The 72,089-nt window shown below is 38.5% G+C and overlaps 3 protein-coding genes and 1 non-coding gene across 4 annotated transcripts; 1 reads left to right on the top strand and 3 right to left on the bottom strand.

Moving 5' to 3' along the window:
• Positions 1 to 17,019: 17,019 nt before the first annotated feature.
• TRNAQ-UUG (transfer RNA glutamine (anticodon UUG)) lies at positions 17,020 to 17,091 on the bottom strand. The gene has a single exon. It is a non-coding gene; the product is annotated as a tRNA-Gln (tRNA).
• A 9,421-nt stretch (positions 17,092 to 26,512) lies between these two features.
• Positions 26,513 to 27,424, bottom strand: LOC138908231 (uncharacterized). The gene has a single exon (XM_070198882.1). It carries the CDS (start codon positions 27,422 to 27,424, stop codon positions 26,513 to 26,515), a length of 912 nt encoding a protein of 303 aa, XP_070054983.1.
• A 1,555-nt stretch (positions 27,425 to 28,979) lies between these two features.
• Positions 28,980 to 29,786, bottom strand: LOC138908230 (uncharacterized). Its single transcript, XM_070198881.1, has one exon. It carries the CDS (start codon positions 29,784 to 29,786, stop codon positions 28,980 to 28,982), a length of 807 nt encoding a protein of 268 aa, XP_070054982.1.
• Positions 29,787 to 41,161: 11,375 nt separating this feature from the next.
• Positions 41,162 to 43,500, top strand: LOC104096423 (bidirectional sugar transporter SWEET13-like). Its single transcript, XM_009602784.3, has 6 exons — positions 41,162 to 41,305; positions 41,702 to 41,738; positions 41,835 to 42,045; positions 42,160 to 42,321; positions 42,444 to 42,563; positions 42,951 to 43,500. Exons 1-6 carry the CDS (start codon positions 41,266 to 41,268, stop codon positions 43,197 to 43,199), a joined length of 819 nt encoding a protein of 272 aa, XP_009601079.1. The 5' UTR covers positions 41,162 to 41,265; the 3' UTR covers positions 43,200 to 43,500.
• Positions 43,501 to 72,089: the final 28,589 nt, after the last annotated feature.

Raw genomic sequence — 72,089 nt, 5'->3', positions numbered from 1 at the left:
ATATATATAGATGTCATGTAGCCTCCTGATTATAAATGTGGCGCGCTACACATCCATAATCAAAACTCTACTAGACACGGCTCATAGACAACCCCTAGGACAGACTTGCTCTGATACCAAGTTTGTCACGACCCAACTGGAGGGTCATGACTAGCACCCGGGCCATACTTGCCGAGCACCAACATACATTTTATCTAACCTTCCTTATTATCTTTAAGGGCCGACAAGATCAATATAAATAGTAGACATGGATCATGAACATCCAACAATGAAAGATAATGTCATGAACATACATAACATGGGACGACAAGACTGTCAAGAAACTATATATAAGGTACGAGCTATCATGATGCCATGAAAGACTATACAACAAAAATCAGCCGAAAAGGTATTCTAAACCATACATAAGTCGACACCTGTCTATGAGCCTCTAAAGGAACATAAGTGCTACAACATTGCCGGAACAGGGCCCCGACATACCCATAATGTCTATAACAAAAATGTATACCAAGACCACGGCAAGTCCGGAGAAGGGATCTCGCCAATAACCGCTGAACTGGACAGCCTACTGTGGTGGGGGAGCTAAGTAAGAACAGTAATGTAAACAGGGATAGAGAATATACAACCTGTGACATCTGGGTACCTCTGAGGGCTACTGACATGAAATACATGATACATACATATATATACATAAACTTTTAAAACATACGCCTTTGTGGGCATCACCATCATCATATCGTACCCGGCCATAATAGGCTCGGTAAAACGTACCCGGCCATCATAGGGCTCGGTAGAATCGTACCCGGCCACGTGGAGCTCGGTAAAACCCAACTGATCAGTGGTTGCACAATAGGTGCCGTACCCGGCCGACTATAGCGCGGCTCGGTAGAGTAAAATAGATACATATATATGATGCATGCTGGACTCATTGGAATCACATTTTGAACCTTTCGGAGTGACATAAGGTTGGTATCCTTCGTACACGTTATTAGGATTAACTCTTCATCAAGAATCTTATAAGAATCAGAAACTACCAACAACATCGATAATATAAGAATAAGAGAAGTAACATCAATATCAATCGTTTCATAAGAAGGGCAGCAATGTAAGTACTGCTAGCTTCTAAGAGTAGAGTATCTTTGGGAGCTCGTCATTACATTATGTACAATCGGAGTCATGCAAAAGAATGAAGGGGATAGCCTCACATACCTTGTATATACTGCCCAACCTCAAGCTATGCAAATGTCACGACTCCTTAGTCTACAATAAGACAAATGACACTATCATTATCGTTTAAGCGTCGTAACTATTATGTATCGACCACAACCTATTTTACGATAAAACGGACAGCACCTCCCCTATTTATATGACTTCCCACAAGTCAATACAATCACCAAACAGCCCAAACAACATCATTAATAATCATATTGAGCTTCCAAAACAGTCCACCAACCAACAACATTACTACCAAGCCTTTCGATATATATTTCACAAGTTCTAGCTTCAAAGACTTAGCTGCAACTTGGATAATCTTAAATATATATAGAGTAAGAGGTTCCTTACCTTTAAACAGAAAGAACAACTCCAATTTGACCTTAAGTTTCCACGAAATATCCCTTCAATTCTGCCACAAGAACAAGGAAGCGAAACTAGCAATTAATTCGGGTCTTTCGGCACTAGAATTACTTTAGAAGACTTGAAATCACCTAGGGTTGATATTAAAAACTTGAAGGTGTATTTACAGGACATAAAACACTTAAAACAACCTCCCACATGAGCTGGAACAACACAAAAATCAGCAACAACAACAAGAACAAGAAACTTACTAGCGCCACGGGATTCCCGACATTTGATTTGTGTTGTTTGCCCTTTGTTTGGGTCTTGGATCATGAGAGAACCTTGAGAGACTGTTTTTAGGGTTATAAGGTCTGAATATACCGAAAAATAATGACTTAAAACGGGGTTGAGGTATCTTATATATGTCCATATGTCTTAAACCGCCTTTGTGGGCCCCATAGAGAGCAGCTTGGCGCACTCTCGCGAAAATGCGAATATCTCTCTATTCCGAGATCGTATCGATGAACGGTTTAATGCGTTGGAAACTAGACTCATAGATCTTCAATTTGATAGGTAGATCACCCCATAATTCCAAGCACATTGGGAGAAAAATGCAGTAACATTTGACCTAAAGTTTAAGTAAAATTATAAACCTATGTTGCGACAACTTTTATCGACTTTTGTTTCATAACTCGCTTGACTTCAAGACTTATGATGCGGATATTATATGATTCAAATACATTAAAACAAGACCTCTTGGGACAATTAATCACCTCTAGTATTACCCGAAAATACGGGTTACAACATCCTTGATTCGTTTAACTTCAAATACTTGTTAACCACTCTTATACACCCTTGTATTGTTTAAGACCAATAGGATTAACTTCTTATCATCTCAAAGATAATCTCTTCTTGGATTTACGTCGACTAACTTACGGCGTAATCTATGGTATGCGAATTTGGGTTGTAACACCCTCTCCCCCTTAGGAACATTCGTCCTCGAATGTAAGGGTTTATGGGGTGTCTAACTCATTGTGGATTCCGACGGAGATTTCCGGCTGAGTTTTCCCTATAAAATGGACACTAGCCAAACTTGCAAGCAGTTAAACCTAACCTATGGCCTTACAAGACTATACAAAGCATTATGGATATGTACATTATCTGCATATTACCATTTTGTATTAAAAAAAGAGTATTCACAAGCTATTGCTTACCTCATAGAGCCGTTTCACCTTATAATGCGTCCTTCTTTCCCCCAGCATCCTCGTTATCTTCACTCTGGAATAGGTAAGGATATTTAGACTTCATCTCCTCTTCTGCTTCCCATGTCATTTCTTCTATATTCTTGTTCCTCCATAATACTTTCACGGAAGCTACATCCTTTGTTCTCAGCTTGCGGACTTGTCGATCTAATATAGCCACTAGCACTTCATCATATGATAGATCCTTTGTAACTTGTACATCTTTGATAGGGATGACCCGAGAAGGGTCTCCAATACATTTCCTCAACATAGATACATGGAATACCGGGTGGACAAATTCCAATTCAGATGGCAATTCTAACTCGTAAGCAACCTGTCCAATTCGTCGAAGAATTTTGTACGGCCCAATATACCGCGGACTCAACTTACCCTTCTTCCCAAAACGCATAACACCCTTCATCGGCGAGATCTTCAGGAAAACCCAATCACCAACCTCAAATTCCAGATCACGACGTCGGACGTCGGAATAAGACTTTTGCCTGCTTTGTGCCGTCCTCAGTCGCTCTTGTATCACTTTCACCTTCTCAATGGCTTGGTGAATCAAATCTGGCCCATATAATTCTGTCTCACCGACTTCGAACCATCCAACTGGTGATCTACATCTCCTCCCGTACAGTGCCTCATACGGGGCCATTTTAATACTGGAATGGTAGCTATTATTGTAGGCAAATTCTATAAGTGCCAGATGGTCATCCCAATTCCCCTTGAAATCTAGAACACATGCTCGTAGCATATCTTCAAGCGTCTGGATGGTACGTTCAGCCTGTCCGTCAGTCTGCGGATGGAATGCAGTGCTGAGATTTACTTGTGTGCCTAAACCCTTCTGAAAAGACCTCCAAAAGTTAGCCGTAAATTGAGCTCCTCGGTCTGATATAATAGATACCGGCACACCATGAAGCCTAACAATCTCCTTGATATACAACTTCGCATAATCTTCAGCCGTGTAAGTTGTCTTAACTGGCAGAAAATGGGCAGATTTTGTAAGTCGATCAACTATCACCCAGATGGAGTCAAACTTATGATAAGAGCGAGGTAATCCAATAATGAAGTCCATATTAATCACCTCCCATTTCCAGGTCGGAATCTCTATATTCTGAATCAATCCACTAGGTTTCTGATGCTCGATCTTTACTTGTTGACAATTAGGACACTGGGCTACAAATTCTGCAATAGACTTCTTCATGTTATCCCACCAATATTGCTCCTTAACGTCATGATACATCTTTGTCGAGCCAGGATGGATAGAATATCGGGACTGGTGAATCTCAATCATAATCTTCTCTCGTAACCCTGCCACACTAGGTACACATAATCGGCCCTGGTATCTCAGTGTCCCATCTCCTCCGATCTTGAAAGCTGTAATCTTACACTGCTGAATTCCCTCTCTCAATCTTACTAAGGTAGGATCTTCATATTGCCGTGCTTTTACCTTGGCTACCAAAGATGATTCTGCTGTATTCTGTACAGTAACACCTCCATCATCAGAGTCCAACAATCTGATTCTCATATTGGCCAACTGGTGAAGCTCTTTGGTCAACCCTTGTCTACCTGCCTCAATATGTATTAAGCTTCCCATTGACTTACGGCTGAGAGCGTCTCCCACAACATTAGCTTTACCGGGATGGTACAATATCTCGACATCATAGTCTTTCAGTAATTCAAGCCACCTATGCTGCCTCAAATTCAACTCCTTCTGCTTGAAGATGTATTGTAAACTCTTGTGATCTGTGTAGATGTCAACATGGACGCCGTATAAGTAGTGCTGCCATATCTTCAAAGCATATATTACTGCAGCCAATTCCAAATCATGAGTCGGGTAATTCTTTTCATGCTTCTTCAATTGTCTTGATGCATAAGCAATCACCTTCCCACGTTGCATCAATACGCACCCCAAACCTATACCTGAGGCATCACAATATACCACATAACCTTCTGTTCCTTCTGGGAGAGTGAGCACTGGCGCGGATGTCAATCGATTCTTTAGCTCCTGAAAACTATGTTCACAAGCATCAGACCACTGGAACTTGGTAGCTTTCTGTGTTAACTTAGTCAATGGTGCTGATATAGAGGAAAACCCTTCTACAAACCGCCTATAATATCCTGCTAGCCCCAGGAAGCTGCGGACTTCTGACGGTGTTGTAGGTCTCGGCCAATTCTTCACTGCATCGATCTTCTGAGTGTCGACACTAATACCCTCATCAGATATCACATGGCCAAGGAATGCTACTGAGTTCAGCCAGAATTCACATTTAGAGAGCTTAGCATATAACTTATGATCCTGAAGGGTCTGTAATACTATCCGCAAGTGGCCCGCATATTCCGCCTCCGAACGAGAATACACCAGAATGTCATCAATGAATACGATCACGAACACATCAAGATAGGGCCTGAATACACTATTCATGAGATCCATAAAAGCTGCTGGGGCATTTGTTAGCCCGAACGACATCACCAAGAACTCAAAATGCCCATATCTTGTCCGGAAGGCCGTCTTTGGAATATCCTTCTCCTTAACCCTCACCTGATGATACCCTGAATGCAAGTCAATCTTGGAGAAATACTTGGCACCCTGGAGTTGGTCAAACAGGTCATCAATTCTTGGAAGTGGATACTTGTTCTTTATTGTAAACTTATTCAACTGTCGATAATCGATACACATCCTTAATGACCCATCTTTCTTCCGCACGAACAAGACTGGCGCACCCTAAGGTGAAGTGCTAGGCCTAATGAAACCCTTATCCAGCAAGTCCTTCAACTGTGCCTTCAACTCTCGCAACTCTGCCGGGGCCATCCTGTATGGAGGGATAGAGATCGGTTGAGTGTCAGGCAATGCATCAATGCTAAACTCAATCTCCCTTTCAGGAGGAAGGCCTGGGAGTTCATCTGGGAAAACATCTGGAAATTCATTGACCACGGGGATTAATTGTAGAGTAGGCGGCTTCGCCTCCGCATCCCTAACGCGAACAAGATGATAAATGTAACCTTTTGAGATCATCTTCCTTGCCTTAAGATAGGAAATAAACCTACCTTTCGGCGTAGCAATGTTCCCCTTCCATTCAATGGCGGGTTCACAAGGAAACTGAAACCTAACCATCTTCGTACGACAGTCAACATTTGCATAGCATGAGGCCAACCAGTCCATTCCCATTATCACATCGAAATCAACCATTTCTAACTCAAATAAATTTGCCGAGGTTTGACGACTACAAATCATCACAGTGCAACCTTTATATACCCTTCTAGCAATCACAGAATCTCCTATCGGAGTGGATACCGCAAGTGGTTTACTTATCAATTCAGGTTCAATGCCAAACTTATTAGCCACAAAGGGTGTAACATATGATAAGGTAGATCCTGGATCAATTAGCGCATATACATCATAAGAAAACACAGACAATATACCTGTAACAACATCCGGAGATGACTCGAGATCTTGTCGACCTATTAGAGCATAGGTTCGATTTTGAGCACCACTCGAACTCGGCACTGAACCTCTACCTCTACCACGACCTGTCGACTGTTGAAAACCTTGTGCTGGAGGTCGAACTGATGAGGAAGAACCAGACACAGATCCAGTCAGTTGAGCCATACCACCACCTCCTCTGTTAGGACAATCCCGCATCATATGGCCACGCTGTCCGCAAGAATAGCACGCATCGGAACCTCGACGGCACAGTCCAAAGTGGGCCTTGCCGCACTGATCACAACGAGGTGTTGGGGGTCTCGTCTGACTAGTATCTCTATGAAATTGTGAGCCTGATGCCCTCAAACTCTGACCTGAACCAGAATAGGTAAATCGATCATACCGAGGCCTCTGAAACTTTGGAGGAGCACTAGCTACAGGTGGCGCCGAACTCCTCGAAGATTGGGGCCTGATACTGCCTCTGAACTCATCAGAATACCCTGCAAATCTCGCCCTCTTATGCTGGCCCCTATCCTGCTCCCTATCTGCCCTTTGCTGGTGCTTACGATCCTCTAGGGTCTGGGCATAAGCCTGAATACGGGAAATATCCATGCCCTCTACCAAGGAGGCTGTTGTGCACTCATTTATCAGATGTGGTCCCAACCCGTTCACGAACAGATGCACCCTATCACTCATCTCGGCCACCATATGGGGAGCATACCTTGCTAAAGAATCAAACTGTATACTATACTCTCGTACACTCATATTACCCTGTCGAAGGTTCAAGAACTTATCAGCTCTAGCTCGTCGTATCTCAACTGGCAAGTAGTGACGAAGAAAGGCCTCAGAAAATTCCTTCCACACGGCTGGAGGAGCGTTCGGACCCCTAGATCTCTCCCAACTATCATACCAGAAAACCGCTAAATCCCGTAACCGATAAGAAGCCAACTCTACTGCCTCCGTATCACTAGCATGCATAACCCGCAATGTACGATGAATCTGATCAATAAATGTTTGTGGGTCCTCCTGGGGTCTGATCCGGTAAACACTGGAGGGTCTAGATTAATAAAATCACGAACTCTCGCACTAATCGGTTTATCAGCAGCACCGGTATTCTGCCTCTGAGCCTGAGCAGCTACCAAGCTAGTCAACAATTGCACCGCACTGTGCATATCATGGTCTGTAGTGCTAGACGGAGGAACTGGATGTACTGGGTGCCTCCTAATATCCTCTGGAGGAGACGGAGAGGTATGAGACGGCATCTCACTCTGAGCCTCACTTTGGCCTGCTCTGGCTGGAGGCACCTGAATGTTACCCTCTCCCACAGCTGTATCAAGCCGTTTACTAATTGCTTGCTTCCTAGTCGAAGGCATCGCTGAAAGAAAACAAGGTGAATATTAGATATGAACACTTACTACTCAACTCTACGCACGATCTAGATTCAGGAAGAAGGTAACAACCCTAGATGTCACGTAGCCTCCTGATTATAAATGTGGCGCGCTACACATCCATAATCAAAACTCTACTAGACACGGCTCATAGACATCCCCTAGGACAGACTTGCTCTGATACCAAGTTTGTCACGACCCAACTGGAGGGTCATGACTAGCACCCGGGCCATACTTGCCGAGCACCAACGTACATTTTATCTAACCTTCCTTATTATCTTTAAGGGCCGACAAGATCAATATAAATAGTAGACATGGATCATGAACATCCAACAATGAAAGATAATGTCATGAACATACATAACATGGGACGACAAGACTGTCAAGAAACTATATATAAGGTACGAGCTATCATGATGCCATGAAAGACTATACAACAAAAATCAGCCGAAAAGGTATTCTAAACCATACATAAGTCGACACCTATCTATGAGCCTCTAAAGGAACATAAGTGCTACAACATTGCCGGAACAGGGCCCCGACATACCCATAATGTCTATAACAAAAATGCATACCAAGACCACGGCAAGTCCGGAGAAGGGATCTCGCCAATAACCGCTGAACTGGACAGCCTACTGTGGTGGGGGAGCTACGTCTACCTGTCTATCAGGACCTGCAGCACGACATGCAGCGTCCACAAATAAAAAGGACGTCAGTACGAATAAAGTACTGAGTATGTGAGGCAAGAAAGCATAAGTAAGAACAGTAATGTAAACAGGGATAGAGAATATACAACCTGTGACATCTGGGTACCTCTGAGGGCTACTGACATGAAATACATGATACATACATATATATACATAAACTTTTAAAACATACGCCTTTGTGGGCATCACCATCATCATATCGTACCCGGCCATAATAGGCTCGGTAAAACGTACCCGGCCATCATAGGGCTCGGTAGAATCGTACCCGGCCACGTGGAGCTCGGTAAAACCCAACTGATCAGTGGTTGCACAATAGGTGCCGTACCCGGCCGACTATAGCGCGGCTCGGTAGAGTAAAATAGATACATATATATGATGCATGCTGGACTCATTGGAATCACATTTTGAACCTTTCGGAGTGACATAAGGTTGGTATCCTTCGTACACGTTATTAGGATTAACTCTTCATCAAGAATCTTATAAGAATCAGGAACTACCAACAACATTGATAATATAAGAATAAGAGAAGTAACATCAATATCAATCGTTTCATAAGAAGGGCAGCAATGTAAGTACTGCTAGCTTCTAAGAGTAGAGTATCTTTGGGAGCTCGTCATTACATTATGTACAATCGGAGTCGTGCAAAAGAATGAAGGGGATAGCCTCACATACCTTGTATATACTGCCCAACCTCAAGCTATGTAAATGTCACGACTCCTTAGTCTACAATAAGACAAATGACACTATCATTATCGTTTAAGCATCGTAACTATTATGTATCGACCACAACCTATTTTACGATGAAACGGACAGCACCACCCCTATTTATATGACTTCCCACAAGTCAATACAATCACAAAACATCCCAAACAACATCATTAATAATCATATTGAGCCTCCAAAACAGTCCACCAACCAACAACATTACTACCAAGCCTTTCGATATATATTTCACAAGTTCTAGCTTCAACGACTTAGCTGCAACTTGGATAATCTTAAATATATATAGAGTAAGAGGTTCCTTACCTTTAAACAGAAAGAACAACTCCAATTTGACCTTAATTTTCCACGAAATATCCCTTCAATTCTGCCACAAGAACAAGGAAGCGAAACTAGCAATTAATTCGGGTTTTTCGGCACTAGAATTACTTTAGAAGACTTGAAATCACCTAGGGTTGATATTAAAAACTTGAAGGTGTATTTACAGGACATAAAACACTTAAAACAACCTCCCACATGAGCTGGAACAACACAAAAATCAGCAACAACAAGAAGAACAAGAAACTTACTAGCGCCACGGGATTCCCGACATTTGATTTGTGTTGTTTGCCCTTTGTTTGGGTCTTGGATCATGAGAGAACCTTGAGAGACTGTTTTTAGGGTTATAAGGTCTGAATATACTGAAAAATAATGACTTAAAACGGGGTTGAGGTATCTTATATATGTCCATATGTCTTAAACCGCCTTTGTGGGCCCCATAGAGAGCAGCTTGGCGCACTCTCGCGAAAACGCGAATATCTCTCTATTCCGAGATCGTATCGATGAACGGTTTAATGCGTTGGAAACTAGACTCATAGATCTTCAATTTGATAGGTAGATCACCCCATAATTCCAAGCACATTGGGAGAAAAATGCAGTAACATTTGACCTAAAGTTTAAGTAAAATTATAAACCTAAGTTGCGACAACTTTTATCAACTTTTGTTTCATAACTCGCTTGACTTCAAGACTTATGATGCGGATATTATATGATTCAAATACATTAAAACAAGACCTCTTGGGATAGTTAATCACCTCTAGTGTTACCCGAAAATACGGGTTACAACATCCTTGATTCGTTTAACTTCTAATATTTGTTAACCACTCTTATACACCCTTGTATCGTTTAAGACCAATAGGATTAACTTCTTATCATCTCAAAGATAATCTCTTCTTGGATTTACATCGACTAACTTACGACGTGATCTATGGTATGCGAATTTGGGTTGTAACACTCTCTCCCCCTTAGGAACATTCGTCCTCGAATGTAAGGGTTTATGGGGTGTCTAACTCATCGTGGATTCCGACGGAGATTTCTGGCTGAGTTTCCCCCATAAAATGGACACTAGCCAAACTTGCAAGCAGTTAAACCCAACCTATGGCCTTACAAGACTATACAAAGCATTATGGATATGTACATTATCTGCATATCACCATTTTGTATTAAAAAAAAGAGTATTCACAAGCTATTGCTTACCTCATAGAGCCGTTTCACCTTATAATGCGTCCTTCTTTCCCCCGGCATCCTCGTTATCTTCACTCTGGAATAGGTAAGGGTATTTAGACTTCATCTCCTCTTCTGCTTCCCATGTCATTTCTTCTATATTCTGTTACGCGGTGTCTTTCTGAGATTTCTTGAAAAGGTGACGTAAGACTAAGCAACTGATGTCCGTGCAGTAGAAAAAAACCAATGTCAATATCAATTGAGAGAACAGAAAAGAGTATGAGAATGAAAGAAAGCTTGATTGCATTAATGAAAGCTATTAGAGAAAGCAACACAGTGTCGAGGGGGATAGACACCAGTATAGAGTATTATTTGCTTGCTGAAAGTTTGATTGCTTGATCCCCCTAATAATGCTTCAAAAAAAAAAAATCAAAGTTACAAGACTTGACATATCCAAGCTAGAGAGACAAAATGGAAATGCAGGAATTAAAACTACTCTATATTTACAACAAAAAAGGACTTAGATTTATACAAGGTTGAAGCATGTCCGTTGGCGGCAACCTTGTCTTTAGCATCGGTGTCTGTGCGCGCGTCGCTGTTGGCATCTGTCTGCGGCTGGACGCTGGCGAGGACTATCAGTGGGGCGACATAGGCACAGACGCACTTGTCACTTGGCGCAGCCAAGACCCCGTGGTCGTCCATGGCACTAGGCATTGGGAGGCTTGCCAGGACACCATGGGGCACATCCAAGGGGTCATGGGGCATGACTGGAAAGCCGCCCATGACATATTTGACCATTTATTATAAACTAATTTTTATCCCATACAATTTCTATGACGGGAAAGAAGATAGATAAAGGTGAGAAGGAAGTTTTGTAAAGAATAAAAAGGAAAAGAGAAAGACAATAAATTGTATTTCAGTTTCTTATGCGTTCAATTACAAGTGAAAAACTACTTTTTGTGCCACGTATGCATGAAGTGTTCAATTGACACATGATGGATATACTTTAAGAGTTTAATTGGAACCACTTTTTGTTGGAGTGTTGAAATGAAAAATTATACAATTTTAAGGGGCTATTTATGTATTTGCCTAAAATTAATGAATTTTCAAATATAAAAAAGTTGCCGGTCTTCTACAAAGTTTGTTGAGCAGCAAAGTTATTAGTACTCCTTATAACATAGGGGAGAGAATTAAGAAGATTTTGGCCAAAAAATAGATTCACTTCAGCTTAACCTATTCTTTATTTATAATTTTAGCTCTGGTGTACTAATACTGGTTTAATATTTGTTTCGATCGAATTATTAATAATTGGCTGCCCGGTCTATATTATTGTAGTGACATCTATCGGCAGCCGTGCAGTTGATACTCATCATCATTTATATAAAAACTAAAAGTTAATTAATCTTTTATATTTTTAAGTTCTGAAAGTTGTGATAATGTTGCTCATTTTTCTTTAGGTACATTGTTATTGTAATGTTTTATCACAGAGTGGGTAACGATTGACTTGGGTTCGGAAGACATTATAACAATCTTAGACTATAATAATTAATTTATTCTTAAGGTGATCATTATTATTGTTCTCTCCTTTGGGTAGTTGGCTAATGTGAAGTTCGACAGTGTAACTATTTATATATATTTGAGTAAGGTAAGTCCTTTAGCCTAGCTTGCCACAGGCTTATTATAGAAAACCACATATGGCAATTATATTAGACACTACAGTTTGATACAGTAGTGTAATCTGTATATAAGACTAACATTGTACCGAAAACAAATGAAAAGATAAATAAAGAAATGGCGAAAAATCTTTCTATTGTAAATTAGGATTTTCGGAAAATTAAAATTATACTCCCTTCGTTTCAATTTACGTAAACCTATTTGATTGTGCACGAAACTTAAGAGAAAGTAAAATATTTTTGAATTTGTAGTGTAAAATGAGGTACATACATTTTATGTGCTTATAAATTATTGTATAAAGTTAAATTATTTTTAAATATGAAAAACGATCAACACGGACTAACAACGAAATAGGTTTACATATATTAAAACGAAGCGAGTATTATCTTTTTAGCTCTCACTTTTTAGATAGAGTCAAAAGAGAGAACCTGAAAGCGATGGCTCTAAGTGTAACAGAAACTAAATCAAGTCCCACGCCATGTTATTCATATAGTACCATTGTACCAAGGTAGAGAAACATAATCTTTTGCCAGTTAAATAAAAGAAAATATCCTACAAAGATCGCTTGTTTTATTTTCAATTGTCTTAAAAGATCTCTTGAAAATTTGATACATAAAATTAAAAACAAGATATAACGTATTGGATAGTTGACCAACTTTCTAAAGTGTTATTCACCATATGAGTTGGTGCAAAAGGCAAAGGTGTCCTAGAAAAACTGTATACTATTCAAGAATATAATTGCAACGTTGCATTAATTAATTGGAATTATTGACACAGAGATTAATATCATCCCAAACGCCAACAGCCAACGAAACAAGCAGCTTCGTCGCGTCAAGTCAAGCCCAATGATAAAAATTGTGGGTTTTAAGCCGTTAATTTACTTGTTTTATCCCCCTACTTTCTTGTCCTTTCAAATAAGCAATCTTCAATCACCACATGACAAAAATTAAGAGAATGAAATAACAGCTTAGAAACGAGATAAGCTTGTTCCTTTCCTTATTATGCGAAGACAGGCGCTACAGACCGCAATAATTTTTTTTACACCTTACTGATAATTATATCGTTAGGTCTTAAGTCTCTTATTAATTATTCTAGCGTTTCAATCACTTTCTTTTACAGATATTTGTTGTAACATTCAATTTCGTAACTTCTAGTGATTACGACTCTACTAGCGTCAAATACTTTTAGTCCAATCAAATATTCTATATTCTTTTTAGTGAAATTTCAGAAACTACTATTGTTTAGTGACTATTAACTTCTCATAACTATCATATATATAATTACTTCATATATCTACTATTTAGTTGTTACACAACTCTCTGTATTCACGTTACTCTATTCATGAATATAGTAGTGGAATTCGCCTAAAATATAGGGGTGTCCAGCTGAGCGACTGTATTCGCTATATTTGCGCTACTGTATTCAGAAATACAGTAGCAGAATTCACCTAAAAAAATAGGGGAATCCAGCTATTTAATAACGGAAAAAAGATCAATTAGCTTGTATCACTCCTAATTTAACTCAACAAAATCAATTCTACACAAATTTCGCTGCTATTGTGTTGTATTTCATGTATTCGCGCTACTGTATTTATAAATACAATGAGGTAAAAAACAGGGATTGCATATGTTTAATTATGTATTCCATGTATTCGCGCGAATGTATTTATAAATACAGTGAGGTAATTCGCCTAAAATAAATAGTGATTACTGGTATTTAATAATGTAAAGCGCAATATTGAATTGTATTCAATTTCACTATATTGAATTCAGTTGTATTCAAAGTTCAAACAACAAAAAATCAAGAAAATAAGGTGTATACCGTTCTATTTAATTCGATTGTATACATTGTATAATATTATATATTATATTCAATTTACCGTATTCAAACAACAAAAAATCTTAAAACACAGTAATATTCGGGTGTATTCAATAAATACAGACCTTCGAAATAAATAAATACATGCGAAAAATAATGTATTTATACAAAAATACAATATATTTGAGTGAATTTGTACATAATATAATGCATTTGTATAATTGTATGTGACTAAAATAGCAAAGAAGAGAAGAAAGTTCGTCGAAGATGGCGTTTTACGACCAAGCAAAATACTGTATACATTGTATTAAAACTAAAAAAGGAGACGAATAAAAATCCGGCCCTCAAATCTTCTCTCACGTCACCATGGCCAAATATGTTCCCCTAAGAGGATGAGCCAATAGTGGATGATGACGCCGACGATTCTAACTCATAGTTATATATAAATTGATGATTTATCGTTTTAAGAACTTCTGCCCTATTATTCATCCAACGTTTATGTTGGCGTACACACTATAGATTGACTGAAGTTGTAGAACTATTTTCAATTGCAGTAACCTTAGAGGATTCGACCAGAAAATTCACGATTAGAAGCGGGTATTTTGCTCGGAGAGAGAGAGAATGAAGAGAGAGAAAGAAGAAAACTTTTGCTGAGGTTTTGAGAGAGAATCGTGTGTTAACTGAAAGAAAGAGAGAAAATATAAATAGCGTATTTCATGACTCAATAGTAGCGTATACTATAAATACCTATTTTGCTATTAAATATAAAATATAGCTATAGAAAATAATATTTTAAAATATTTTTGGTTTATAATAAATAGGCAAAATACATAAGTTAACATCTGAACTATGGACCAAATACATGTTACACACCTTTTATGAACATAAATCATCTTACACACTCAAACTTTCCAAAGTGTACCAAGACACCATTTTTTTGTTGACCACTTTTTAAAAATATATGTGATATCACACACCAATAAGGTCGTGACACGTGTCATAACTCCAAAAAAATTAATTAATTTACACCCTACTTAATTAATTCTTTCATAAAAAAAATCAAACAAATAAAAGTAACCCCCTCCCCAACCCATCTCTAGTTCAGTGGGTGGAAAAAACGTACAAGAAGAAGTAGAAGCTAAAATTGGGGAAGATTTCGAGATGGATTTTCTCCGAATAAAAGGAGTGATTTGTTTCCTCCGGATTTGTAATTGCAATTGAGGATAGGCAAGACAATTAGGCAGCAGATGAAATAGACAAGTATTCATGTTTTAATTTCTTCTCCAAATTAAAAAGACATTCCGGCAAATCACCATGGTTCAGTCATCTGGTGTTCCGGTAATTGACGGATTTCAGTGTTGTGTCCCAACCTCCACGATCTCCACCAGCACCGGAATTCTACCTTCCTCCACCAGCGCCGCCCTTGCCTCTGTCACTGATATCAATTCGCTCACTATGAACGTCGATTTATTGAACTAAAATCCGCATTAGTTCCACCAAGGCTTCATCAAGCGAGCTTGTACTGCTCTCACTTTGTTCTCCTTCACAGAACACAGAGAGTACAGAGCCGTCGATGTGTCTCTTTTACTGCGAAATTGTTTCAATTTCTTGAAGGTTCACTAGCTAAGGTATTGCACCTGATCTTCCGATTCTGATTGGAATTATTTGTAGATATAATAATTAGAAATAAAAATAAAAAGAAATGACTTTAATAAATTTAAAAAATAAAAAGGGTGGGCATGTGACGGTCCAGACCTAAAAAATTTACACGCACTCGCCATTTTTTAGGTGTAAAACACACGCACGCCAGCTATAAAAAATAGTGTTTCTAGGCACACTATAAATGTTGAGTGTGTAAATTAATTTTCCTCCTAAAAAAGTGTAACATGAATTTCGTCCATAGTGTATAAGGTAACTTATGTATTTTGCCTAATAAATAGGATGTATACCTTTGGTATATGAGTTCACTAATTATTCACACACTCACCCCCAAACCCTTTTTTCCTTTTTTTTTTTAAATAAGGATAAAGTGAAAAAAAACAACAACAAAATAAATGAAAAATAATAATCATAGAGTTGTTTATCTAAACCCTAAAGGTTTGCCATGTGCTTACTCTTCCATGTAGAAGAAACAAGTATTATGGGTACTCGATCGGATGTGCAATCTTCTGTCTCCCTAAGATTATTTGAATTTGTCTGCCGAAGCTTATATTTAGATTTCTTCATATTGGAGTACATTATGTTTGTAACAAGTTTTTTTAATTACATTCACATAAATACAAAATTCCTATTGATTGATCTAAGTATATTTATATTTCCTTAAACCCCCTTCCAGGGGAGAAAAATGAGAAGTTGTTATACATACTCCATAATTGATTAGATGAGAATTGGGAATTGGAAAATTTTCTCATGTTTACTTCCCAAATGGCTTTAAAACGAACAAGGAAGGTTGCTTTCTTTCTGGCCCAAAATGTTATTGAACCTTTTTCGTTCTTAAGCATCTTATTGGGCTTGTAATTTTGCAAAATGGGCTTTGGACTGTAGAAGATCTGGCCTTCGTGTATAACATTGGTATAACAAACAAAGTTTTCTAGCAGGGAAATTTTAGGAAGAATCCCATCGTAGAAATGACCTTAGGTAGCCACTTTTAGCACCGCTATTATAACATATTCAGTTTTTAAAAATTTCTCAAAGTTTAGCATGTTTCGAAGGTTTGAATTTGACATGCATTTAACCAGACCCGCGATTAAAACTTCAGATGATTTTGAGGCGCTTAAACTTTAGAAAATTTTATAAATTCCCACTATTATTTAAATAGGGATCCTAAAAACCTATTCATGCACTCCACCAGGTCCTTCTTTGTGGCCCAAAACTTTATGGGACCTTTTTTGTTGAAGAATTAATCTTATTGGGCTTATAGTTTTGCAAAATGGGCTTACACTGTAGAATGATATGGCCCATTGGCGTAACAACTAGAATTTGCTTAGCAACAAAAAAGATTATCCATAAGGTCCTACCGGGAGTCGAACCCAGGTCGCTGGATTCAAAGTCCAGAGTGCTAACCACTACACCATAGAACCGCAGATGTTAGCCATCTTACAATTTTTTATACTAATTATTGACCAAATCTGCATATTGAAACAGTGATATCAAAGTGAAGTCAGGATTTACTTGGAATTAAACGTTAGTTTGACAGAAACAACAAATGAGGAAGTTTGGGTTCTATTGTGCAATCAATCAATAAAATAATAATATCTTGTAATATTATCAGATTATATGATTGGCCTGTAAAGGAGCAACTCCTAATCCTAACAAGTAACTAACACTCACCATATCTTGCTTCGGAGTTCTCTCTCTTTTATCAAAGCGTAACATAATTTTGACCAGTCGTTACCATTAGCAATTAATGCATGATTCCTATATTACTAATGCGCTTCACTTTTCTATCTCTCATAAGTTCTCAGTTATTCATCAATTAGCACTCAATAGTGTTTGGTATTTGTCTTGATTTTCTTATCATATTTTTCTATCTCTTGAAGAAAAGAATAACATATTTATCATAATTAAATTTTACTTTTCTTAGAAGAAAATTATAAATCTTCCATATTTGGCTAGTCATTTTTCTTGAAGGAAAATATTTTAGAAGGATCCTTACTTCTCATTCAGTAACATCTACAATGTAACCATATGGGGTTTAAGAGTTTTGTTTAGGGGGAGAATTTCGGGGCAAATGTTAGCCTACCACTTGTATTTGCCTCTTTGTGAGGTTATTCTCTCGGTATTTTATATTTTCTACCAAACCACGTTAAATATTTGTGTCTGTTTTGATAGATTTCTGTTTTGTTATCGGATTTATTGCCGTTCAAAATTTGTTTTGTTAGTTTAAGCTTGATAACTCATTATTTCGATCCTATAACAAATAGGAGTAGTGGCATACTTATATGCACGTCGCATTGGGACGAAGAATATGAAGGGTTTTAGTGAGTTATTTATTCTCAAAATGACTGTAAATATTTGAAAAATTGAAGGGGCATTCAAACTTGGAATCTGCGTAAAGCTGAATGTCCAGAATTCGTACTAGCTCTTTATATAGTACTACTGAAGCACAGCCATGCGAGGGCAATTTTTTGACACGAACGCATTTAATTTCTTGAATTTAGCGATCGAGCTCAATCTATACGTTCTGAGTATTTCTCAAACAACTTTTATACGGCACATGCAATAGTCTTTTTTCTTTCCAGATGATTGATTCATGTGATATTTTCTAGTATCATTTAGGTAGGAATGGAGTGATATTATTATGCCGTCCAGCTTTACCAAATTTAGTACTTGACATTCCACTATTAAACTTATTTTCTCAACAAAAGCAACTTGAACTTTCCAGATGTTGAAAAAGAACTTTTTTATGCGAATCTTAGTGTTGGTCCATTTTACGAATTGTACGTTCTTTAACCTATCTGCTTAAAAGCTACTTGAACTTTCCAGATGTCGAAGTAAGAACTATGTCATGTGATTCTTAAAATAGGAAATGATTGTTACATTAAAAAGACTTTCTCATAGTACTTGTTAATGAGAAAGTTCCTCCAAACAGAAAGTAGAATTCACATTAATTATTGTACACACTCATAGAATGGAATAGTTCACTTTCAACAGTGGTTTCACCAACAACACCAGATGGTAACTCCAATCAAATTTAGAAAACACTTTGAAAGTAGTACCACCACTTTCTAAAGGCTTGGTAACTAAATTTTGTTGCACAGTGACAAATCAAATTATTGAGTAATTAACCCAGCAAATGCTCATCTTTTTGTTCCTTTTGCAGTTGATCGGACAGTAGTTGAGAATTGATCGAAAAAGCTTGATCATGACGAAAACTTCTTATCTTTAGCTGCAGATAAAATATTTCCTTAATCTGGTCATTTAAAAGTTAATTTAGGGTAACTCTATTTAATAAATTAATTAGTAACCTATAATAAACTGTAAGTGACCTGCTATAACAGTGTAAAAATTTACTAGACTGTGAGCTAAAAACGTTATATTACTAGCATGAGGGAGAAGCTTCTGTTTACCCAAAAAACGGTACAGTTGAATTTGTTCGTGGTTTCTAAACAAGTGAATTAATTTGATCCAAAAAGTAATAAAATAACTGATGAAATACGAAATACTTAGCCTTAGAATGTAGATGAAACAACAGAGCTAATGAGTCCGGGAATAAAGTTTTCGGGCACAACAATGATAAGATCAAAAGCGAGAGAATAAAGTTGTATTAAAATGTTGTATAGAATGTAGCGTAAGTTAGCCAGAAAATTCGTGTCCTTTACAATGATAATTGAGCTCTCTATTTATAGCTATGTCTAGGGAAGGAAGTCCTAGGATCATGTCCTTCTTTAATGTCAATTATGAGGGTCATTGATGAAGATATAACGTTAGACATAAAAGCCAAATTTCTTGTAATGGGCCATCATCCTTAATGCTTCAAAATATTCTGTATTAAATGTTACCAAGCGCAAAGCATTTAATACTCTTTTTATGATCGTTATTCCTTCCGGTGACAAGCGGAATAGCTATGTTCGGTGGCCACCTCTATCTTGTGTTCCACGTATCCTTCCTTTAAGCGGCCACTTGTCATATCATATTTTTCCCTATACAGATAGTTCCCCTACTTTTCTGTGACATAACTTTGTGTTACCGGAAAGTTGGTAGAAGCATTCTTTTGACGGAAATTACTATAATTCCTTTTGAAGGTCACTGACGGTTGATTAGACGCCTATCTCTCCGTATTTAATGCCCCGAACACGAGTCTTCCTATGATTTAGCACAACTTTTGCCGATTATCGAGACAATCATAGCCATGAATTTAGCCGCCAAAATTTTACTTATACGCATCATCCTTCTCTTATGTACTTCATAATCTCTCAAACTTCTAATTTGCATCTTGATTTCTCAACTTTTCTCTGATCTTCTTCGAACTAGAAATTTTCCTTCCTTCTATTTCAATGACTTCCTCTTACAAAATGTGCTAGTTCTTCAAAGGGCAAGAGCAAAACTGAGGATTCCGTTCCTCCAACAGTGGGTTTCATCATCCCAAGAAGACTTAGTACTTCGAAGGATTTTGAAGAGAAATTTCCTACTGCTAACCTCGCACATGGGCTCTTAGTAGGTACCCTTCTTCTATTCACCCTTCCAGTATTCCTACCGTGAAGGAGGACTGTCGCTTTCATGAGTTGGACATCATTGCTCCTGACCTATCGGAGCGAGTGACCCTTCCTAGGGAATGATTAACATATTTTTTCACGTATCCCTTTACTTTGGGTGCATTTTCTTTGAGCGGGGAGCTTGATTCTGTGATTGCGGAGTTTTGCCTTCGCTACCAAGTGTGTTTGGCACATCTACGTCCTTCAATGTGGAGGACGGACGCCTGCCTTCGGCGTTTGTGCCTAGGAACTGGAGAGGATCTGACCCTAGCTCATATGACGAATCTTTATTCCCCCAAAATCTTCCGCGGGGGAATGATAAACCTTTGTAAGTATGGACACTATGCTTTGCTGTCCAGCATGGACGACGACAATGACCGTGGGTGGATGGAACTGTTCATTGCAGTTGCCACGAGTGACATTATTCCTACAACGGCTTCATCCTTTCCGGTTGTTTGGAACCGTTCTCGTAAGTTCTTTTTAATACATCTTTTATTACTAAATATTCTTTCATGCTTGTATTGATCCTTCAACCTTTGTTTGTTACAGCGACTCGATAGATCCCACCAGTGAGAGAGGGCTTGGACCGGTGGGTTCAGAAGATCATGGACATCACAACGCCCGAAACCAGTTTGTAGAAATGGTTATTCATTAAATACGGGTGGAAGGCCAAAAATCATGGTAACTTTAATTTACCTTGTTTCCACTTTTTGTATATGAAAAACTTGGTTGAACCCTTCTGACTTGTTCACAAAATTAGGTCTACCTGCGGGCTCAGTTGATGTCCCCGAGGAGGATGTTTTGGCTGACCCTGCTGATGCGGCGAGGCTGCTTCAGGAGGCACTTACTCGAACAGGCATCTCCGGGCCTGCTTCGGGCGTAAACGTTTCTTCACGGAGTCCCCGACCAGCGAACAAGCAACCAAAAATAAGACGTTCCTATGCTATCGGAGAAAAGAATAAGAGGGCAAAGGTTGATGTCCCCAAGTCATCTCCGGTGGCGATAGTGACTGGTCCTCCTTCCGGGCCGGTCATAGACACTGTGATGATCGATGATGATGAAGAAGCTAATGATTAGGGAGCTTCTTTACATAGAAGGCGGCGATCCTCATCATCTCAACAGGATGCTCAATCTGTTGATACAGTCATACCAACCGAGGATGATATCTCAGCACTTTGGAGAGAATTTGATTTGGTAGATAATGCCAACTCCCGTTCTCGGGCCCCAATTGTTGTGCTCGGTACTGCAAGGCAGAGTACCGGGTCCGTGCCTTCTTTGGTTGGCGATCAAACAACCAGCACTGCATTTGATGTAGCTGCTTCACACTCTTCAACTCCATCAGCTTCATCTCCACCTTCACCATCACCAATAATTGCTACATTATTTCTATCTTCATCCACCCTTCAAACAGTGGTTGCTACATCATCTCCATCGGCCGCACCTGACTATAAAGAAGGTATCCCTCCTCCACAGTCCCCAGTTCATGGGAATTTGGGGCAAAAGTATGATGCCCCTTCTGAAGATCCCTAAAGGAGGAGGAGTGTTACCCTTTCGGTCTCCACCGGGTGCAACTTGCTTTCGAGGCGGTGGAGCTTGCTAACTATCTGAAGCCTTTGGCTTCAGAAAAAGACTAGGGGAAGATTTAGACACTCTTGAGAGAGTGTTTGTTGAAAAATGTTATGCATAACGCCGCAACAGTACGACAATTTCTTCTTCTGTTATTTCTTCTACTTTTGAACAAATGTACTCTAAGTTTTGCCTCTTCTTATTTTGTAGGCCAACTTTCTTGCTTCGAAGGGCCTCCAAAGGCTGATTCATGAGAAGGAAGAACTTACTTCTGAATGGGATCCGATTTTGGCTGAACGGGACCAGACTGTTCTCTGCCTCTCGGAACTAGAAACCAAGGCTACCGAGGCCGTTATTTTAGAGGCCCGTTTGCAGCAAAGCCAGCAAGAATTGGTAACCCTTAGCCAGGAAATTGGGCCGCTAAGGGTTAGATTTGATGAAGCCAAGACTAAATGGGTAGAAGTTCAGAACGCTGTTCTTGCTGCAAACGATCGTGAGGCTGCCTCCGCTGAAAGAGTGATTAACTTAGAGGCAGCCTTAAACTCCAAAAGAGTAGAGCTCGCTGCTGTGGTAGCGAAATATGCCTAGTTGGAAGAGAAGTATAGGAAAACTATCGAGCATAATAGGCTCTATAGTTCAACTGTCTGTGAGCTCGATGTTAGTCTCAAATCTGCTAGGTCCGCCCGGGAAAACCTTTCTGCCGAAATCACTCAACTCAAAGAAGAACTCAAGCGCCGAGTGACTTCCCTCATTGTTGAAAAAACTTATTCCATGTATAGCATTAGGAGAAAAACCTTGGAAGAGGCCAAGACTGGTATCATTGACATTGATGACGAAATTGCTAAGGCCCGAGAGCTTGGGTTGGCTGCAAAAAATGGACTCCCGGCGCAGTCTGACGCTAAGGCCCGAGAGCATGTTTTGGTATAAATTTTTAGAAAATGAACTAAAAAACTTCAGCTTATTTAGACTGAAGTTTAGGATAAAACTCATGACAAAATTATAGACAGCACGACAAAACTTCAGCATGTGGCAATGGAGACTGGTCCTCCTTCTGGGCCGGTCATAGATACTGTGATGATAGATGATGATGAAGAAGCTAATGATGAGGGAGATTCTTTACATAGAAGGCAACGATCATCATCATATCAACATGATGCTCAACCTGTTAAGACAGTCATACCAACTGAGGATGATGTCTCGACACTTTGGAGAGAATTTGATTTGGTATGCCAACTCCCGTTCTCGGGCCCCAATTTTTGTGCTCGTTACTGCAAGGCAGAGTACTGGGTCCGTGCCGTCTTTGGTTGGCAAGCATCAAACAACCAACACTGCATTTGATGCAGCTGCTTCACACTCTTCAACTCCATCAGCTTCATCTCCACCTTCACCATCACCAGCAACTGCTATATCATTTATATCTTCATCCACTCTTCAAACAGCGGTTGCTACATCATCTTCATCAGCCGCACCTAACCATGAAGAGGGTATCCCTTCTCCACAGTCCCCGGTTCATGGGAATTTGGGGCAAATTATGCTTCCTCTTCTGAAGATCCACAAAGGAGGAGGAATGTTACCCTTTTGCTTTCCATCGGGTGCAATTTGCTTTCGAGGCCGGTGGAGCTTGCTAACTATCTAAAGTCTTTAGCTTCAGAAAAAGACTGAGAGAAGATTCGAACACTCGTGGGAGAGTGTTTGTTGAACAATTCTATGCATAACGCCGCAACGGTATGGTACTTGCTTCTTCTGTTATTTCTTCTACTTTTGAACAAATGTACTCTAAGTTTTGCCTCTTCTTGTTTTGTAGGCCAACTTATTTTCTTCGGAGGGCCTCCAAAGGCTGATTCGTGAGAAGGAAGAACTTACTTCTGAACAGGATCAACTTTTGGCAGAACGGGACCAGACTGTTCTCTGCCTCTCGGAACTGGAAATCGAGGCTACCGAGGCCGTTATTTTGGAGGCCCGTTTGCAGCAAAGCGAGCAAGAATTGGTAATCCTTAGCCAAGAAATTGGGCCGCTAAGGGTTAGATTTGATGAAGCAAAGGCTAAATGGATAGAAGTTCAGAACGTCGTTCTTGCTGCAAACGATCGTGAGGCTGCCTCCGCTGAAAGAGTGATTAACTTAGAGGCAGGCTTAAACTCCAAAAGAGAAGAGCTCGCTGATGTGGTAGCGAAACATGCCTAGTTGGAAGATAAGTACAGGAAAACTATCGAGCATAATAGGCTCTATAGTTCATCTATCTGTGAGCTCGATGTCACTCTCAAATCTGCTAGGTCCGACCGGGAAAACCTTTCCGTCGAAATCACTCAACTCAAAGAAGAACTCAAGCGCCGAGCGGCTTCTCTCATTGTTGAAAAAACTTATTCTATATATAGCATTAGGAGAAAAACTTTGGAAGAGGCCAAGACTGGTAGCATTGGCATTGATGCCGAAATTGCTAAGTCCCGAGAGCTTGAGTTGGCTGCAAAAAATGGACTCCCGACGCAGTCTAATGCTCCAGGTTCTTCTGATTGCGGTTCTAAGTTTTCGGAAACTTAAGAGGGATCGGAAGATGATGATTCTGAAAACCAAGCTGGGGAAAACGTTGAGCCATCGGTGGAACCAACTCCCGGGGATACGGATACTTCTCTTCCTCATGATTCCGGAGACGTTGTAACTTAGCTTTTTCTTTATTTTTCTATTTTTTACTTTTATCACTCTGACGCGCCCTTGTAAATAAAAACATATTTTTTTCTCAAGTATTCTTGGAGTCTTATTTTCATTTTGAATATTCGTGCAAGTCTTTAACTTTCGTGCTTGCTTAAGTATTCTGTGCATGTTGTTCTGTTCGCACTTTATTATGTGTAATCTTGGATGCTTTTTCTTCGAAGCATTTTGGTTCTGAGAATTATCCCTTTTACATGAGGGTTTCTAATAGTATTTGCGCAAGTTTACTTTTTGCGTCTTTTTCGTATGCAGCTTCGGGTGTATTTTCCCCAGGTGGTATTATGGATTCCAGGCATTGATTCTTCCGGAACCAACCCTTTAAAGTGAGGGTTTTTATAAGAGAGGGCCCTCTTATGTTTACGGTGCTCTTGAAGAGGACGTCTCCTGTTCATTACGGTACAAACATTTGAAGTATTTGTTTAACTTTCAAATGGTAAAATTAACTCATCGTTCAAACAAGAAACAAGATAAAAACAAAAGGATTTCATTTAATTTAATTTATTCTATTTTTAAAAGTACATAAGTATTTTTCTATGCAGAAAAGAAATTGCCATGACTTGTGGCTTTAAAGAAATTGCTATGACTTGTGGCTATCTTGTACAACTTGTTTCTACGGGGCTGGCTGCGCAGTCCCCGGTCCCGATGATGTATTATGTTTCTAATTTTTGTTCTCCGGTTGACGTGGCATTCAGTGTTGCCGTAACCTCATATCATTCCCTCCAGTGTTCGAATGCGAAGAATGCGAATTGGAACACTGAAAGCCTTGTATCTTCGAAGATCCAACCAATGAATTGCTAGGTAATCCTTTACTCGATAACATATCTTGTTTCCCATTATGAACCCATGATATCGAGCGAAAGAATACCTAATAATCCTCTAGTGGTTTGTGCTCGTGAACGATCGGGTAACCTCTTTTCGGTAGCAAACTTAACTTCTCGATGGGAATTTGCTATCGAAGAAAAGATTATCTAATCATCCCCGAGTGGAAACTTGCTTGTTTGCCTTGTTATCAAAGGTCTTATCATTGCTGTCTTAGTAGTATGCTTTCCGTCGCTGCCTCGTTAAAAACCTTGCCAGAAAAACCCAATTGGGATAAAAACTGAACGAAGGGAAAAATAGTGCATCACATACTTTCTGTTTGACTGTTGTTCGTCAGGAGTACTATCTTTTATGCTGAGCCACGTTCCAGTTGCTGAGCAACTTGTCTCCATTTTGGTTCTCTAACTCGTTTGATCCTTTCCCAGTGATAGCTGAAACCCGGTAAGGGCCTTCCCATGTTGGGCCTAACTTGCCCGAGTTGAGTTCCCGGGTGTTTTGAGTTACATTCTTCAAGACCAAGTCTCCTACTTTGAAATATCGGAGGTTGGCTCTTCGATTATAATATCGCTCCATTCTTTTCTTTTGAGCCGCTATTCTGACATGCTCCAAGTCCCTGCGCTCCTCGCGCAGCTCCAAGTTAATTAGCATTGCTTCATTATTCGATCCTTCGTTCGCCTCAAAATAACTTAAGGTTGGTTCCCCCACTTCCACCGGTATCAAAGATTCTGCACCGTATATAAGGGAAAAAAGGGTATCTCCCGTGCTTGACTTGGCCATTGTTCGGTAGGCCCATAGAACCCCAGGTAATTCTTCGGGCCAGTTGCCTTTTGCTGCTTCCAACCTTTTCTTGAGGTTTTGAATAATCACTTTGTTTGTTGACTCCGCTTGACCATTTGCGCTCGGATAATAAGGTGAAGATGTAATCCTCTTTGTCTTCAAGTCTTTAAGGAACTTTGTAATTTTTGCGCCGATAAACTGCGACCCATTGTCGCATGCAATCTCTTTTGGTATTCAAAACCTGCAAATTATATTTTTCCACATGATGTTGACCACTTCGCGTTCTCCGATCTTCTGATAAGGTCTTGCTTCCACCTATTTAGAAAAATAGTTAGTCAAAATTAAAAGAAACCTTACCTTTCCAGGAGCCGGTGGCAATGGTCCGACGATGTCCATCTCCCATTTTATGAACGACCACGGGGACAGAACCGAATGCAAGGGTTATGCCGGTTGATGTACTAGTGGTGCGTAGCCTTGGCACTTATCACATTTTCTTATGAAGTCTTTAGCATCTTGTTCCATATGGGGCCAGTAATACCCTGCCCAAACTAATTTCAGCACCAAAGAATTTGCACTTGAATGGTTGCCGCATATTCCTCCGTGGACTTCTCTGAAAGGATTTTCTGTACAATTCGCCTTTCTTGAAGCTATAACGTGCACCACTCTTGATGGTTTGGGGTCTTCGGGCAACTTTCCATGCTCGAGATAATCAATTATTTCGTTTCTCCAGTACCAGACTAAACTAGTCGAATTCACCTCATAGTAACCATCTGTGTCCAAGGCTGAGCTTATCAGTTGTACTATCGTCCTTGATTCCGATCCTTGGATTTCTGTTGATGAACCCAAATTTGCCAATGTATCTGTTTCCGCGTTATCTTCCATCGGGATATGAGTTATTGACCACTCCCGGAATCGTGCCAATAGAGCCTGAACTTTTACCACGTATTGTTGCATACGTTCCTCTTTGGTGTCAAAAATTCCGTAGACCTGATTTACCACCAACTGCGAATCACATTTGATTTCGATGACTTCGGAGTCAAGTCCTCGGGCCAATTCGAGCCCTGCAATCAAAGCTTCATAATCTGCTTCATTTTTAGTTAAAGGAATCGTTTTGATGGCTTTCCTTAAGGTTTCTTTCGAAGGTGTGATTAAGACTATTCCGAGTTCGGACCCTTTTATGTTTGAAGCTCTGTCTGTAAATAAGGTCCAAACTCCCGATGCCGATTCCGACACCATTATTGCCTCCTTAGATGCCAGAGGTAATTGTCCCGAACTGAAGTCGGCCACGAAGTTAGCCAAGACTTGCGACTTAATTGCAGTCCTCAGTTTATACTCTATATAGAATTCGCTCATTTAGACGGCCCATTTGGCCAACTTACACGAGAGCTAGGGTTTATGGAGGATATTTCTCAGAGGGAAAGAGCCACCACAACTATTGAGTGGTATTGGAAATAGGGCCTCAGCTTCCGAGCATCAACTACGAGAGCTAAGGCCAGCTTTTCCAGATGTGGGTAGCGAATTTCTGCTCCCGTTAAAATTTTGCTAACATAATAAATGGGAGATTTCGTACCTTCGTCCTCTCGGACTAAAACTGCACTCACCGCAACTTCTGAAACCGCGAGTTAGGCTAGCAACGCTTCACATTCTTTTGGTTTTAAGAGCAACAGAGGGCTTGACAAATGTTTCTTCAACTCTTTCAAGGCTTGCTGACACTCCGGTGTCTACTCGAAATTATTTTTCTTTTTGAGTAGTGCGAAGAAGTGATGACATTTTTTCGATGAACGGGAAATGAACCTGCTCAAAGCTGCCAATCTCCCTGTGAGCCTTTGGACTTCTTTTACGTTAGACAATTGATCCGGGATGTCCTCTATGGCCTTGATTTTGTCGGGATTTACCTCAATTCCCCTTTGTGATACTAAGAATCCTTGGAACTTATCCGAACTGATCCCGAACGCACACTTCTCGGGGTTAAATTTCATATTATGCTCCCTCAGGATGTCGAATGTTTATTGCAAATTCTTCAAGTGGTCACCTGCATTCAAAGACTTAACGAGGATATCGTCTATATACACTTCCATAGTCTTTCCTATTTGTTTTTCGAACATCTTATTCACGAGATGTTGATAAGTGGCTCCAACATTTTTCTGCCCGAAGGGCATCGCATTGTAACAATATGTACCAAAATTTGTTATAAACGAAGTCTTTTCCTGATATTCTGGGTTTATCTTGATTTGATTGTACCTAGAATAAGCATCGAGGAAACTCATTAACTCGTGCCCGACCGTAGCATCAATCATCTGGTTGATATTTGGCAATGAGAATGAGTCTTTCGGGCATACCTTATTACGATCCTTATAATCTACGCACATGCGAAATTTATTATTTTTCTACTACTACTACATTGGCTAGCCAGTCCGGATATCTTACCTCTCGGATTGAACCAATCTCAAGTAAATGACTTACCTCTTCTTTGACGAATTTATTCCTTGTTTCAGCAATAGGGCGCTTCTTTTGTCTTATCGGAGGTATATTGGAATCCAAGCTTAACTTGTGTACGGCTATCTCCGTTGGGATTTCTGTCATATCTTCGTGTGACCATGCAAAACAATCGGCGTTAATTTTAAGGAATTCAATAAAAGCAGACCTGTGCTCCGGGTGCAGTCCTGTTCCCAAATGGAATTTCCTTTCTAGGAATTCTTCGAACAACACAACCTACTCCAGTTCTTCTGTCATGGACTTCGTCGCGTCCGTCTCTTCAGGTACTTGAAAATACCTTGGTACCTGATATTAATCCGACTCTTCTGTCCCCAGATTATCTTCCTCTAGTCGGGGGCAGGTGTCGGTTTCGGTTCCGATAATTGCTATGCCGCACGTTCCTTTCCTTTGCTACTGGAAACCAAAATTGCATTCATCTCCCTGCTGCCGGCTGATCACCCTTTATCTGTTTGACCCCCTCGGGTGTCGAAAATTTTAACAATCGGTGATATATTGAAGGCATGACTTTCATCTCATGTAGCCATGGTCTCCCTAAGATGATGTTGTACCCCATGTCTCCATCTACTACTTCGAAGAGTGTTTTCTTCATTATTCCCTCAGTGTTCGTGAGCAGCAAAATTTCTCCTCGGGTTGTCACGCTTGCGAGGTTGAATCCGGCGAGGAGTTTTGTAGCTGGGATAATGCTTCCGGTGAGTTTAGCTTGATCCAGTACTCTCCATTGTATGATATTAGCTGAACTTCCTGGATCCACTAAAGCACGTTTAATTTTAAAATCTAACACATTTAAAGAAATTACCAGTGCGTCATTGTGCGGCAGTAGTAATCTGTCTGCATCTTCGTCCGTGAACATGATATCGTCTTCCCGGAGCCTTTTACTATGAGTTATCGACACTTTTGTCTTCTTTGCTGCTGAAATGGTGACCCCATTAATTTCATTCCCTCCGAAGATCATGTTGATCGTTTGGCGTGGAGGTTCTTCTCCTTCTTTCGAGGTTTTCGCATCGCCCTTGTTCCGACCATAGTTGTGTTTAGCTCGATCGCTCAAGAATTCTCTGAGGTGACCATTCTTCAACAACACTGCCACTTCCTCCCGGAGGTGTTGGCAGTCCCCAGTCCGGTGGACGTTAGTGCCATGGTATTCACACCATAAATTGGGATCCCTCTGGCTGGGATCGGATTTCATAGGTCTTGGGAATCGTGCCTCTTTGATATTCCTCATGGACGACACCAACTCTACGACACTGACATTGAAGTTATTTTCTGATAACTTTGGGTAAGAAGAATCTCACGACCCTGAGATTTCTCTATCCTGCAGTGATCTGTTGTTCCGTCCATGATCGATCCTTCTATCAACGGTGAATCTGTCTACCGTCCGGAAGTTCCTGCCACAACCTTATGTACGCTCGTAGGGAAAAAACCGACCTTTCGAAGTCTGTCTATCTGTGTCAGTATCATTTTTTATTTTTTCTTTGTTCTTCTACCGTCCTTTGGTCGACGATGGAAAGCCAACTTGATCATCTTCGATCCTTATTTTTGACTCGTACCAGTTGTGGACGTCCCCCCAAATCATCGCTTGGAACTCGAGCAGACTTTCCTTCAACTTCCGAAAAGTGTTCGAACTTCTCGGATTTAAACCTTTGGTGAATGCTTCAGCTACCCATTCATCCGGGACCGCCGTTAGTAACATCCTTTCCTTCTGGAACTGGATGACGAACTCTCGTAATAACTCGGATTCTCCCTACACGATCTTGAATATGTCGGTCTTTCGGGCCTGTATCTTTCTAGCACCGGCATAAGCCTTGATGAAAGAATCCACAAGCATCTCAAAGGAATCTATGGAATGCTCGGGCAATAGTGAATACTACGTTAAAGCTCCCCTCGTGAGAGTCTCACCAAATTTCTTCAGCAACACATACTCGATTTTGTGAGGAGCCAAATTATTTCCTTTCACTGCTATTGTGTAAGTGGTAGTGTGCTCCTGTGGATGTGAAGTTCCGTCATACTTTGGCACCTCGGGCATTTTGAATTGCTTCGGGATTAATTCTGGGGCCGTACTCGGCTTGTACGGTAATTGAATATACTTCTTCGAATTCGGGCCTTTCAATACCGGTGGCGCGCCCGAGATTTGATCTATGCGGGCATTTACTTCTTTCATGAACCGTAAAAGTTCCTCCTTGAATGGGTCGTTATCGTTGTTGAGGCCGGATCTACTCCCCTCTGTGTCGTTTGGTTTGCGGGAACCTCGAGAGGAATTGGATTTCCCCTGTTCGTATTATTTGAAGCACCTGATAGCGCCTGCTTTAGTTCCGTCATAACCTGATCCTCCCCTCACTGCACCCGCTACATGCTCCTCATCAGCATCATCAGGAGTCCTCTCCCTAACCAGTCGAGGATATCGCCCGTCATGCGTCGGTGTGACGTCGTTCTCCTTATTGCGAGTGTCACTGATTGTATTCTCGAAATGAGGCTACTCCCCTTGAATTTCAGGGTTGCGTGTGCCGTTAATAGTGTTATCTGCCATTTCTTTTGTAATTTTTGCTAAGACAAAAATGATCAAACTTGTTAGTAAAAAAGGCAAGGATCAATTTAATTGCACGTCAGTCTAGGCCCCGCGGTGGGAGCCAAACTGTTTACCCGAAAAACGGTACAGTTGAAGTTGTTCGTAGTTTTTAGACAAGTGAATTAATTTGATCCAAAAAGTAATGAAATAATTGATGAAATACGAAATACTTAGCCTTAGAATGTAGATGAAATAATAGAGCTAATGAGTCCGGGAACAAGGCTTTCGAGCACAACAATGATAAGATCAAAAGCGAGAGAATAAAGTTGTATTAAAATGCTGTATAGAATGTAGCGTAAGTTAGCCATAAAATTCGTGTCCTTTACAATGATAACTGAGCTCTCTATTTATAGCTATGTCTAGGGAAGGAAGTCCTAGGATCATGCCCTTCTTTAATGTCAATTATGAGAGCCATTGATGAAGATATAACGTCAGACATAAATGCCAAATTCCTTGTAGCGGGCCATCATCCTTAATGCTGTAAAATATTCTGTATTAAATGTTACCGGGCACAAATCATTTAATACTATTTTTATGATCGTTATTCCTTCCGGTGACAAACGGAATAGCTATGTTCGGTGGCCACCTCCATCTTGTATTCCACGTGTCTTTCCTTTAAGCGGCCACGTGTCATATCATATTTTTCCCTATACAACTTCTTTTTCAATAATTACAGTAAATTATTACTGGAATTATCATCAGAAATAGAGAAAAAAGAGAAAATCTCTCTGTTCAAAGGCTAACATCTGGTCAGCCTTAAGATCAGAGTACACTACTAGAAATTTGCTAAAAACCGACCAAAAATACCGACCAACGTTGGTCGGTTATGACAAATTACCGACCAAAACGCGACCATTACGGTGTGGACGGTGTTTTGATGGTCGGAATGGCTTACCGACCAAAGTTGGTTGGAAATTACCGACCAACTTTGGTCGGTATATTAAAACGACCATCTGACAAGTTTAATTACTTACCGACCAACTTTGGTCGGAAACATATTTTATTAATTTAATTTTACCGACCAAAGTTGGTTGGTTTAACTAAATTATGTTTTTTTTATTAATTATTAAAATTAAAAAAAACCGACCAACTTTGGTCGGTAATTGAAAATATATATTTTTTAAAACTAATTAAAATTAAACATTACCGACCAACTATGGTCGGTAATCTCAACAATGCAAGCAAAATACCGACCAAAGTTGGACGGTAGTCTTGCATTCTGGGAATTCAACGTTCATTAATCGACCAACTTTGGTCGGTATTTTGGAATAATTTATTTTTTTTATTAAAAACTGACCATCGTTGGTCGGTTTTTCTGGGATTAATTTTGGCATAAAATGCCTGTTTTGGCAGCTAAACCACCTGCCAGCATACCAATATAACAACACAACAACAACAACAACAACACAACAACAACAACAACAACAACAACAACAACAACAACAAAAACACAACAACAACAACACAACAACAACAACAACAACAACAACACAACAACAACAACAACAACAACAAAAATACAACAACAACAACAACAACACAACAACAACAACAACAACAACAACAACAACAACAACAACAACAACAACAACAACAACACAACAACAACAACAAAACATTCAATAAATACTTTAAAACTAACAAATTAAAGTTCAATTGAACATAAAAATCCAAAACCAAGTTAAAACTAATTACAACTAGTTCAAAACTGGTTCTATTTGTCTAGTTCAAAGTATATAAAAGTCAAGGGGTGTTTTGTACAACATCATCATCACCGTCTGATAAACTTTCATCTACAAGACGATATAGAGAACGGTCTTGTGGAGGACGGGAAGCACGATCACGGGGAGGACGGGAGGAACAATCACGAGCAGGGCGGGAGGAACGATCACGTGGAGGTCGACCCTCTGGAGATGACTCACGAGATCGGGGCAACGGAAAAGCTCCACTAGATAGGAGAGTTCTGATCTGAGCTTGCATGCCAAGGAATTGAGCATCTCTAAGCCTTTCTTTTTCCTTGGCCGCTTCTAGCTCTGATGTGAGCTTTGTCACTGTCTCCCGCATAGCGGAGAGGCTCTCCCTATTAAGTTGCTCGCCATGCGAGGAAGTCCCCATTCCTCGCATTCCACACTTATATCGATGGAAGTTTTTAGTAGGAAGCCCGTATACCTTCCCCCATTTTGGACCGCCAACAGACTCCAACCATATTCTTTCAGCATCCTCGTCCGAAGGTTGGGTTGGCTCACCCGATTCACTAGCTGGATGACTACGGATGAATTCCTCCACGTTACTTTGGTAGCGACCCTATATTATTTTAAATTAAATCAGTATTTTAAGTTGCTTATAAAAGTAAATTATAATACTTAAATAAAATTGAAAGCTTACATATGCAGTCGAGGCCCGGTCCTCGACCCACCTATCTTGATCCCCCTCTTTCTTCTTCTTCACAACATGTGTCTCCTTGAATAGCTCATCATGACTCATTGGACGCCCATACTTCTTTTCCTGAAAATAAATTAATTTAGTTAATAAACAGAATAGATATACTTAGAAAAGTAAAATAATTTAAGCAATTACGTACCAAACTTCTTTTTATTGTCCCTAGGCTGATCGCACCTCCAGTGTGCAAGGAGCCTCCCTTCTCGGATGCGCGAGCTTTCTTTCCTTTTTCGCTCCTCTCTAAGAACTCTGCGGTAAGCCATTGCCTTTTCAAATCATTCCACAAATTCTCAAGTAACCAGCCAGGCCTCTTGTTCTTCTTTCTAGCATCCGAGAAAGCATCCGCCAATCTCTTGCGAGCTTTATGATGAAAATTTGTAGCCACTTCCGCGCTATAGCGGTCTTCCCATACACACTTGCTCTGTATTTCAAAAGTTAAATATTAGATGGAAACATCATAAATATAAATTATTAAACTGTTTAAAAGAACATTTATACCTTAAATTGATTGAAAATTTGCTCCTTCAGTGAGAATGGGCAATCAGTCCAAGTCGCATAAGGGCCATCATAAAGCTTTCTGATGGCATTGGTGATTATCCTCGTAGTTTTATTACCCGGCCTGAACCTGCAATTTAATAATAAAAACACATTAATATCTTTGTAAAAATGTTACGAATCAATAGACGCAAAAATAATGAATAACACTTACCCATCACCCTCAGGGACTATGATGATCCTGCCATATCGATCATAATGCACTACCTCGTCATCACCATCCGAAGCATGTGTATCAGATGCATGTGAAGACGGTGTAGGCGGGTCAGAGCTAATGCCTCCCAGGCGAAGGCCTGCAATAGATGGAGTCGATGATGAAGATGGTTGCGATCCCTGTGACTGCGACATAGCTGGATGCGACCCAAGTGGATGTGATACCGATGGCTGTGACCCGAGTGGCTGTGACCCGAGTGGCTGTGACATGGGTGGATGCGATCCATGTGGTTGTGATATGTAGGGATGTGATCCATGTGGATGTGATGCAGATGGCTGTGAGGCAGCTGGACTGTATGTCGGACGTATAGTCCTGTGGCCCTGTGATAGAAGACTGGGTGTCTGAATGAAGGTGTACGGCTCGTGATGCTGTGGCAGCTCAGTATAGCCGTGTGGTGGAGGATAAGACATAGGCATCTCTGAAAAAGGTGGACAAGAGGGAGTATTATTTTCTACCCTCCTCTTTCCCTTCCTACCCTTTTCTCGACCCCGAGAACTAGTAGGGTCATTGTTACCTTGACCCTTGCCTGCCATCTGCATAATATAATACATATTTAGATTGAAACATATAAGAAACTAGCTATAAAATGAGAGTGCTTTAAAAAACCAACTTTTTAATCCTCATCGACGTATTGTTCCTCGTCCGAGAATTCTTCGTCCTCACTTGTTTGAGCTTCATCAGTTGATTCCTCGTCCTCATTTTCTATAATTGTTACTTCATTTATATCAACTTCTTCCAATATGCGTTCAGGATGTTCCAAATCATTTTCTAACTGATCGTCCACTATTTGGTGAATATTGGAGATATCGTTTTGATATGCAACATCTAACACATTCTCGACTTCCACCCTAAGAACAAAAATGTGCAGTTTTCTTTGCAAGATAGGCTTCGCATATAGATCCTTCAATCTTATTCCTCTGCTTAACAAATTGTTTGCATTTGCCAATTGTCCTACATAATCTCATGTTAGCCAATAACATTCAAATAAAATAGAATAGTACATCAAACTTATAATATTACCTCTCAAAGGGATACATCCATCTGCATTGAACAGGCCCTCCAAGTCGTGCCTCGTGTACAAGGTGTATTGGAAGGTGTTCCATCACATCAAAGAAACCATATGGGAATATTTTTTCCATCTTACTAGAAATTACAGGGATGTTCTGGTCCATCCGAAGTAGGTTTTCTTCCCTTAATGTGGTAGAACACAAGTCTTTGAAAAACAAACTAATCTCTGTGATGGGTTTCCAGATTCTTTCAGGCAAACCACAAAATGCAATAGACACTAAGGTCTCCATGAAAACATGGCAGTCATGACTTTTCAAATGGCTCAACTTCCCTACCTCCATATCTACTTTTTTCCAAGATTCGACGCATAACCCTCAGGCATCTTTAATTTCGTAACCCAATCACAAATTTGTCGTCTTTCCTCCAAAGTGAATGTGTAACTTGCTTTGGGCTTGAACACCTTACCATTGTTTGCTGTCTGCAAGTATAATTCAAGCCGCCTGCAATATTCTTGTAAGTCCATTCTAGCCTTCGGGTTATCTTTTGTCTTACCTTTAACATCCATCACTATGTTGAACAAATTATCAAAATAATTCTTCTCAATATGCATGACATCAAGGTTGTGTCGGAGAAGATTATCCTTCCAATAAGGCAACTCCCAAAATATACTCTGTTTCGTCCAATTATGATTAATACCATATCCGGGGAATCTATAAGGTGGAGCCTCAGTAACTTTACTGAAGTTCTGGACCCTCTCCCAAATTTCCTCACCTGAAAGTATCGGAGGTGGAGAATCATATTCCACTTTATTCTTTTTGAATGCATTTTTCATCCTTCTAAACTCATGATCATCAGGCAAGAATTGACGGTGACAATCAAACCATGATTGCTTTCGGCCATGTTTCAAAGTGAACGCTTTACTATTTTTCATGCAGTAAGGACAAGCTAGCTTCCCAGCAGTCATCCACCCAGACAACATTCCATACGCAGGAAAATCATTAATAGTCCACATTAAATTAGCACGCATATTAAAATTCTGCTTGGTTGATATGTCATATGTTTCAACACCATCATACCACAATTGTTTTAGCTCATCAATCAAAGGTTGCAAATATACATCAATCAAACTTTTCGGATTACGTGGACCGGGGATAATACAATTTAAGAATATATATGGACTAGTCATACACAACTCAGGTGGTAGATTATAAGGTGTAAGAAAGACAGGCCAACATGAATATGGTGTCGCAGATATAGAAAAAGGCGTGAAGCCATCGGCACACAGACCTAACCGAATGTTCCTTGGTTCACTAGCAAAATCTGGATATGTCCTATCAAAGTGCTTCCAAGCTTCTCCATCTGAAGGATGACACATAACACCAGGTGGTCTTCTATTTTCAAAATGCCATCTCATATGAGGAGCAGAACTCATCGACGCATATAACCTCTTTAACCTAGGTATAAGAGGTAAATAATGCATTGCCTTGACAGCGACCATATTCCCGCTGGAAAGCCTCTTGAAACGAGGCTTTTCGCAAAATTTACAACTGTCTAAAGTTGCATCATCTTTATAATATAACATGCAACCATCTTCACAACAATCAATTCTCATTGACGAAAGTCCTAACTTAGAAACCAATCTCTTCGCCTTATAGAAATCACCAGGTAAGTTGATATTAGGGTCAACTAGTTCACTCATAAGGTCAATGAAACAGTCCATGGCTGCTTGAGAAATATTCCAATTAGATTTGATACTTAGTAATCTAACTGCAACAGACAGCTCAGAGTGCGGACTTCCTTCACGTAGTGGACGACTAGCTTCCTCTAACTGTTCATAAAAACGTTTTGCGTCATCATTAGGAGTTTGTTCAACATTTTCATTGGGCTCACCCCCAAAAGCATCCGCAACCATATCCTGAATTCTAGAATCAAGATTTGTATTCTCCACCGACCTACTACTTTCACCAACAACCATGTTATGAAATATCCCACGGCTACCATCGATCTCTCCATGATTAGTCCACACAAAGTAATTCTCTATAAACCCCTTCCTATAAAGATGAAGCTTAACTTCCTCCGATTTTTTAAACTTCATACAATCGCACCTGACACAAGGGCACCTAATTACTCCTTCACTTTGGTATGGTGGAAGTGACATTGCATGTCTAATAAAGTCATCAACCCCTTCTACAAAATCCTCCCGCAATCCCCGCCGATTAGGATAATTTCTATTGTACATCCAAGTACGATGTTCCATCTATACAAATAAAACAAGAATAAATTAATTTATTCTATAATTATAAATTAATTATATCTTTTTTAGTTAATTCAAGATAATTATTTTTTCCTAATAACACCAATTTATATCCTAAAAGTTCAATTCATATCCAAAAGGTCTAATTCATATCTTAAAAGTTCAAATCATATCCTAAAAGTTCAATTCACAAGAACAAATCCTAAAAACTAAAATTTCAATTCATATCCTACGAGTTTAAACATAAACTAACTAAACTAAAGAAATTCAACCCATACCCTAAAAGTTCGATTCACAAGAACAAATTAATTTATTCTACAATTATAAATTAATTATATCTTTTTTAGTTAATTCAAGATAATTATTTTTTCCTAATTACACCAATTTATATCCTAAAAGTTCAATTCATATCCAAAAGGTCCAATTCATATCTTAAAAGTTCAAATCATATCCTAAAAGTTTAATTCACAAGAACAAATCCTAAAAACTAAAATTTCAATTCATATCCTACGAGTTTAAACATAAACTAACTAAACTAAAGAAATTCAACCCATACCCTAAACTAAACTAATTCATAAATAATTGACTAATTAACAAAACTAATTAGTTAATAAAACTAATTAACAAAACTAATTAAAACAAGACCTAAACCCTAATCCTCAATAAAATGCAATGTTCAAATAATTAAAACACTAATCAATTGAAACTAATTCATAACTAATTAACAAAACCTGGAAATAATAAATAAATGGTTTGTAATTCAAACCTAGAATTTGTAGGAGATGGAGAAGGAGATCGAGGGGCGGCAGTGGCAGTGGCAGAGGCGACGACGACGGCGCGGCGACGGCGAGGGGAGGCCTGGACGGTGAGGGGGAGGGGCTGGGAGAAGGAGAGAAGGGAAGGAAGAAGAAGGAATTTTTTTTAGAGAAATGGGGGTTTCCCCCGTTTTTCACTTCTCTGATTTTAGAATTACCGACCAAAGTTGGTCAGTAATTTTGGTCGGTACATTAAGTGCTGACCGTTTGACCAAAAACCGACCAACTTTGGTCGGTTTTTTTTATAAAAAAAATTTAAAATCTTTAACCGACCAACGTTGGTCGGTAATTTTAAATATAAATTCTTAAATATTATAAAATATTTAAGAATAATAAAATAATTATTAAAATTTAAAAAATTGGATCCAAATTACCGACCAACGTTGGTCGGTAATCCAAAATTTTCTTGTCTGACCAGCTATTGACCAATTTACCGACCAGCGTTGGTCGGTATTTTGTTTAAAAAAAATACAAATGTTTTTTTCCCAGTTTGCGTCCAACCTGGACGGTTTTTGGTCGCATTTTTTGACCGACCAACGTTGGTCGGAAATAGTTGGTCGATTTTTAGCAGATTTTTAGTAGTGGTAGCTTACATTGCGCATAATTAAGAACGGAAAAAATTAAGGTGCCCTTTACTTCCTTTTATTCTCCGGTTTGTTTCTTACTTATGGATTGATGGTAGAGGTACTGTACCATTAGAGCGAGCCGCACGCTAGAGATTTATTTTAATACGGCAAACAAATCTTGATATGTTATTCTATCGATGGAAAGATTATCAAGTAATTGAATGTTATCTTCCTCATGTAATAGACAACCAACTATCGCACATACTATTTCAAAAATCAATCCTAACTTGTTCAAAGGTTCGGTAAAGTACCTTTAATGGCAACAAATTAAATATTCCCATCTTTATTTATAATTCTTCGTAGAAATGCAGACTAACCCGATTTTGGGTAAAAGAAGAAGAACGAATAGGGTTTCTGCATTACTTATGTTTTTTTATTTTAAAAAACCAATTGCGTATTTTATTCATCTTCCAATAGGTAGTACAGATGATTTGAGGAAGTTACCTATGTTAGAGGCGTAAATTTGTGGAGTTTTCATGAGAGCATGTGGTGCCACATGTATCGACAAAGACAGTGACTCTTTTGTGAGTTATGAATCGGGTGATGACAGGTGGCAGTCAAAAAAGCAATAGAGATAGAGCGCAATACCATTTTGCTGATGACAATTTACAGGTTCGTCTGGAAATTAATGTGTTCAATGATAGGCTAAGTAGTCGAATAATCAGAGTTGTATCGCAGTTTTCTCCGCAGCTACGTTATGTATAGTACTTTTCTAATGGCAGCTACGGACTTAGGGGGTTTATTTAAGTGCTGTTAAATATTCAAAAGGAAAGTTATACTGCTATGTGTTCGAGCACCTGAAGGGCCATTCAGAAAAAGAAAAAATGGGAAAGGGGAGTTCACGTCATACAATTATCTGAAATCGGCTGAAAGTGCAAAATTATTGGTGTAAAAAAATAAAAAAACAGGCGTAATGACTGTCCATTTCACACGGTCAATAAATAAGTATACTAGTATATATTTTTTTCCCTTTCTAGACTAGAGTTAATAGTTTTGCAAGTTCACCAGATATTAGATCTTCTAATCCAAGACTAAAATCGAGTTCTTGCAGAAAATTTTCTATAAACCTAATTGATAGAAATATAATTTCTTGACCTAGCAAAAAATACATGTTAGTATGGAAAGCTAGCTAGTCAAAGAAATGAGCTAAATGTCTTGACACAGAAGAGCAAGTCAAACAAATGGCCAATCGTTTGGCAAATGATCAAAGTGATGTGATTTAATGTCTAAAGTGTTAGAAAATAAGTCACTTGGTCGCGTAAATATCTTGGAAATTACCCATTATTAATTAGCTTGTAAGATGTTATATCATTTCTTTGTATCGTGCTTTAATTTAAATAATTTAGTTATACTGCAGATATGCTTTCTTAATTTTTTAACGCTTTGGAATTTACCGTTTCTATTAGATTTCAGGATGAAAGCACTAACATGCGGAATTTCGTTCATCTAGGGATTAAAAAGTTTTTTAAGAAATAGAAAAAGAAAAAGAAATACTTGGGAACAAAAGGCTTAGACACTGGGTTCAAAATACCAAAAATTTGAAATTTCCTAGGTCAAAATGGTTCGGCGACGCAATTGAAATTCTTTTAAAAAACAAAACATCCTCTGCTGAAACTACATGGACTAAAAGTTCAACTCTCCAAAATTCGAATGCCACGAAATGCTATGCCCCATTTTAAAAAAAAATTGTTTTTCTGGAGTTGCCGAGGAGATGGGAATGGGGGAAAAGGAGATAATAATCTATGCAGTTTTCCAGCCAGTTTTTGTTTTTAACCACCTAGTGGATGCTAATATGGTGTCAGCATTAGAAGAAACTAATTCATGATTTAAGTTTTATAGGTTCAATTTTTAGATTTTTAATATTAAATATATTATATTTTAAAGTTATGAGTTAATATTTGTTGAAGTATTTGTTAAGTATAATTATAATAAATTTTAACACTAATATTTATATTTATGCTCTGCGTCAACAGTATTATATTCGTATGAACTCGTCACCTTAACGCATCCATCCCTAAGCATTTGTAGTGCTAAAGTAACTATTGCATGCCACATATGCATAAACTCCTCATGTAGTAAACATTCCAAGCCTTCACTATAAATATGTGATAGTAACTATTGTTTTATCAACAGAAGAGCTTGGGTAGCCTTTAGATTTTACTCTATCTTAATTACCCTAGCTTTTCTGCCTTTGAGAGGAGAAGAAGACGAAGAAAAGCCTGAAGAGATGGCAAACCATCCTTTGATCTTTGCCTTTGGCATTTTGGGTAAATTAAACGTCTAGCTTATATATCTAGTAGCCATATCTTCCCCTATATATTTTTCACAGCATTCACCCATATTTATATTTGCATCTTACTCAGTTCAAGCAAGTTGGCGTCTCTATACTGCTTTAGAAAACTATAGTATAAGTTTTCTTACTAGTATCACCTAGACTACAAAAAAATTCAGCCAAAACCTTTGTTTTCTAGGAGTATTTTGTTTTCGTTTCTCAAATATATTCCTACATTCCAGTAGGAGGAAGAATATCTTTAACAAAAATAAAAAATAAAAAATTAATTACATATGCATGAAACTAGAATAAATTTGTTTGAGGAATAGAAAAAAAAGAAAAGAAATTGTCGAGAAGTAATTAATGCATTTCCATTCTGACAATGTTGCAGGTAACATATTCTCCTTCATGGTGTTTATTTCGCCAGTGTAAGTTTTTTCTCGAAAATTAAATTAGACGTAAGCTTTATTATATCTTACCAACAACTAAAAATTAATTATTATTTTTTAACATCTGATTCGCAGACCTACATTTTATGGGATCGTTAAGAAGAAATCAGCGGAAGGGTTTCAATCGGTGCCGTATGTTGTTGCATTATTTAGTTCAATGCTTTGGATTTACTATGCAATGGTTAAGACGAATGAAACCCTTATCATCACCATCAACTCCTTTGGCTGCATTGCGGAGACTATATATGTTGCTATTTATTTTGCTTATGCGACTAAAAATGCAAGGGTATGCACAACTTTAATTTCGTGCCTATAGATTATACTCCTAGTATTTATTTCGTTATGTTTTAGTTATTGTTACACAGTTTCGTGGATTGTGAAATTTGGAATGGTTTTGCAGATGCAAACACTGAGACTTGTCCTACTGTTGAATTTCGGTGGCTTTGGATTGATTCTTTTCCTTACCCAAATTTTATGCAAAGGACCAAAACGAGCTGAAGTTGTTGGATGGATTTGCATGGCGTTTTCTATTAGTGTATTTGTAGCACCTCTAAGCATTATGGTAACTAACCAAAGAACTCTACCAAAGATAGTATAACTCTTTGATTATTTTAATTATGATAATTAGGTATTTAATGCGAAGACAACTCTCTCTGACGCTATTTCATTATGTTAAATTTGTAGGGGCGGGTAATACGGACCAAAAGTGTGGAGTTCATGCCATTTAACCTGTCGTTAACCCTTACACTTAGTGCTGTAATGTGGTTTTTATACGGTTTACTTTTGAGGGACATCTATGTCACGGTAATTATATTATCGCTCTCTTTAACTTTTAAGCCTACCGTGGAATAGCGTTCAGTAAGATAGTTTGTGGTCATATTATTAAATAGTTAAAAGTACAATACCAAACATGGGTACCAAACTATTGTAAATATATCAACATAAATTTAATTATTTTTATTTACTAACAATATAAAAGAATCAGGTTACTCAAAAGACATTTACATGCCACCGTCCATAATAAGTACGGATATATATATATATATATATATATATATATATATATATATATATAACATGCTATAACACGTTAAATTATACTGATATCGTCCATGTTAACATTAGTATGATGTACCTAATGTTTGGTTCCTCGACCAATTGGCTGTTCTTCCCCACGTAATAAAAGAACAGGTACCAAATATTGCGGGAATCATACTTGGAATGCTCCAAATGGTATTATATGGAATATACAGAAACGCCAAGCCAAATGAGGCAGAAGAGAAGAAACTACCCACGGTTGTGAAGCTGGAGGAGCAGCAGCCTACAACAGTTAATTCTGAGGTTAATCCAGTTAGTTTCCCATCCACGGACAGTACTGAAAATGAAGATGCTAAAGATGGTAAAAATCTTGAAGTCGCACAAATTAATTCTCCAGTGTAAGAGACTTTAAAAGCAAGACAATAATATTGGAAGTGCTACTAAGTGCTAATTAATCCCTTGTTGGAAGCCCTTTATGCAAGGTTTTCTTAATTCGATTAAAAACTGGGCTTCAACTCTGTTGTATCTATAAGTTAATTAATCTTGTGTAAACTCTTTATTTCCTAACTTTTGCACCTTAGTGTTGCAATTGTAAGTATTTTGGGATTTAGAGATCCCTCTAGGAGTTATACTTTCAGACATATCGCTGAAACTCCTATCAATATCATGTATGAGTTTGCATATATAACTTTATTTCGTATATTTATTTATTGCAATTGTAAGTATTTATGAGTTCTCATGATTATTTTTTTACTTTAATTGCAATTAATTTTATAATATTAAATATATCCCCTTTAGCACAAGAAAAGGAAAGGATAATACAATGTAGAGGGAGAAATTTCATTATTGTTATAAGAAATATCAAATTATGGTGGATGTATATTCTTCCTCCATGATCTTCAACCCAAATGCTTAATGACATATTCATTGACGTATTTTCTTCACTTTTCATGCCTATATAAAGGTCTTGTAATAGATAAGAAAATACACACAATTAAAGAAGAAATAAGAATCTCTACTCTCTTTCTCTCTATATCTCTTAGCTTGTTTTTTCTTGTTCTATATTGTTACTTTGAGTTATATTTTATAACATGTTATCAGCACGAAACTCTATCGTCTCAAGAAGCTCTTTGAGAAGACTAAGCAAATATGGATATCTCTCAAAGTAAACTTGGATCAAAGTTCAATTGTAAAAATATTTGCTTAATTAATTCATGTACGACACATACAATATTCAAAGAGAAGAAATATTTCTCTCATTTAAGTATGTGTAAGGCAGATTTTACTACAATTTCTGGTAGTAGTAACCTAATTGAAGGCTCTGGAAGAGCTACTATAACTCTGTCTAATGAAACCATACTTGTCATAGAGAATGCAATGTTCTCCTCCAAGTCCAAGAGGAACTTATTGAGTTTTAAAGATATCCGTCGAAATGGATTTCATATTGAGACAATAGATGAGAATAATCTCGAATATCTCATCATTACCAAGAATGTCTCTGGCCAGTAAAGGGTTATTGAGAAGTTCTCATCTTTATCTTGTGGCCTGTATTGGACAAGAATTAGTGCAATTGAGGCATATTCTATCGTAAACCAAAAGGTTACCGATTCCAATACTTTTGTACTTTGGCATGATCGATTGGGACATCCTAGATCAATTATGATGAGACAAATTATAGAAAACTCAAATGGGCATCCATTAAAGAATTTAAAGATTCTTTTAAATAATAAATTTTTTTGCACTTCTTGTTATCAAGACAAGTTAATTATTAGACCATCACCAACAAAGGTTGGGATTGAGTCCCCTGCGTTTTTGGAATGTATACAAGGGGATATTTGTGGACCTATTTACCCACCTAGTGGGCCGTTTAGATATTTTATGGTCTTAATAGATGCATCTTCTAGATGGTCTCATGTATGCCTATTGTCATCTCGCAACCTGGCATTTGTAAAATTAATGGCACAAATAATCCGATTACGGGCATAATTTTCCAATAATCCAATTAAGTCTATTAGACTTGATAATGCCCCTGAGTTTTCATCCCAAATATTTAATGATTATTTCTTATAAATTGGGATAAAAGTGGAACATCCTGTAGCTCATGTTCACACTCAAAATGACCTTGCAGAGTCTTTGATTAAACGTCTGCAATTGATAGTGTCGCGCTCCTATTTTTCTCGCGAAATCGGGTTTCGACATATGACAACTCTTTTAAGGAAGTATTAAAAGATGAGAGTCGCCACCTAACGATTTTTAAGGTGCGTTAGGGCACCTATTTGCATATGACTCGGATTAAACTGGTTTGCATCACCAAAGATCGGGTAAGGGTTCAAAATTACCTCGAAGAGAAGGTGTTAGGAATTCTTCGAGGTGCACAACTGTGGTTCCTAGCCGAACTTGAATTATATGAATTAGTCAGATAAAGGAAGACAGAGAAAAACAAGAAATTTGGGAAATTTATTAAAAGACTTTAAGTAAATACGAACACTTGATTCAAAGATAAACAAGAATAAGATGGGGGAGGGAGGGGGGTCCTAAATTTTTTTAGCCTAAAGGATCACCCTCGAGATGGGGTATTACTCGTATTATTCAGCGGGCACAGACTATCATCTCCTGCTACCCGATTACTATCTTTAAGTTATTACCTAAAGCGCACTAGTTGATTCTAAATCGTGCTTTATGCGTGCACTACCCGTCCCATACCTATGGTCGATGAGGCATTTAGACCTCTATTTTAGGTAGTTCTAGACTTGACTTAGGCTGCTTAGAAAATGTTAAAGCTAGGCGACAGTTCAAAATAGATAGGACTGCAATTAAATACAATTAAAGGCTCAAGTTAGCCCCCGCGATTAGACAACAAAGGTACGCAGACAGATTTCTATGTAGGGTATTAGGCAGTTTCAGAATTGAGGGAGATTGAATTCGTTAAGCCCTATAAACATGGCTTTTAGATGATCCGATTCAGATATGCAGGCTATCTTAGACCTATGATTTCTAAATTACCAGTTATGAATACCTGCTGCTGCTAAGTCGCTTATTACAGATTATAAGTTAATAGACATATAGGCATGATCTCTAAATGGTTTGCACAGATAGTGAAACTTATTGGAAATGCTCAAAATTACCTATGCTTCCTAATAATTGCGTGGATGAGCAATGAAACAACGTTTGAAAAATGAGTAGTGACGTCTTCTAGGCATGATTTCTAGAGATTGACGATTGGAATTGATTTTATACCTTTAGCTCTTATAGGCATGTTGTCTAGATGAACGAAGCGAATTAATTAGTTAAAATCCTATAGGCATGGTATCTAATGAACATGGTGCGGATTAAAGAACAATTGTTAGCAATTATTTCCTATAGTCATGCTATCTAGCAACACATAGCAGTAGACATGGAAATAAATAGAGCACTCATGCTTTGACAGTACACCAGTTATGTAAGTGTGTGATTTCCCTAATAACATGATCTCTAATAGTGCACAAAGATATTTAAATATAACAGGTCGGAAAGCAAATGTATCACACAAATCCTATGAGCATGCTTTCTACCCTTTTCATGTAAGTATTAGGAGATACCCATTTCCCAATTTCACTATTACCCCAATTGTTATTACAGAATTATTACAGACCCAATAATGAATAAATTACAAAGTAGTACAAGTAATAACAGTAGGCCCAAGACATGCCCAAAGAGATACCCATCACTGCCAGGCCTTCAACTAAGCTCTTTCTCCACCTTTTAGCACACACGGATCTCAACATAGCCAGAAACCATAGGAGAACTCAAACCAAACCAAACAGGCATGGTTTGATCATAGGATCCAGAAACCAATCACTCATACAAATCAATTTGCACATTCAACAAACAGAAAGAGGGACATAGCTGAGTAGTAAAGAAAGTGACCAAAGAACCTCAGGTCCTAGTGTGTCAGAGTTCAAAGGGTCTCAAAATGGACCCCGAGCAGTGCCCACACTAGGGAGGTTAATAGAGAAAGCTTGAGTGGCCTTGGCTTTCAGCCGGCCAAGAATTATAGGTTCAGAATAGGGTAAATAACCAATGAGAATGAAAAATAGTGATCAACGGGTACAATTTGAAGAAGTACATTTGCATTTTTAGAAATAGGCATTGCAGAGGTGATCACACAATGAATATATCACCAAAGAGGGTAAACAAACTTAAAAGACAAGTTGATATCACAAGTTCACACTTAGCATATTGGGGCAGAGGACATTTGTGGGAAGCAATTGCCACACCTTTTTTTGCCCCAAAAGATATATGCGTTATGGATTGTTGTGGATTAAAGAGTTTTTTCAATTAAAGTGACAAATTTGGCTAGGGATTATTTTATTTACAGAGTCGCCACATGGAATTGATTTTTTGGGTGTTTCAAGTCACCATTTATTTGAATCCCTGGTCAAAGGAAGGTTTGACTCTATTATTATTAGTCTGCGAAAACAAAGTCCGAGTAAGGAATTCTGTTGACCGGGTAGAAGGTGTAAGGCATTCCCCGAGTCCCGTGGTTCTAGCACGGTCGCTTTATTGACTACATTTAGCTTATATTATTTTTGGATAACCTGTGTTTTATTAGTTCTCATGTTTTACCTATGTCCTCTTTTATTGCTTGATTAGATTTATGAAAATTATCTTGAAATAAGTTACGCGTACGTGTACTCATTTTTGTTTGGCGTCAAAAATCATGTCACGCATACGTGTACACAATCAATAACATATTTATTATTATTCAAAGTTGATTGGTCAAGTCATGTGAACGCGCACTTCAATTATTTTCCTAAACTAATTTGAAATTATTGTAGGACCAAGAGTTTATGGATAGGAAATTATTTGGAAGTCAGAAAATATATTAGTTACTTAAAGTATTGAAAAGTCATCCACACATAGAAATATTTACAACTTACTACTCTATCTTTGAAATTATGAGACATTTATTCATTATGGAAGAATGAGCTAATTATTAGTCTAGTGACAAAATTATTGGGCCTGACAGATTTATACTCAATCCAACCCATGTCTAATTCTTTCTTTCCTATTAAATGTGGTAACTCATTTCTGGTTCACTTACTTGAACTCCAACGCATGGCCCATTAATATGGCAAGATCTCCATTCTTAATTCTAAATAGTAAATCTCATTAAGATGAAATCCTATTCAAATAATCTGTTGACAAATCGCTTGAAACATGTAAAAACAAACTACAACATGATAATGTATATAAATAAAACAATACAAAACATTATCATATGAACCTCTATAAGAACATCACACAAAACAATGAAATAATTAACAAAGGGAGGATAGGCAATGAACCTTTAAGCAAAAAATTTCCTTCAGAACTTGATTAAATGCAAAAATAATTCTGAGCCGAGCAAATACACCAAACCAAGGGCAAATCGGCAGATGAGCAGAAAATCTAGCGACGAACCTTCTAAAATTCGAGCCCGGACCGAAATTCGACTGTACCTCGTGAGGCTGCTGGTTTTTGGCGTGAGAGAGGTGACTATTAATGAAGCTTCACAAGATGTTTTTAGGCTTGAATTTGAGGCATTTTTGGGTCTTAAACAGGGTGATGAATTGTTTGAATTTTCGAAAGAAATAATGAAACGAGTAGAAATTCACTTAGCGCAGAAGAAGAATTTTTTTTCTCTCAATTCTCTTCTCTATTTTTTCCTTCCTTCTCCTTTCTTCTCACATTTCTTTTCTATTTATAGGAAAAAAATCGGAATTTTTTTTGATCTTTTTTATTTATTTATTTATAATTATTTTTAATTAAAAAAAATTTCCACTTCCCATTTTTCTTCTTTTTAAAAAAAAAAAAAAATAATTTCCCACTTTCCTTTACTTTTATTTTTTAATTTCCTATTTTTTTACTTTATGTTTTTTATTTTCCACTTATTTCACTTTTTTTTAATTTCCACTTATTTTACTTATAATGTTTTTGGTTTTTGTTTAAATTTGTTAATTTAAAAATAAAGATAAAAAAATAAAAATAATATTAATAGTAATAATTTGACCTTTTAAATTATTTTTAATTCTTACCATATATAAAAAAAATATAACAAAGCTAAAAAAATATATATTAAATTTCTAAAAATATTTACATAGTAGAAGGTGATAAAAATTCAAATATAGTCAAAAATCAGATGCTCACAGCTGCCCCTCTTTGCTTGGAAACATGAAGAGTTTTCACGAAAAGACTAGGTGAGCCATGTGACTAATTTTTGAACAAACCGTTATTCAAAAGGAAAAGCTATAAAAGACAGGGTACAACTGAGTCCTGATTTTGGACAGCCTACATATCCCGGGTTATAGGGAAATCAGGTCACGTGTAGTTCAAGGAGAATGATGGAATGATAAGTTGAGGAGTCGAGTGAGGTTCCGTCGAGGCTCCGGTCTGCGGTCCTGCTATTATAAAAAAGAAACTAAACAAACCTATCAGCTATGAGTTACAAGATTCCTATCTGTGAGTCTTCTGAAACTTGATCTTGAGTCTTGACTGGTTCTTCATGGAGACTCTGATCCAAACCTTGATGCTTGCTAGTTGTAGGTGCTAGTTCATTGTTCTATATCATCTTCTAATCAAAACAAGACTCCAATGCTTGTGGCTTCAGTCATGTCTTGAGCATTCCATATCTTTTCAACTGCTTTTGCATTTTGGATTCACCTATTTTTTTTTTTTTTAATTGAGACTTCTTCTTTTGGTCATCTCGAACCCTGTGCCTCGAGGAAAAACCTACTCAGATACCAAAATAAACAAACGAACGAAATTTTTCTGCCCCAGTTTACACTAGAAAAATTTCGTGAGTTATTGTAATAAAATTCTAAACTACTTCTTTATTAAAAGCAATAAAAGGTCGGGAATGGTGTACTCCGAAAATAAAACAGAGACTAGGGAATGGAGACCCTATGTCTAAAATGAAAGAAACTAGGAAGTGAAGACCCTATATTGAAAAAGCGACTAGGGATTAGTATACCCTGATACTAGTAACGAAATGTAACCAGGGATTGGTACCCTGTATTACGGAAAAAGAATGTAATCAGGGGTTGGTACCCTATATTACTGAAAAGAATATAGTCATGGGATGGCGTCCTGTATTACTGAAAGGAAATGTAACCAGGGGATGACACCCTGTATTAGGAAAAAAAATGTAACCAGGGGTTGGTGCCCTGTATTACTGAAATGAAAATGAATCCCCTGGGAGAAAAGGTTCTACCTGGGTTAAACTGCAAAAAGCGAGCCTGGGCGAAGAGTACTTCTACCCAAAATATGAGCTGGATCCCCCTAAGCAAAAAGTTTCTACCTGGGTTAAGCTACATAAAACAACCTGAGCGAAGAGTAGTTCTACCCGGAACTATGAGCTGGATCCCCCTAGGCGAAAAGGTTCTACCTGGGTTAAGCTACGTAAAACAACTTGAGCGAAGAGTACTTCTACCCGGAACTATGATATGGATCCCCCTATGCGAAAAGGTTCTACCTGGGTTAAGCTATGAAAAACAACCTGAGCGAAAAGTACTTCTACCCAGAAATATGAGCTTGATCCCCCTAGGCGAAAAGGTTCTACCTGGGTTAAGCTACGAAAAATAACCTGGGCGAAGAGTACTTCTACATGTAACTATGAGCTGGATCCCCCTAGGCGAAAAGGTTCTACCTGGGTTAAACTTGAAAAACAAGCCTGAGCGAAGAGTACTTCTACCCGGAAACTATGAGCTGGATCCCCCTAGGTGAAAATGTTCTACCTGGGTTAAGCTACGAAAAATAACCCGAGCGAAGAGTACTTCTACTCGGAACTATGTGCTGGATCCCCTTAGGCGAAAAGGTTCTACCTGGGTTAAGCTACGTAAAATAACCTGAGCGAAGAATACTTCTACCCGGAACTATGAGCTGGATCCCCATAGGCGAAAAGGTTCTACCTGGGTTAAGCTCGAAAAACAAGCCTGGTCGAAGAGTTCTTCTACCCAGAAACTATGAGCTTGATCCCCCTAGGTGAAAAGGTTCTACCTGGGTTAAGCTATGTAAAACAACCTGAGCGAAAAGTACTTCTACCCGGAACTATGAGCTGGATCCCCCTAGGCGAAAAGGTTCTACCTGGGTTAAGCTACGTAAAACAACCTGAGCGAAGAATACTTCTACCCGGAACTATGAGCTGGATCCCCCTAGGCAAAAAGGTTCTACTTGGGTTAAGCTCGAAAAACAAGCCTGGGCGAAGAGTACTTCTACTCGGAAACTATGAGCTGGATCCCCCTAGATGAAAAGGTTCTACTTGGGTTAAGCTATGTAAAACAACCTGAGCGAAGTGTACTTCTACCCGAAACTATGAGCTGGATCCCCGTAGGAGAAAATGTTCTACATGGGTTAAGCTACAAAAATGATAGGTATTAGTAGTAGTGATGCATGCTAAAAATAAAGGAAAGTGGAGATTTTGAGGAAACTTACCTTTGGCGACATTCGTTCTTTAGGAATCGCCATTCTGCACTGCTTTGTTCCTACTGCAAACAAAGAAAAATCATGAGTGTTCAAAGTGGTGGTCAGTTTGTAGCCTTGATGCCCTTACCGAGGTTGGGTGCCTTTTCAAAGTATCTGTTCGCTTCAAACAAGAGCCTTGTAATCGGTCTTACCATCCTTTCTTCGCCTTTATTTTGACACGAAGTTATACCGAAAGGGATTCAAAGAAAAACAACAATGGAATGGAGAATGAGTCTAAACAAGAGGTATCATTTTCAGGGAACAAAAATTAAAGGACTTATCTAGGAGTACATGCGGACTTCAATGAACATGACATGCTTTTTGGATTGGATGCTTGATCTGTGTATACCGTCCGACTCTCAGCAATTCATCACAAAATTTTCCATGAAATTGAGAAACCTTGCTTAGGACTGTGTCAATGCCAATGGATGTGAAGATCCTCTTTTCGATCAGTAGTGCTTTTTGCGGGATTTTACCAGTTGACCTCCCTCATTTCTCTTCTCACCATCGCCTTATAGTGCCCTTTGCAGCTTTTCACTAACAAGACTCTCTCATTTTTATTTTCTCTGCTCGCCATCGCCCTACGGTGCCCGTGAGGGTTTTCACCAATAAGACTCTCTTATTTTATTTCTCATTTGGTTGTATCAGATCCAAGTAACTGTATCCTCCAATTCTTGAACATTCTCGTTGATTGATCGGAAGGACTTGAAAAGGATTTGGGTAAAAAGGATTTGGATTGAATTACAACTTTGGAACCTTTTAGGCGAAACCATCGCCGAACCAATTGTAACATCTGCCCCAGTTTCATTTTTTTTTTTTTGGAAATGTGGATTTTTATTTTGGTGTGACTGAACCCCAGAGAGAGGCTTCTTACGTATCCTTTCGGAACCAAGTCGAACGTAGTTCAAGTAACTTTGTTTTTGATTTTCTTTTGTCTTTTTTTTTATTATTTTCTTCTACCATTTTGTTTTTAATAACATCTTCAGGTTCCAAAGAGGGTAATTAAATAAAGGTAATCAGCTCAAAAGGGTTAGCAAAGGGTTGATAATGTTTGGATAGCGAGAATGAAAGCTTTCGTCATCCCAATCAGAGTACATTAATGCTACATAGAGGGTCAAACACAGTACCTTTTGACTGCATCCGCGTTTCCAGTTGTTTCAGGGATATATTTTTCGATGCTTCCTAGGTACAACGCTTTCTTTTGGCAGTACTCTCATTACAATGTATGGATTTTTTCCAATTTGGAGCCATTTCCCTTTAGCTTCTTCATGAGGTGGGAGGATACGTCTCAGAATGAGTTGTCCTATTTCAAATTTCCTGGGCCGCACCTTCTTGTTGTAGACACGGGCCATTCTTTGGTACAACTGCCAGTGGCAAACTGCGGCCAATCATTTTTCGTCAATCAGTGTCAATTTTTCCAATTGGTTCTTGACCCCAATCTTTATCTCGACTTCAACAATGATCCGAATAGAGGGAATTTCAACTTTTGCCGATTTCATTTGGACTTGGCTTAGGCCTACTGTTCCAATTCTTTGTTTATTTCACAAGCTTTATCTTCAACACATTCTGCTTCTTAATTCATTATTTCTAGGCCTGACAATATTTTAGGATCTGGGCATGAAGTCTACAAGCATGTCATGTTATTAAAATCTGCATTAACAGAACTGAAAAGAGAATAAGGAAGGTGACAAGATTAAGAAAAGAGACATTCCTGTACAATGAAATATTGATTTCATTTGATTTGAATTTTTTAAAATTTTTTAAAGATAGAAGGGTTCACATCAGAAAGTAAAATAATAAAAGTAAAACGTCCGGATTACACCCTGATATAATTTCAAACGCAGAAAAGATAGCAAGACCGGCTATCGAGACTCCCATCTGACAGAGAACTTTTCAGGTTTGGCGCCAGTTTTTAGGTTTCTCTTCTACCGCGGCAATGACTACTGTAGCTTTCAGTGCTGGATCAAATTCTCATTCCGACTACTGGCCCATTAATGTGAGTAGGCAGAGTATTGTTCATCATATTAGAGGCTTCTTCATCCCTAAGCACTATTGTCTTGACCTCGATGAGGTCTTCCACTGCTCTCTTATGAATCCAACAGTTTTCCGTATCATGCCCACTACTCCAGAGTGGTATTCACATATAACATTAGCTCGGTGCGAGGGGGACTCAAGGTTTGGCCGGTTAGGGGCTATTGGCTACTGTAGACCTAGCCTGACTAGCTTTAGAACAAGCTCGAGTATGATTCGTCAACACGGGTGAACTGATTCCATCTCGGGGGCTCTTTTTATTCTTCTTTTTTTTTTCTTTTTTTTTTTTCCGATTTTTTTTCTTTTTGTTTTTCTCTGTTATTTTTTGTCACTCTTTTCTTTTTCACTCATTTTTTTTGTTCTTTTTTTTTCGGTTTATTTTTTCACTCAATTTATTTATGGCTATGATCGAATCCGATGGGAATTGCCTAGGTATCATGACGCCGCATGAATCAGATCATTACGTAGTTCAGGAGATCGGGAATAGACTGACCCATTTGTTTTTTATATAAAGACTTTTAAATATTTTTTTTTAGTTTTTTTTTCTTTTTATGGAATTTTGAATTTTATTAATTTCTTTTTAAAAAGAAGGAATTCTAAAGAAGGAAAAAAATATTTTGGATTTTGATTTGAAATTTTTTTGTTCTTTTTTTTCCGAATGAAAGACTTCGGAAAAGAAGGAAAATATTTCTAAGGAAAGAATTCTAAAGAGGGAATCAAGGAAAGGGAAAATATTTTTAATTTTTTTTTTAAAATTGGGGCCGGAACCGATGAGGTTTGCCTACGTATATCACATCCGGTGACAATCAGACCGCGTAGTTAGGTCGGTTTTGACACAACAAGGAAAACATGATTTTTTTGACTCATTTTGAAATGAATTTTTTTTTTCTTTTTTTTTTTTCAAAATTTCAGCAGAGTTTCTAGATTTTTCAAATACCGGGATTTTTGAAAACCGGATGAATTTTTTCTCTCCTACTTCTCACTTCTGCCTTTTCTCAATTTTTTGTATTTATTCTAGCAGCCGGTCAACCTGCAAATCAGATCAAACAAAATGCAGAAATAGCACGTAGAATGCATCATGATGTTATTTTATTTTTGGGTACACCTGTCCTAGATGGATCCAAACCCTGTGTTGAGTCCCCAAAGTCAAATGCACGTGATGCAAATAAATATTCCTACTAGGGATCCGGCATGAGGCTATGTTATTCTAGGTTTAAAATTCTGGGGGGGGGGGGGATATTTTAGACCTGGCTTACCCAAGCGGACAACTAGAGCCGAGGTGGAGGCAACGTACCGGGAGCACGAAAGTCTACCCGGCCTAGTTACTGATCCAGCCTCGTTCTATTTGGGATGACCTCTAACAGAATAGTGGGCCACGTGCACGTGTGCACCATAATTTCGGAAGACTCAGAAGGGAGGCGTAAGAAGGCAGTTTATAGAGTTCAAATAATATCAAAGCGGTAAATGAGCGGCAATTAGCACATTAGGCCCACAAACAGAGTAATATCAACAATCAAGAAAGTCAAGTATAGATCACTTTACAAGCTCGAATTCTGAACCCTAAACCAGAAGTTCTGGGTTATTGTCCCCAGCAGAGTCGCCAGAGCTGTCACACCTCTTTTTGCCCCAAAAGATATATGTGTTATGGATTGTTGTGGGTTAAAGAGTTTTTTCAATTAAAGTGACAAATTTGAGTAGGGATTATTTTATTTACAGAGTCGCCACTTGGAATTGATTTTTTGGGTGTTCCAAGTCACCATTTATTTGAATCCCTAGTCAAAGGAAGGGTTGACTCTATTATTATTGATCTGCAAAAATAAAGTTCGGGTATGGAATTCTGTTGACCGGGGAAAGGTGTAAGGTATTCCCCGAGTCTCGTGATTCTAGCACGGTCGCTTTATTGACTACATTTGGTTTATATTATTTTTGGATAACCTGTGTTTTATTAGTTCTCATGTTTTACCTATGTACGCTTTTATTGCTTGATTAGATTTATGAAAATTATCTTGAAATAAGTCACGTGTACGTGTACACAATTAATAACATATTTATTATTATTCGAAGTTGATTGGTCAAGTCATGTGAACGCGCACTTGTATTATTTTCCTAAACTAATTTGAAATTATTGTAAGACCAAGAGTTTATGGATAGGAAATTATTTGGATGTCGGGAAATATATTAGTTATTTAAAATATTGAAAAGTCATCCACACTTAGAAATATTTACAACTTACTACTCTATCTTTGAAATTATGAAACATTTATCTATTATGGAAGAATGAGCTAATTATTAGTCTAGTGACAAAATTATTGGGCATGACAGATTTATACTCAATCCAACCCATGTCTAATTCTTTCTTTCCTATTAAATGTGGTAACTCATTTCTAGTTCACTTACTTGAACTCCAACGCATGGTCCATTAATATGGCAAGATCTTCATTCTTAATTCTAAATAGCAAATCTCATTAAGATGAAATGTTATTCAAATAATCTGTTGCCAAAACGCTTGAAACATATAAAAAGAAACTACAACATGATAATGTGTATAAATAAAGCAACACAAAAAATTATCACATGAACCTCTATAAGAGCATCACACAAAACAATGAAATAATTAACAAAAGGAGGATAAGCAATGAACCTTTAAGTAAAAAATTTCCTTCAGAACTTGATTAAACACAAAAACAATTCTGAGCAGAGCAAATACACAAAACCAAGGGCAAATCGGCAGATGAGCAGAAAATCTAGCGACGAACCTTCTAAAATTCGAGCCCGGACCGAAACTCGATTGTACCTCGTGAGGCTGCTGGTTTTTGGTGTGAGAGAGGTGACTATCAATGAAGCTTCTCAAGGTGTTTTTAGTCTTGAATTTGAGGCATTTTTGGGTCTTAAACAGGGTGATGAATTATTTGAATTATCGAAAGAAATAATGAAACGAGTAGAAATTCACTTAGCGCAGAAGAATAATTTTTTTCTCTCTCAATTCTCTCCTTATTTTTTCCTTCCTTCTCCTTTCTTCTCACATTTCTCTTCTATTTATAGAAAGAAAATCGGAATTTTTTCTGATTTTTGTTTATTTATTTTATTATTTTATTATTATTTAATTAAAAAGAATTCCCACTTTCTATTTTTTTTCTTTTTTAAAAAAAATAATTTCCCACTTTCATTTACTTTTATTTTTTAATTTCCCATTTTTTTTACTTTAATATTTTTTATTTTCCACTTATTTCACTTTTCTTTTATTAATTTCACTTATTTTACTTTTCTTTTTTAAATTTCCACTTTATTTTACTTTTTTTGTCTTCAAAATTTTCAGCTACCTTTACTTTTATTTTTTAATTACATTTTTCTTTTACTTTTCATTTTTTTTTAAATTTCCACATTCTTTTACTTTTATTTTTTTAATTTTCCACTTTCTTTTACTTTTTAAAAAAACTAATTTCCACCTACTTTTACTTTTAATTTTTATTCCATACTTTTAATTTTTGTATTATTTTATTCCCATCCGAAAATTAAAAAAAAAATATATTTTTTTTAAATCTTATTTTATTTAAAAATAAAGATAAGAAAATAAAAATAATAATAATTTGACCTTTTAAATTATTTTTAATTCTTACCCTATATAAAAAAATGTAACAAAGCTAAAAAAATATATATTAAATTTCTAAAAATATTTACATAGTAGAAGGTGATAAAAATTCAAATATAGTCAATAATTAGGTGCTCACAACAATGGGGAATTATGACTTCTGAGATTGCAAACTAATATGCAAAGGTGCATTAGGCTAGTAAGACAAACAATAGAACATTAACCTAATAGGTTCAAACCTAAGGGTAAAATTATGTTGCACACCAGAAGTTAAACAGACCAACTCATAGCAACAAGGCAAAAAAGAGTCAGATGTCATGAGGGAAACTCAAGTTGGGAAGCTATTCTAAAAGGTTCCAACTAGTTGCTAGGGAGTGCAGAGTTAGGCAGGGTAAGGATATACTAAGTGATAATGTAATAACCCAACCGGTCATTTTAACTTTTAGAAACCCGTTTCCTAAAATAAAACTCCCCAAACATGCTTTTATTAATTTATGACCCGCGGGGATGGTTGGTTCGGGATTTGGAAGCGTGTGAGTTGAAATCGGAACACTTGGTTCCTTAAGTTAGCTTTAAATGGATAAGTTTGACTTCGGTCAATATTTTAAGAAAACGACTCCGGAATCGGGATTTGACGGTTCCAATAGGTTCGCATGATGATTTTGGACTTGGGCGTAAGTCCGAATCGGGTTTTGGATAACCCGGGAGCGTTTTGATGCTTAATAGTAAAAATCAACTATTTGAAGGTTTAAAATTCTTTAAATTTGGTTTGGGGTACGTTTTTGAGTAATTGAAGTCCGTTTGGAATTCTGAGTTTGGGAATAGTTCCGTATAGTGATTTAAGACTTGCACGCAAAATTTCGTATCATTCCGAGTAGTTTAAGTATATTTCGGCGCATTGGAAGTAAATTGAAGAACTTGAAATTCTTAAGTTTGAATCAATTTGGTTTAGGGTATGATTCTTAGATTTAATGTTGTTTTACGCATTTCGAGAGTTCGAGCGAGTCCGTTTTATGATTTTAAACCTGTTGGTATGTTCGGGCGGGGTCCCAGGGGTCCCAAGTGTCAATCGGACGAGGCTCGGACCAAGTTGGAAGTTGGGAGCCAAAACTGAAGCTCCTAGCTACTGTCAGAATCGCACCTGCGCTTGGCTAGTCGCAGGTGCAACATTTGCAGATGCGACAAAAGCTCGTAGGCGCGGCACTCGCAGATGCGAGATTTCTTCGCAGAAGCGGAAAAGGGAAGGGGAGGCCATTGCTGCAGATGCGGAATTTTGGCGCATCTGCGATCGCGCATGTTCGAAGCAGTGTGCGCAGATGCGAGTTTGGCCAAGGCTAGTGAGACTCGCACCTGCGAGGTTTTTTCGCAGGTGCGAAAGCCGCAGGTGCGGTACACCTTCCGTAGGTGCGAAAATGACTGTTGGACAGAATGTGTTAAAATCAGGGCTCAGTCATTTTGAGCCGATTTTCTTCCATTCTTGGGCGATTTTGGAGCTTTTTGAGAGGAGTTTTCAACTAAAAACTTGGAGGTATGTTAATTCTACACCCTTTGAGTTAAATATATAGATTATGGGTAGATTATAACTAGTAAATCTTAGAAATCAAGGGTTTAGATGAAAAACCTATTTTTTAATTATAAAAATGGGATTTTAACCACGAAAATAGTTATGAAATTGGATAGAAATTATATATTTGAGTTCTTGAGATTATGGGTAACGTTTCCATCCAAATATTTTCGGAATCCGGGCACGTGGGCCCGGGGTGAATTTTAGGAATTTTACCATTTTGGATAGGGTAATTTATTTAATAGATGAATTTTAAATTATTGAATATATATTAATTATTTTATATAACTTTTGGATAGTTTCAGATTTTTCGGCATCGAATCGAGAATTTTATGCGACGCGATAATCGGAAAGTGGACTTTAAGACGAGATAAGTCTGTTGTCTAATATTGTGAGGGAGAAATTACCCCATAGGAATTAAATTGAATAATTGTTGCTAATTGTGGGGGCTACGTACATACGAGGTGACGAGAGTCCGTGCGTAGCTACTATTAATGCTAAAGTCCGGGTAGTATAGGATGCAAAGCTTGAATTACTTGTGTAAATTATATTCTTTGTTTAATTAATATTAATTGATATATATGAATATATTGTGAATTGTTAGATAAAGATATTAAAGGATGGAAATCTCATATGATTGATTTTCTGTTTAAATTAATTAATTGTTAAAAAAAATGGTTCTTCCTCCCGAATTTATCTATAATAAATATACTCTCCTTCCGGAGGTACATAAGAAAATGTCCTCCTTTCTTATGGAGCGGGCCGAACGCCTCGGCAGGATAGATGCATCTATGGATCGCGCCGCACGTCCCTCGACAGTGTACACGACACTCCGGATCGGGCCGTACGTCCTCGGCAGAAATCGTGCTTAATAATAATAATTACACGATACTTTAATAGTTATTTCAGCTTGCGAAGCTAATTGATAAATTGGAGAATCCTTTAAATTTAATGAAGTATTATTCCTGCTTGTTAAGGAATCAATTGTTATTCCTGTAAATGAGATTAATTTATAAATTGGAAATTATTTGAATTTAAGGAATTTAATTAATATATTGAGAATTGTTGCATTTGAAGGAATTTGATTATTTCCGCTGATTAGATAAGTTATTATAAATTCTGTAAATCATGCTAATTTAAATATCCTAGTTGTATTTCAATTATTATTATTGACCCATAGTGAGTGCCAAAGTCGGTCATCTCGTCTCTACCACTTCGAGATTAGGCTTGATACTTACTGGATATACGTTATTTACGTACTCATACTATACTTGCTGTACTTTTTGTGCAGGACCTGAGGCAAGTACTAGTGGGGGACATATCGTCTTACACCCACGTTATCCAGGGGCATAGTGGTGAGCTGCACTTTCTGATCCGTTCTGCAGCTACTAGTGTCTCTCCTTGTATTTTTCATTCTGTCTATTTTTATTTCAGACAGTATTTGAGGTTTTGTATAATCTGCTAGATGCTCATACACTTGTGACACTAGGTCTTGGCACACATATTAGTAGAATTTGGTGTTTTATTATTTTTTTGGTTTTAAATTTTGTCAATATATGCTTAATTTATTAAGTTAGCTTGCCTAGCTGTAGTGTTGGGCGCCATCACGACCTATAGGTGAAACATGGGTCGTGACAGATAAAATGATCATAGGAGCAAATCATAGCTAGAATGAGGGTTTTAACATGGATTGGTGCATATCGTAGATACAAATCAATCACTATAGAAATCCAGGACATGGCAGGAAACAAACTGATGTCATATGACCAATGTAGACACTCAAAGTACCAATATATTAAGCTAAATGACTTCAAACGGTCTAAATTGTTCCAGTTAAGCATAAACATATTTCAGAATTGACAGTTTAGGCATAAGCAGATGCTAGAGAGGTTCATATCACAAACAGATTCGATACTAGCAGGGTTTTACATAGAGATAGTCTAGAAACACACTGGGTTATGACAAGTAGACAAAACAAGTAAGAACAGACTCCACAACACTTTGAACGTAAACACAATAGTATAACCCAGGACCTTAGATGCGTCAAGTTCCCAAGGGCTTCGAGGAACCCAGGGCAATACTCGCACCCAAGGAACATCGAAAAATAGGAATTCCGGTGACCTTGGCTTTCAGCCGGCCAAGAGCCATAGTAGAACAAGAGAATAAGTGAACAACAGAGTGAGGATCTTTAGCTTTTTAGTTGGATTTTTGTCATTCGAAGTTCCTCCAAAAGGGAATGGGGGAGGAGTTTATATAGTAGTGAAAAAATCGAGCAATAATCAAGGAAACAGAGTAAATTAAGCAACAAATAAGGAAAATAAACATGCAAATCAATCTGAAAATCAATTTAAGAGAGAAATCTATAAACCCTAGTTTTTAGGGAAAGTGTAAATCAACAGGATCTAAATAAAAAATCGGACTCACATAGTAGCATATAACGTATATAGACAAAATAACGTTTAAATCAGAGATTTAAACTATTTTGGTACGATTTTAGAAGAGATTTGCTCGCCATGTTTAGGCAAGCACTTAGGTAATACCATAAGAGAGCAACCAACACCAAAAGGTAGTCAGATATGGCAAGAAATGGTAGTCGAATCCCATATTTAGTGGGATTAGGAGAAGGATTTAGGGGGGCCGGCGGTTTAGGGTTCTTCAGAGAGAGTGTGAGGGCGGCGGGTTAGGGGATAATAGGTTAGGGTTTGGGAGTTGGGTTAATTAAAAGGGAAGGGAAGGCACGTTGATCTTGAGAGATCAACGATCAAGATTAAAAGTTAGGACGGGCGGGTCATGGAGATGGGGCACCGACCGGGTTTTGGATTAGTGGGTCATTTGGCTTGGGCTGGGGTATTTGGGCTAGATGTTTGAGGGTTTTGGGCCATTTATTTGGTCCGAAATTGGTTTAAAAATGAGTTGTTGTTTAAATACCCAATATTTATCAAAAAAATAATTTATAAAAGTAATTAATAAATAACAAAAAATATTATTTGTACACTAAAATGATGGGAAATAATAACTTAACATTTATATAAAAAGTTATTTTGGCACAAGTAATATAATTATACATGAATATAGGCTATTATTGCAAAATAGTGCAATTAGCCTAAACATGCAAATGCAATTATAGAAAAATGAAGTAGAATATTATAAAACATACATGTTGGTGTAAATAATAAGTTTGGATGATTAAATCATCATAAAAATAATTTGAAGGGTAATTATTGGATATTTATGTAATAAAATGCAGCAAGAAATTTATTTAGAGCTTCTAAAAATTATGAAAAAATATTAAAATTGCTTGTATGGGTTTGTAAACTAAATGATGATGCAAATATGTTATTTTAAAAGTATATATACATTGTTTTAAAAATATGAGGGAAAAATTGGGTATCAAAAGCTGCCCCTCTTTACCTGGGAATGATGAAAGATTTGCCGGGTAAAGAAATGATGACCGATTTTGACCGAGTGGGATGATTTGAAAAATAGAGACCAAACTCTGATTTCTGAGTTGCCTACATATCCCTGGTATTACGGGAATTAGGCTGCGTGTAGTTCTGGATCCAACGGTGAACTGAGCCGATGGAGCTGTTGTAGGAATGGTCTTATGCTTCGGAAAGTGTTCATTTAGGTAGGATAATATCAGATGAGTTTATATGAGGTTGTGAATGGATGTATCTTAGAACGGTTATGGATGAGCATTTGAACGATTATCAAGTGGAAGCGGGTAACGGACGGTGGTTGGCTGCATTTGAGGTAATTTAGGGATGTGAGCACCAAACGGAAACCAGAGCGAAGATTGCTCCCTTTTAAAAGAACGGTTACCTCCTGGATTACCTGCAAAACTTAAACGCAATGCATGCAAGTATATATGGGATTATTGCGAGAATTTAAACATGATGCAAATTCCCTTTGGACCATGAAAGTTGTCTTTGAACGACGAGGATGATGTCCTTAGACCATGATGTCTTGGGCCATGAATCGTGTGATAAGGGATTCACAGGCCATGAAATGATGTTCTCGAGCCATGAAAATGGTGCCTCTGAACTATGACGCCTTTGAATAATGATGTGCAATATTGAAAGATCCTCAGGCCATGGCATGATGTCTTCTGGCAATGAGGATGATGCCTTCGGACTATGACGCCTTTGGACAAAATGGCAATGTTTCAGCCCATGAGATGCAAAGACATGATGCTGGGTCATATGTGAAGCGAAACAAGACATAGCTTAGTCTTGTGTAAGATTGGACAGAGCTTAGCCCCGGTAAAGTAGAAAGTAGTGCTAGATTTTAAGTAGCATAGCATTTGGTATTATACAAGGAAAGGCAGAGCTTAGCCTTATGCAATTGGAGAGGCAATGCTTAGCCTCGTACAAGAAAGGGAGACAAGGCTTAGTCTCATAAAATGAAAGGCAAAGCTTAGCCTTATGCAATTAGGGAGGCAATGCTTAGCCTCATGCAAGAAAAAAGAGACATGGCTTAGTCTCATGCAATGAAAGGAAATGCTAATCTTATGCAATTAGGGAGGCAATGCTTAGCCTCATGCAAGAAAAGGAGACATGGCTTAGTCTCATGCAATGGAAGGCAATGGTTAGCCTTATGCAATTGAGGAGGCAAGGCTTAGCCTCATGAAAAATAAGAGACAATGCTTAGTCTCATACAAAGAAAGTAAATGCTTAGCCTTATGCAAAGAAAATACAATGAGTGATAGCAGAGTATTTTTTAGCTGGAAACGCGTAAGCATTTGGCAATCTTGTCATTACGAAGATAACAATTTTGATGTGTGTGCGTATTCCTTATTCCTGTATCCAAAGAAAAATCGTGAGTTTTACGGGGAAGGTTGGTTCGTGCTTCACCTTCTTGCTTTGCTTTTTCTCTTACTTCGAGATCCTGTTCGAGTTATCCTGGGTAGCATCTGGCTATTTATAAAATAAAGTTTTCGAGAAAACATACGTGCATTTGATAAATGTAGTCAATAGTAGTATGCAATATCAAGTAAGTTAGATGAACCAATGACTGTGACACTTTTAGAGACATTGCGACTTCCTTGCATTTAGAATTTTGAGGGTCCTCCTCAAAATTCTACCCCAGTTCAATAAGCGATTCTTTGACCGTTCAGCACGTGACGAAGTTGGCTAGACTTGCTTCTGCTCTAGTTTCTGACCATGGTAAAAATGAAGATTTTATTGAGTTGTGACCGAACCCACAGGGCTTCCTACGTATCCCATCTTAAATAGAAATCAGGTCAAGCGTAGTTCAGTTACATGAGATGAAGAAATGCAAATAATCTAAACATAGTATCTCTTGACTACGTCTGAGTTGATAGGTTTTGGCTAAACTTCTCCGCCCATCTCTGTGAGTACGAGAGCTCCTCCTGTTAGTACTCTATGAACCATGTAGGGCCCTTTCCAATTGGGTGAAAATTTTCCTTTGGCTTCATCTTGATGCAGGAATATCCGCTTCAGCACCAGTTGCCCCGGTGTGAATTGTCTAGGCCTGACCCTTTTGTTGAAAGCTCTGGACATTCTGTTCTGGTAAAGTTGACCGTGACATACTGCATTCATTCTTTTTCCGTCAATGAGATCCAGTTTCTCATAACGACTTCGTATCCATTCTGCATCACTGAGTTCAACCTCTTGTATGATTCTCAAAGAAGGAATTTCTACTTCGGCGGGAATGACGACTTCAGTTCCATAAAACAAAAAATAAGGAGTTGCCCTAGTTGATGTGCGAATCGTGATACAATATCCAAGTAGGGAAAATGGTAACTTCTCGTGCCATTGTTTGTGATTATCTACCATATTCCTTAATATCTTCTTGATGTTCTTATTGGTGGCTTCCACAACTTCATTCATTTGTGGCATGTATGCTGTGGAATTCTTATGCTTGATATTGAAGGTTTCACACATAGATTTCATTAAGTCACTGTTAAGGTTGGCGGCGTTGTTGGTGATGATGGATTTTGGCACCCCGAATCGACAGACAATACGGTCCCTAATGAAATCTACGACGACCTTTTTAGTTACAGCTTTGTAAGATGCGGCTTCAACCCATTTTGTGAAATAGTCTATGGCCACTAGAATGAACTTGTGCCCATTTGAAGCGGCGGGTTCGATTTGACCGATGACATCCATTCCCCAAGAGGAGAAAGGCCAAGGTGCACTTGTTGCATTGAGTTCATTGGGTGGCACTCATGCCATATCCTCATATACTTGGCATTGATGACACTTTTGGACATACCTGATGCAGTCCGTTTCCATAGTCATCCAGAATTATCCTGCTCTTAATATCTTCTTATCTAAAACAAAGCCATTTATGTGTGGTCCGCAAGTTCCGGCATGTATCTCTTCGAGCAATTTGGATGCTTCCTTGGCGTCGACACACCGTAATAATCCTAGATCTAGAGTCCTTTTGTACAGAATTCTACCAATTTGGAAGAAATGGTTGGACAGTCTTCGGAGTGTGCATTTCTGAGTATGATTTGCATGCTCCAGGTACTCTCCTTTTGCCAAGTATTCTTTGATGTCATGAAACCACGGATTCCCATTAGTTTCTTCTTCAATATGAGCACAATAAGATGGCTGATTATGGATCTCTACTGGAATAGGATCGATGAAATTCTTGTCTGGGTGTTGTATCATGGAAGATAGAGTGGCCAACGCATCTGCGAACTCATTCTGGATTTTCGAAACATGTTTGAATTCTATTTTTGTGAACCTCTTCATCAACTCTTGTACGTAGTACAAATATGGCAATATTTTAGTATTCTTTGTAGCCCATTCTCCTAAAACCTGATGTATCAAAAGGTCTGAATCTCCAATTACCAGCAATTCTTGAACGTTCATGTCAATGGACAACTTGAGCCCCAAGATGCAAGCCTCATATTCTAGCATATTATTGGTACACAAAAATCTAAGTTTTGCGGATACCGGATAGTGCTGACCTGTCTCTGATACCAAAACTGCTCCAATACCTACTCTTTTGAAGTTCGTAGCTCCATCAAAAAACACTCTCCAACCGTCATAGGTTTCAGTGATAAGTTCTCCTATGAATGATACCTCTTCATCGGGAAAATATGTTTTCAATGGTTCGTATTCTCCGCCCAGAGGATTTTCTGCCAGATGATCCGCCAACGCTTCTCTCTTGACCTCTTTCTAAGTTACATAGATGATGTCGAACCCACTGAGTAGTATCTGCCATTTTGCCAATTTTCCCGTAGGCATGGGCTTCTGGAAGATGTATTTTAACGAATCCATTCTTGATATGAGATATTTGGTATATACACAGAAGTAGTGCCTCAACTTCTGAGATATCCATGTTAAAGCGCAGCAGGTGCGCTTTAGCAAAGAGTATCATGCTTCGTAGGGCGTGAACTTCTTACTTAGATAGTATATGGCCTATTCCTTTCTTCGCATCTCGTCGTGTTGTCCCAAGACACAGCCGAAAGCCCCATCCAGTACAGATAAATAGAGTAGCAGAGGTCTCCCAGGTTCTGGTGGGACTAGAACATGTGGTTTGGATAAATATTCCTTGATCTTGTCAAAGGCTTTATGGCATTCTTCAGTCCAACTTGTTGCAGCATCTTTCTTTAACATTTTGAAAATCGGTTCATAAATCACAGTTGATTGTGCTATGAAACGGCTGATGTAATTGAGATGCCCCAAGAAACTCATCACGTCTTTCTTGTTCTTTGGAGGTGAAAAATCTTGGATAGCCTTGACCTTTGACAGGTTTAGCTCAATTCCTCGACGGTTGACGATGAACCCTAGCAGCTTTCCAGCGGGGACCCCAAAGGCACACTTTGTGGGGTTCAGTTTCAGGTTGTACCTTCGAAGTCAATCGAAGAATTTCCTCAAATCTGCTATATGATCTATGCTTCTTTTGGATTTGATGATGACATCATCCACGTACACCTCTATCTCCTTGTGTATCATGTCATGGAAAATGGTTGTCATGACCTTTATATAAGTGGCTCCAACATTCTTTAGGACAAACGACATCATTTTGTAGCAATACACTCCCCATGGTGTAATAAAGGCTGTCTTTTTGGCATCCTCCTCATCCATCCGGATCTGATGATATCCCGCGAAGAAATCCACAAAGGATTGGAGTTCATGCTTGGCATAGTTGTCGATCAGTATGTGTATATTGGGCAACATGAAATCATCTTTGGGACTTGCTCTGTTTAAGTCCCAATAGTCGACACACACTTTGACCTTCTAATCTTTCTTTGGAACTGGCACAATGTTAACTAACTAAGACGGGTATTCAACCACTCTGAGAACCTTGGCTTTGATCTGCTTGGTGACTTCCTCCTTTATTTTCAAACTTATATCTGACTTGAATTTTCTGAGCTTCTGTTTTATAGGCGGACACATAGGGTTGGTAGGTAGTTTATGAGCCACTATGGACGTGCTCAAACTGGTCATATCATCATAGGACCATGCAAAGATATCCTCATACTCCTTCAAGAACCGGACGTACTCTTCCTTCTCTAATGATGATAGGTGAATGCTTACACGTGTTTCCATAACTGTTTCGGAGTCTCCCAAATTAACTGTTTGGGTCTAATCTAAATTGGACTTAGGCTTGTTTTTAAAGTTTTTCACTTCTTTGACAATTTCCTCGGGTATTATATCCTCCTCCAGATCCTCTGACTCATTATCCTTATGTTGCGTTGTCTCATTACATGTCACAGTCGTAAGTTCATCGGGATATGTAATAATAATGCTGTAGAGAAAACCGTAAAGAATAATAATAAATACTAAAAATAACAATGTATTAGATAAATCTTGAAAACGTCAAACAAGTACGGCTCGATGACCCGAGCAATTATTTCAAACAAAACATGCTTATAACAAAATACTGAAAATGTCTTAAATGCTCATAAAATTGCTTTTTAAAAAAAAATGATGCTAATTGCCAGGCTACCTAGGAACTCGACGGGCCCTTGATGGTGCAGCAGTCCAGTTCTTAAGAATAGCTCCCTTCTCCATGGTCTGAACAATGAGGCCTTCCTCCTCCTCCTCAACTATCGCACTGCAATCCATGTCTTCATCATCCAGAAACAGATTCCTTATACCAAATAGAACTTCATCTTCTTCGGACTCCCACATCATGTCAGCTTGATGAAATGTCTGGCTCAAATGTGGTAATGCTTGCTCTAGAGGGTAATAAGGACCATGCCATGGTGGCGACCAATTTTGATACTCATGCCAATTGTATTCATACCCAAGACCAAAGGTTATGTCGTGACGCTTTAGCTGTATCGGTTTGGTGATCCCCTAGATATTTTTACCGAGATATTTGCCATGTTCATACCCTGTCTATGCCAATATGCCTTCTATTTTACTGCTCCACCATTTGTCCTTTTCAATTGCATTGACTCGCTCGATGCGATGGTATGTTTCTCCCCCAACTTCCTGCTATTCTCAATGACCGGAACAATTTGATTGGTGTAAATGGGATTACTCCCGTCCCCATGGATGATCACTTCCTGATGGTTCCACTCAAACTTCATGACCTGATGTAGAGTAGAAGCTACGGCTCCAGCGGCGTGTATCCAAGGTCGTCCCAATAATAGGTTGTAGGTAGTAGATATGTCCAACACTTGAAACTCAACATCAAACCAGGTTGGGCCCATCTGTAGGCTGAGATTGGTCTCCCCAATTGTGGCCCTTTGAGACCCATCAAATTCTTTCATATTCATACTTCCTGCTCGTATCTCATGCAGACCTTTACCCAACCTTTTCAAAGTAGTTACTGGACAGATGTTGAGATTCGAACCCCCCATCTATCAGGACTCTGGCAATGAACTTGTCTTCAAACTGCACTGTGATATGCAATGCCCTGTTGTGATTTAATCCTTCTGGTGGTAGCTCGTCTTCATGAAAAGTGATCTTGTGGCTTTCCAACACTTGCCCTACCATGTTGGTCATCTCTCCACTGGTGATATTGTTGGGTACATAGGCTTCGTTCAACACCTTCATCAGGGCATTCCTATGTGCCTCGGAGTTTTGCAGCGGTGATAAAATGGATATTTGAGCAGGGTTTTGTTCAGATTATCAACCACAAAATATTCTTTTACTTACACCTTTCTCCAAAGGTCATCCGGGCCTGTCTCAATGACAGGTGATTTAGATGCAGTTTCTTTGCTCGTTCCTTCTAAATGCTCGGGTGTATAAACCCTACCAGTTCTGGTCATGCCTTGCGCTGCACCTGTTTCTTCCATATTTGCTTTTCCTTTTCTTCTTGCTTCCGCAACATAATCCCATGGTATAGCATTAGACTTATAAGACAACGTTGGTGCTACCATCACGGTGAAGGGCGTTGTTACTTCAACCTCAAACGGAGTTGGTGTAGCGACCTCAACTTCAATTGGTGCCTGACTCTGTACCATGATAGGTGTGAGAGTGATTGGAGATGTTTCAGAATTATCCCCTTCCCGAATAAGTCCAATTGACCCCTCTGAGTCACATTCTTCATCGGTCTCTATCACGTTTACTCCTCCACCCCTGTGATCTGGGAGAGGCTTGTTACGGACATTGGGTGCAGCCTCTTTTTCCTGTACGACTTTGGTGTCAATTAATGTCCGAATCTTATCCTTCAAAGTATGACACTAATCAATAGTATGACCTTTCATGCATGAGTGATAGGCACATGTCTTGTTTGGATTAATCCACTGGGAAGAGTTTTCCATAGCAACAGTGGGAATGGGAGTGATATAACTGACAACCTTCAATCTCTCGTACAACTGGTCTATAGGTTCAGCAGTTGGGGTGTATTGTATGGGTGGTCTGCGGTCAAAATTTGGTCTAGATATTTGGTAGTTTTGGCGGGCTTGTGGTGAGTGGTAGTATACGGGTTGGGTGTAATAGGTATGGTAAGTGGTGGCAGGTTGTTGGTATCTGGGAGGTGAAGGCTGATATGTGGGTGAAGGTGTTTGGTATGTGAGAGGAGACTTCGGACCTTGGGCTACCATTACTGTACCTACTTCTTTCTTCTTGGAGATACCTCCTGACTGCAGGGCCTTATTTGTGGCTTGGAGAGATTCAAAATTTGTCACCATTCCGCTTTTGATCCCTTCTTCTATTCTCTCTCCCAACTTGATGATATCAGAAAATTTATGGTTTTCAATAACCATCAATCTTTCGTAGTATTGCGGATCCTGAGCTTTGACGAAGAAATTATTCATTTGTTCTTCTTCCAGCGCTGGCCTTACTTTTGTAGCTTCATACCTCCACTGAATAGCATACTCGCAAAAAGTTTTTGTTGGCTTCTTCTTGAGATTTTAAATGTAGAAAATGTCTAGTACATTTTCTGTGTTAAACCTGAATTGATCCATGAAATCTGATACCATGCTCACCCAATTAACCCATTTCTTTGGGTTCTGACTGATGTACTAAGATAGGTCTTCTCCGGTGAGGCTTCTCATGAACAGCTTCATGCAAATTCTTTCATCCCTACCAACTCCTACAAGCTTGTCACAATGTGTTCTCAAATGCACCTTCGGATCACCAGTTCCGTTGAACATTTCGAACATAGCAGGTTTGTAACCCTCTGGCAGTTCTACATCTGGCTGAATACACAAATCTTCGTAATTCAAACCCTCAATGCCTTTGCCTCATTCGATACTTTGAACCCTGCCAGTAAGTTTCTTGAGTTCCTCTGCCATATTCTTAATGAGAAGGTTCTTCTTGGCGGATTCGGGTATGTATAGGATCTGTTGTGGGGTGTGGAGTAAGGTTTTCACATATATGGGATTGCTTTGGTGGACTCCGGGAATCTGGGCATAATGGTGGTCATTGGTTGAGTTTTGCGGGTCAGGAGTAGGATGTGTTGCATTCTGAGGGGTGTGGTATGTGGTTGTTTGTGGGTATTGAGTTTGGTGGTGATGGTATTGTTGGGGTGTAGGTATCCGTGGAGGGTTGTGGTTCTGAGAAGGTATGGCGTATTGATGTGGTGCGGGAGGATTCGGTGGTGGGTTTTGATTCTGCATGTTTTGGGGAGGTGTCGGGTTTTTGGCGTTTGTGTTTTGTTGGTTGATGTCAGAGACGTTTAGGGTGAGGGAAAGGTTTGCCAAGTTTCGGACCTGCTCAAGTTCCCCTTGTAGTTTCAATATTTTCTATTCCAGACGTAGGACCAATTACTTATGTGCTGGAGTATTCCGACCTTCCGAGGTTTCAACGTTCTCTGCATTGTCCTTTTTGATACCGCTTAAACAGTCCATTTTTTCTTTCCCTTTGCTTTTGCCTTTAGGATCACTTGGTGGAGGAGGAGGCGGAGGACCTCTAGATCTAGTATGATATGCGAATGATGCCAGTATGCACAAACCAACCTTTGGGGAATGGAAATAAATAAAGAAAACAAAACAAAAAGGTAACTAAGTCAGTAAGGGATGTTGAAAGAATACTTGCAATATTGAACATGTGTTGCAGAATTAGTAAATAAATTCACGTCCTAATTTGGTGAACCTCGTCGTGCCTGAGGTAGGCCTAAGCGACACATAGACTTGGAGAAAATTGATGTCAATAATTGTGTCATTTCATTAATGCCAAAATGGATCAAATCCTTACTAAAACGACAATAATAAGAAAGTCACTAATGGCATTTGCCCTATTACATTCGAAATCTAAAACTAAGATAAAAAGTAGTAAAGAACATCATTCCCTAATCTATTTGGCCCCGGAGGGACCTTCTCCATGCTTGGCCCTCTTGGATCCATCAATCAAGTTCCCCAGGTCGCACTTGTCCAATAGTAGGTAAGCCCTTGCTAGGTGCCCTCCCTCACTGCCTTCCGTATTCTGACAATCTGAGGGCCTCTTCCTCATCTTCCCTTTGAGTACCATTAACCCTTGCTCCAAATATTCCAATCTTTCTGTTGATTTAGTAGCAATTTCTTTCCATTCGCCGATAGCTTCCATATACACTTTGTGTTGTTCCAAATGTCTAGCTTCAGACTCGAAAACCCTCTTGTGCAGCATCCTATACTTGACTTGTGCTTTAGCAGCGTCATCGATAACCTTATTTTTAGATTAATCCCTAGTTTGACATCTCCCTCTATATCATCGACCAACCACGATGGGTAGAAGTATACATGGCCGGCATGGTACTTGTCTGACTCGATAGTGTCTTTCTCTACAATGACTTTTCGATTCCACATATGCCGTACCTCAAACTTGAACGGAATGATGTTCCCTTTAAAGTCTGCTTTAACTGGACCGTGTTGGAAACCCGAGGTATAACCTTCTTTCTTCCCGCTTGCCTCATTACTCTTATAGGAGCATAAGGATAGATTCCTCTTAACCCGATCAGCACTAAATGAGTGGTTTCTCTTGACCTGATGATGAAATCGCTGCTAGGGAACCATTCGAACATCCAATGTACACTTTCATCAATCAAATTGCTGAAGAAACGCACCCAGCTCATAGCTTTTCCAGGTTGCACGAACCTATCTGGGATAAATTTTATTCTTTTTGGATAATGGTAGGCTATGTAGTCATTCAATGGTCGTTGCAGAAGTTCCTAACGATATTCACCTCTCTAGAAATATTCTAATAACCAAACATGTAGCAATAGATTACAGCCCTCGAAATGCCCATACCCCAGCTTGCATCGATCTAGAGCTCGG

The sequence above is a fragment of the Nicotiana tomentosiformis genome, chromosome 3 (genome assembly GCF_000390325.3).
Source record: "Nicotiana tomentosiformis chromosome 3, ASM39032v3, whole genome shotgun sequence".
Classification (NCBI taxonomy): Eukaryota; Viridiplantae; Streptophyta; class Magnoliopsida; order Solanales; family Solanaceae; genus Nicotiana; species Nicotiana tomentosiformis.
Note: the sequence above shows the minus strand (reverse complement) of the source record. Positions and strands in the feature narration are given on the sequence as shown.

What these genes read in the sequence shown, in the direction of transcription:
- LOC104096423 (XM_009602784.3), top strand. Translation starts at nt 41,266, where the DNA reads ATGGCAAACCATCCTTTGATCTTTGCCTTTGGCATTTTGG. An exon ending in ATGCGACTAAAAATGCAAGG is followed by an intron (nt 42,046 to 42,159) that starts GTATGCACAACT and finishes ATGGTTTTGCAG; the next exon opens with ATGCAAACACTGAGACTTGT. An exon ending in TGAGGGACATCTATGTCACG is followed by an intron (nt 42,564 to 42,950) that starts GTAATTATATTA and finishes ATAAAAGAACAG; the next exon opens with GTACCAAATATTGCGGGAAT.
- LOC138908231 (XM_070198882.1), bottom strand. Translation starts at nt 27,424, where the DNA reads ATGAGCGAATTCTATATAGAGTATAAACTGAGGACTGCAATTAAGTCG.
- LOC138908230 (XM_070198881.1), bottom strand. Translation starts at nt 29,786, where the DNA reads ATGAGGAATATCAAAGAGGCACGATTCCCAAGACCTATGAAATCCGAT.